This window comes from Mytilus californianus, unplaced genomic scaffold (assembly GCF_021869535.1).
Source record: "Mytilus californianus isolate M0D057914Y unplaced genomic scaffold, xbMytCali1.0.p SCAF_42, whole genome shotgun sequence".
NCBI classification, from domain to species: domain Eukaryota; kingdom Metazoa; phylum Mollusca; class Bivalvia; order Mytilida; family Mytilidae; genus Mytilus; species Mytilus californianus.
This window is the reverse complement of record NW_026262693.1, coordinates 461,436-533,524: the sequence shown is the minus strand read 5'-3', so window position 1 is coordinate 533,524 and position 72,089 is coordinate 461,436. Positions and strand designations below refer to the sequence as shown.

Sequence of the window (72,089 nt, the reverse complement as noted above, 5' to 3'; positions counted from 1 at the left end):
ACTTGTTGTACTATTGCCTGATGAGAGTTGTTGTACTATTGCCTGATGAGAGTTGTTGTACTATTGCCTGATGAGAGTTGTTGTACTATTGCCTGATTTGATTTGTTGAACTATTGCCTGATTTGATTTGTTGTACTATTGCCTGATGAGAGTTGTTGTACTATTGCCTGATGAGAGTTGTTGTACTATTGCCTGATGAGAGTTGTTGTACTATTGGCTGATTTGATTTGTTGTACTTTTGCCTGATTTGATTTGTTGCACTATTGCCTGATCTGATTTGTTGTACTATTGCCTGATTTGATTTGTTGTACTTTTGCCTGATTTGACTTGTTGTAATATTGCCTGATTTGATTTGTTGTACTATTGCCTGATTTGATTTGTTGTACTTTTGCCTGATTTGACTTGTTGTAATATTGCCTGATTTGATTTGTTGTACTATTGCCTGATTTGATTTGTTGTACTATTGCCTGATTTGATTTGTTGTACTTTTGCCTGATTTGACTTGTTGTAATATTGCATGATTTGATTTGTTGTACTATTGCCTGATGAGAGTTGTTGTACTATTGCCTGATTTGATTTGTTGTACTATTGCCTGATTTGATTTGTTGTACTTTTGCCTGATTTGACTTGTTGTACTTTTGCCTGATTTGACTTGTTGTACTTTTGCCTGATGAGAGTTGTTGTACTATTGCCTGATTTGACTTGTTGTACTATTGCCTGATGAGAGTTGTTGTACTATTGCCTGATGAGAGTTGTTGTACTATTGCCTGATTTGACTTGTTGTACTTTTGCCTGATTTGACTTGTTGTACTTTTGCCTGATCTGACTTGTTGTACTTTTGCCTGATTTGACTTGTTGTAATATTGCCTGAATAAAGACTAAAATTATATCAAAGCACCGTTTTAGGACAAGAAAAAAGGGCCGTGTTAATGTGATGACAAAATAACTTTTAATTTTAAAACAAATTAAGTATAGATGTTAAGCGTCTTTGAACTATGACCTATTTAGGACTGATGTTAAGGATAAACGTCATTGCTTTTTTTACAGTCGCTTCAATTTAATGAAACGGCTACCATGTTTGATAATATCATTGAACTGGATTCCATGAAGGTTGCAGTTTAGATATAGAACTCTTTATTTGCAGAAATGCTACTCTTTCCTATGGCCAAAACGTTCAATTTATCAAACAAGTTCTAGAATTTATAAAAAGAATACAAAAATTCATCGTGATATAATTTCAACATACAAGGTGAAACACACATCGTTATCATCTTTGTCGTTCTTTAATGGTCACCTTTCCTATTTTCAATTCAGTTTTTATACTAATATTATATTTATATTTATAAATAAGTCTAAATTGAAAACAACGTTCAAACCTATGATTGCGTTGGATAAAAACCGCAATTTTTAAACGTGTGCATGCAAAACAAATTTCTTGGTAGAGTGGTCTAAATACAGCACAAACAACATTTTCCAAAAGACCAAATAAGTGAAAAAGTATATTTAAACAAAACGCATTTGACTAACAGGTCCGTCTGAACCAGTGACAACTCTACGTAACACCCGGCCACCGAAAGCTTGATTTTAGTCGAGCCTAGGTGGTCGAGTGGTCCAGCTCGTCGGGCATAGTGCAAGGCGATTTGGTGCCACGATATGTCAGAAGCATGAATTCGAATCCCGGCCAGGGAAGAACAAATATTTGCTTCCGCAAATTTACAGATCTAACATTGTTGGGCTGTTATTTAGACGAATTATATATATATATATATAATCTATAATTATATATATATCTATATATTATCTAAAGCATGCTCATTTTAATGTTTAATTGTTATATATTGTACAGCAAAGAAGACTCAGTCTACATAACTATGTTTTACTTGAGTATTATTGTTTAAACTAAAACTAATTGCTAGTCCCCCGGGAAGAGTCTTATGTTTTCATTCTCGTATAGCCCATCTATATAAAAAATATTCATGTTTTTGTTTAAGTGTTGGAAATTGCTAGGGAAGGTAATTCCGGAAAAGCGCATCGAGCTCATCAAAAGGGTTACAAGACTTAACTCGAATAATTCTACGCTCTCTAGCGGCATATAGCATAATGGAGCAATCGGAGATTAGTCGGAGTTCGGCGGAATATAACGACTGACATTATTCGGGTTACACGCTTCTGTGTTTTTTAGCATATCGTCTAAAAATATATCATGAGTTGAATGATTACAAACAGTTAGCGTAAAATGGTCCCAAACATATATGCTTTTAATTCTTAAGATTTCGGAATTTGTAAATTCATTAAATTGTTAAATTCAAATAATACACTCAAATTGCTAATATTCTAAACGATTATAAGTTTATATAACAAAGAAATTATAGAGAACAAACTCACTCACGCTTGAAGTGTTCCGCTATGTTAGAAGGTCTGAAAGGGGTTTACGGAAGAGAGAATAATGGGCTAAAAGTGGCAGAATAGATGGCCAAAAATAAAGAATTGAGAAAAATAGGCATAAAAATGAGTAGCGAATCATGTGGTGCTGTAATATAAAGATTAATGAATAAAGGACAAAATAAATAAAGAATAGAGAAAATGGTGTACATAATTAAGAAATGAAGGACCCCATCCACACCCTCGGGTTGCTACCAGTCTACATTGGACACGAAAATGAAATGTTGCGAAGTAACATTATCTGAGTTTATTAAATGTTCGATTTATTTATTTATTTATTTATTTATTTATTTATTTATTTATTTATTCATTTATTCATTTATTCATTTATTTATTTATTTATTCATTTATTTATTCATTTTTCTTTTTATTTTTGGTTATGTCTATGTCCATGTAATTGTCTATTATATGTTGGTCCTCGGTCATATCTTATTACATTCGGTAATGTTTAAATACGGGACAGTTCTTATTGTTCCCTTTTCAGTTAATCATGTGATTGGGTTCAGATCGTTCTATTCATTTGTATCTTGGTAATCCATGTGTCCTCTCATTACTTAGCCTTGATATTGACACTTATAATTTGAAAATTTATCTAAATTTCTTTAATAGAGTTTTTAAAATATTAATATGTTTGTGCGGCTAAGATTTTCAAACAGATAAAATAGACACATTCAGTATGTAATTACAGCTTCTTCGTAGACAAATGAATAACAGCTGTGATGCTTATTTCAAATTTTAATTTATATGAATATGTTTTTTTTTCTGTTAATTTGTTAAACCATCGTTATATCATATAAGTCGTAAATTAAAACCAGTTCATGCCTTTGAAATGCTTGCAACATGTGTCGGATTGGAGATACTAGCCATTTTTTATACAAGTATTAACTATAAAAGCGGAAACCCAATGTATTAAACATTGATTGGTTAATTGTTGGTTGAATATCGCCCAATGACAAAGTACGTTAATCAACTCACATTCAATCGTCATAATATTTTTTTCAGCGTTATGTTGGCTAAGTTAATTCCTCAATACACACCTGTCGCAATACTTTAAAAATAGTTAAATAAAAGAAGGTAAATAATAGACTATGCATTGAAACCAAACACCATCGAAAAAAACACCAAGAGGTACGTCAACTTCATATAATCAAAATCAATCGATTAAATGTGTTTGTATTCTAGCACGTTATCTTACAATCATAACGTAAATTTATCATACATATTAACTGTTACATAATGTGAATAAAAGATGATGTGACTTAAACGTCAATGAGACAACAGCCAATAGTACGTAAAATTAAATTTTGTTATCATTTAACAATTGTTTGCTTTAATTTAAACGCTTGCGTGTGCTCTCTTTTTATAGTATTGATGTTCGCCGCTTTTAACTGAATGAAAAATTTAATATAAAAGCATTGCGGAAATTTATACGTCTCAGTTATATTGATTGCGTTTACAATTCTGTATTACCCCCAAGGGTGACTGGGGAATAGAAGTATGGTCACCATTGGTCTTCCTCCGACCGGCAGTAAAACCCGTGCTAAAGTGGGGCGTCCGTTTGGCTGTGCGGGATGTACAAATTTGCAGCCACGTCCGGTCAGAATGGGGACGTTAAATCCGATGCCTCGTGTAAAGAGAGTGCCACGCTCTTTGCACGTTAAGAACCCTTGCAACATCTCTTTGAGGGGTCCGTAGGTGACCTGTTGCAAGGCTAAATTTCTGTCCCTATCCAATATACCCTCATTTCCCGTGGCAGTCTAAATTTCTCCGACCTTAATCCCTTAATCTATTACAGAACCTACCTGTTGTATTTATTGTGAACTTGTTCTCGTCCTGAATATGCATGAAATATTTGCCACTGGACGTTAAGCAACCAACAATCAATCAATCAATCAATTCTGTATTTATACAAAATGATTTACAATTAAGCTTAGATAAAAAAAATGTGATAACAAACAGATCCCCCCTCCCACAAAAAAGGGAAAAAGATAACTAACAGACCCCCCCCAAAAAAAGGGAAAACAATTAATTAAACATACAACTAGCACAATTGAGACGTTTGTACTAAGGAAAAATTATGGCACACGAAAATTCGAACTATGGTAAAATTTGCCATAGGAAAATTAAACTTACTATTTATATCATAGATTATTACCTACAAGGAGATCGACATAATGATTATTTATTCGATATACTCTTTAGCCACCGATTATAAAATGAAGTATTAAAAGAGGGTGTGGATGGGGCCATTCTTTTCTGTATTCCTTTATTTTTTTAGCTATTTTTCACATTTATGGACCTTTATTATCAGTTTTTTATATTTTAGCACCCCATTATTCTCTATTCTTTATTTTATTTGGTCCATTTTTCTATATTTTCTTTTTTTTTTGCCCTTTATTCATCACTTATTGTTCATCATTGTCTATTCTTTAAACCCCATTCAGATTCACTTAAAAGAAATAATGACAAGTGTGGTTGATTTTTTTTTGTAATTTTGTGTTATAAACTTTATTTCAATTTTATCAAAACTACGGATCAGTTATTTATAAATTGGCTATTTGGCAACGAAAAAAATTAAGCAACGATGATATGTGTAGTAAATATGTTTAAAAAGAAAATAAAAGAAAACATGTACATTTTACAACAATACGATTATAAAACTAAAAATTATATATATATTCAAAATAAAATACCACAACAATTGGGAAAGAGAACGATTTTAAACAGAACATTTGATCAATATTCAGAAATAAATAATCGCGATCGTTGTAAAATTGTTAAACAAAATCATATTTAGGAGAGAGAGAAATATAACATTTTTCATTGTTTCTCATGGTTAATTGTATTTATAAGCAAGAATGCACTTTAATAATTCAGACACTTAGATCGTTTTGATTTGATTGATTGTAAATATAAGGTAAGCTACTTACTAAGAAGCAGTAATATTAGCCGTAATTCATTTGTGCCTATTGCCTTGTTAAAAGTGTACCAATTTCGCCACTGTCTATTTACTTTAAGGCATTGTGCCGAAAAACTGCCACTGAACTATGAGTGATCAAAATTATGAATACACACAAAAAATAAAAAATAAACCGTTCAGTTATAGAATTGTTTGCACTTGTAAGGAAGTCTTGGCATTTCTTTAAAGATCATTTTACATCCAAAATTGAAAAGGCATGAACTGGTGAATTAGACTTTATACAAAAAACTAGAAAGTCAGAGTTTGATAAAAGTATGCAAAAGAAAACAATCTGAGAGATATTCTAAGATAATCAATTCTTTGAAATTGGTGAAAATAATTGAGAAAAGGAACTGATATATATTCGCCGTCAATTCAATGGCAATAAGGAACCTGCTCCAAGTTCGACCAAAAAAGAAATCTTGTATTATGCTACAGAATTCAATATTTTTCTTGATTACATTGGTGTTGTAACGAACAAAGACGTTGTGCAATGAATCCGAATGCGTGTTAGTTTTATTTTGATGTGAAACTTATTTGAACAATGATTTTTATTTTCAGAGGACGTTTTTTTCGCTGACAAAGGGGTTAATTTATAGTACATATCTTGATATCCCTCAAGCATAGCTATCATTTCTTGTCCAGGTTTGGTTTTGATTTTGGTCGTTTTCGGTTTTATTAGCTCTTCGATGTTTGAATCAATTTTTGGATTATCAAATATTCAGTTTGAAGAGTTATGTACTGTTGAAATGCGCATCTTGTGCAGTTAAACTGTTTTCGTTATTTTTACTATTAAAGTAAAAATCAAATACATTTTTTTTTAAAACGCGCAGCTGTGTGTCGGCTTAATATGCGCAAATAAAACCTATTTTTTAAAAACGAATTGGCGCAAAAGTAAAATTGGCACACATAGATTATGGCGCTTTTTAATGCATTGTTGACGCAAACAGATATCGGCCCTAACATTCAAGGATATTTTAAAGATATTTTTGCAGGACTAAAAGCACATTTATTTATATGTCGAATAGTTCGCAGTGTTATCAACATTACACTCTTATATCTTACATACCTATCAATCCCTTAAAATCTTAAATATTGTATATAAAAAACAAGAACAAAACAATTCAAACTCGAGAAATTTGTCAGTCCGAAGGTTCCGTTATATCTGTACGGAATGAAAAATAATTAAGAAAAAAGTAAATAATAAGTAAAAAGACGAGAAAAGTTTATTTTTATTAATTTTGTTAAGTTATAAAACTCTATCGTGAGTGCTCCAAAGGCATCATGTTGATTTAGATTTTTATTTTTTCAACACTTTTTATAAATGTCACAGTTAAATATAGTAAAAAAAAAATGTTAGTTCGACTCTTACGGTATTTAATATGCACATTGTTTTTTCTAACAAATATCTAAAATATCCTAAGATGACATTTGGTTATTTAGTCATTTTGGTTGCTGTCTCAATGACGTATACCTTACATCTTCTTTCATTTTGATAAAACATTTTCGTTCATTTAGATTTTAAAATAAAAAAAAAAACTACACACACACAAAAAACAACAGACGACATGTTTATTGGGTACTCAATTATTCTTTACACAAATGATTTGAAATTTTAATATACTTTAAGATACAAAATAAAAATTGTATCTTTTCTGAATCACATATATTTCTTATTTACACTTAAATCATAAATACACTTACCCATTGGCTTTCCTGTTACTGATTTAAATGCACTTCTGTGAAAGTCCGTCATTAGAACAAAATGTGAAACAGTTAATAAAAATACTTATATTTGTAATAAGTTATTTTTTTCAATAATGAGAAGAACTGTACTTTTATATTACACTTAGATAAAACAAATTGAAGAGTTGTCATTTAAAGTGTATTGTCCATTTGAGAAACCACAATTGGTATAAGATTTGGTCAAATATTATTATTATATTAAGTTTAGATAATTCTATTTTCTGATTATATGCGAAGCATGCGCAATGGAAAGCATGGCACAGGTGCTGGAAGTCTCACAGAAAAATACAGCTTTGTGATTGGGTTGATTAAATCAATATCTTCTTAAGTACCAACCTTTTATGGCAAAATATCTTTCTGATTTGATAATTTATTTCGACGTGGTCTTTAACGATTTAATTCAGTTTACTAATAATTTACAAAAGCAGACCAATAAAATTATAATACGCCAGTGAGTTCTCTTCATAAACCTAACAGTTGAAAAAACAACTATATTAATTTCCTTGTATATTTCTATTATCTAAACTGACTAAGAACGTAAGAAAAATCTGTTAAATAAACAAAAGTAGTGACAGCTTTTATTGGCTCACAAAATTCTCGAATTTTGGTCTATAACTTTTTCGTTCCTAAACTGATTGTTTGTTTTGCAAATTATAATTCTATAGAAAAGTGAAATGTTTTAAACATGACCACATAATAACAACAATATTAATTATTGTTTTATGTTATTTTACAAGTTGGTTCAAATGAATAAACTGATGTAATCATAAATCTTATGACAACTATTTGAATTCCGTGTGAAGCTTTTCGTATACGGAATTTTCATAAGTTAATGTTTTCATTACAGATTCAATGACTAATAATTTTCAGAATTTATCTGAAAAAATAATATTTTTTTGAAATATTCAAATTGATATTGGTTAAGACAAATTAATGTCTTAACAGGAATGCAATAATTTATTTTAGAACAATAAACGGAGATAACCACACAGCCTAGAAGCCCTGCATAAGTTAGTGTTGTAAGCTTCCATCTGTACTCGATTCTCCTTCTATTTCTCAGTTATTCAATTTATTATGATTGTTATGACGACTTTCTACAATATTACTTCAATAAATTGAAATAAAAGTTATCAACGCATCCATTTATCTATGCAAACAATTCGGATTTATATTTTGTTAAGTATTTTTTCTTCTTTAGATTTGTCAAATGATTAAAGGTTTATTTCTTATTAAGCTAATACAGCATCGGATGTAAGCGAATAAAACATACTAAAATTAATAATAAAATATGCAATAATAACGTCAATGATAATAATCAACATCACCTTTAAAATAAAAAAAAAAAAATCATAACTATTATTTTTTTTTTATTATAGATATAACTACTTGTACAATTTTAACCTTTTTGTTTTAAGAAAAATCCCGTGAAACTGAGGGGAAAAACCAAAAATTATCTTTCATTAAAATTTGAAACTTTGTTAAAACAAACTGTTCTTTGTAGCTTTTTGGGGAAATGATCAAAGCAAGTAAATCCTCTTTCTTTCTGTTCTAGACTAGTCACTGGACTATAAACCAGTAGAAACTTTATTTATTAATCACCTTATTACCAAAGCAGTAAAATCTATATTCATTTCTACTGACTAAAAAAAAAATTATATGCATTGTTATCAACAAGATATGCATTCCTACCAGTCAGTACAAACTATATTCATTCCTACCAATCAGTACAAACTATATTCATTAAAGTATCTCGGCGTGGTATAGTTTAGTTTGTGGTGTGTTTCATACAATATAAAGCGAACAGTTAACGTCGACTCCTAATTTTAAAACGTGCAAGGGCCTTCGTAGATCTTCAAATATTCATTTGTATTTCTTTGATTTTAGGAGGGCAAAAAAAACCTTTAAAAATATATAAAGGGTTAAAAATGGGAATGGCGGATTTTTTTGGCCAATAATCTAAATATATACATTGAATGATATAAGTAGAATATATTTAATAGTCAAATAACTCAGTTTGTCTCTTCACAAGTCTAGCACACAATTCAACAATTTGATTCAATTCGTGTCTTGGATGTCTCCTCAAAGTTCTGACAACCTTAAATGTTTTACAAGTCTGATGGCGTGTTCGACATAAATTCTTCTATTTAGTTTGTTGCTCTTTTTTTCCCCCTTCTCGGTGTTGTCTTAATTGTTGTCTCCTATATGGCATAACAATAGGTGGACGGGTTCTCGATAACTCGTAAGCTTCCGGGGGCTTCGCCCCTCGAACCCATACCAGAAGGTCCACTGCCCTGGACCCGCTGGGGGCCTTCAGACCCTTCGTCGAAGTCCAGACGTACACTTAAAAATGACCAAGCTGCTACTGGGAATCCGTGATACCAAGAAAAAAAAACTTCCGACCCTTCACCGAAACGTAAATTTAACATGCATGAATAGTGCCCAAATGTGGTAATCTTTTAAATTTTAATTCGAAAACCTCTTCTGTCCGAATAATTAACTGACGAAAGTTGATAGAAAGAAAATGTCAGGGAAAATGTGAATAAGAATAAATAATTCACACATTTTAACAGGGTTTTTTTAGGTATTGTCCCTTTTCAGCATTAAATTAAAGTGACATTTCTAGACAAAAATAAAAAATAAAGATAATCAAATTGAATACGCTTTTGTTTCATTCTGTTATTTTTTTCATTGTCAAGTACACAAATCTCCAGTTCTTTTATTAGAATGTTAAGCTACACATTTCTCTATTCTAGAAACATGATATAAAATAAGGGAAGTGGTACAATGTATGATTGCTAAAGTAGACATCTATCCCCCAGAAACCAAATGACATAAATGTTGGCATAATGTATATTTTAAATGAATTTCAAATAAACGAACATAATGAACAAAGAATGATGTAGAGTTAAAAAAAACGGATTCGGATGTGATTTGATTGCATTTTTTATTCATTTTTTTTTATCACTTTGCGGATTTTCCTTGCAGTCGTTCAACAAAATAGTAAGAAAATTTGGGGACAACGATCTTAAACTTAATCGATCACTACTATGAAACAATGCATTTTTATAATAATAATATTAATAATGATCGTGTTGATTTGCTGTATCCTCGTCGGTATATTGCGGAATAAATTGTTAATATTCTATTGTTTAAAAATCATCTCAGCATTATCAAACAAACCCATACAGGTAACTATAATGACTTATTATCTGTGCTTTTTGAGATGGTCCCCACTATAGCTTATAGTAGTATTGGTATTTAACATCAGCGCCAAAATCGTATTGACTTTCCTAACACGTCTAATACTACCAATCAGTACAAACTATATTCATTACTACCAACAAGTACAAACTATATACATGTTTCACCATACTACCAACCAGTACAAGCTATACACATTTTTCACCCTACTACCAACCAGTACAAGCTATATACATTTTTCACCATACTACCAACCAGTACAAACTATATACATGTTTCACCATACTACCAACCAGTACAAGCTATACACATTTTTCACCATACTACCAACCAGTACAAGCTATATACATTTTTCACCATACTACCAACCAGTACAAACTATATACATGTTTCACCATACTACCAACCAGTACAAGCTATACACATTTTTCACCATACTACCAACCAGTACAAGCTATATACATTTTTCACCATACTACCAACCAGTACAAACTATATACATGTTTCACCATACTACCAACCAGTACAAGCTATACACATTTTTCACCATACTACCAACCAGTACAAGCTATATACATTTTTCACCATACTACCAACCAGTACAAACTATATACATGTTTCACCATACTACCAACCAGTACAAGCTATACACATTTTTCACCATACTACCAACCAGTACAAGCTATATACATTTTTCACCATACTACCAACCAGTACAAACTATATTCATTTTCACCATACTACCAACCAGTACAAACTATATACATTTTTCACCATACTACCAACCAGTAAAAACTATATTCATTTTTCACCATACTACCAACCAGTACAAACTATATACATGTTTCACCATACTACCAACCAGTACAAACTATATACATGTTTCACCATACTACCAACCAGTACAAACTATATACATGTTTCACCATACTACCAACCAGTACAAACTATATACATTTTTCACCATACTACCAACTAGTACAAACTATATTCATTTTTCACCATACTACCAACCAGTACAAGCTATACACATGTTTCACCATACTACCAACCAGTACAAGCTATATACATGTTTCACCATACTACCAACCAGTACAAACTATATTCATGTTTCACCATACTACCAACCAGTACAAACTATATACATGTTTCACCATACTACCAACCAGTACAAACTATATACATGTTTCACCATACTACCAACCAGTACAAACTATATTCATTTTTCACCATACTACCAACCAGTACAAACTATATTCATTTTTCACCATACTACCAACCAGTACTACCAACCAGTACAAGCTATACACATTTTTCACCATACTACCAACCAGTACAAGCAATATACATTTTTCACCATACTACCAACCAGTACAAGCTATATACATTTTTCACCATACTACCAACCAATATCTATACTTTTGCAAGTTCTTTTGTCCCATTGAATAAATACAATATACAATTATGGCACGTTGAAAAGGTGAATATCCAAAATTGTCAACACGAGAAGGTTATTTCACTAAAGGCGCAGTATATAGTTTGTACTGGTTGGTAGTATGGTGAAAAATGTATATAGCTTGTACTGGTTGGTAGTATGGTGAAAAATGTATATAGTTTGTACTGGTTGGTAGTATGGTGAAAAATGTATATAGTTTGTACTGGTTGGTAGTATGGTGAAAAATGAATAGAGTTTTTACTGGTTGGTAATATATGTAAGGTATAATTATAGCTATTGTTCTCTGTGTAGTTTATTCAATTTCTTCTAGGAGAAATCTATCACTCATTGATTAATTTACCTGAGTAAAAAAATAATCTTATAAATAGACAAAATTACATGTTTTATACTAAAAACACTGCATGTGATGTTGTGTTTATTCAATATCAATAATATATTTTCAATCTGTTCAATATGAACACTGATTTAATCATAAAAAGTTGATTTCTGACAAAATTTTTAGCATTGTTCCTATTGAAATTTTTATATTTTTGTTTAGTAATAGAATACTTATAAGAAGGTTTTAATTTGAGCATCATAATTTTCCAGTTTTCATTTGTCAAACACACCAAAAAAAAAACTAATTTAAATAGGAACAATGTTGAAAGTTTTGTCAGAAATCAACTGAATCACTGTTTACATTCAACAGATTGAAAATATATTACTAAATAATAATGAATAAATACGACATCACATGCAGTTTTTGAGTAATTAATCAATGAATGATATATTTCTCTTAGAAGAAATTTAAAGATCCCAGTGAATAAACTTCACAGAGAACAATAGCTATTGTATTTATTCAATGGGACAAAAGAACTTGCAGAAGTTTAAATCAACAGGTAACTTTCAAGTGAATCTATGGAAAAGTATAATTTGGTTCGCAATAAAATATATTTAGCTTGCTGTTCGGTGTGAGCCAATGCTCCGTGTTGAAGGCCGTACCTTGCCCTATAATGGTTTACTTTTATAAATTGTAATTTGGATGGAGAGTTGTCTCATTGGCACTCATACCACATCTTCCTATATCTATGATATGATCTATTGTTCTTGTTAACCTTTTAGGAATAAATTTTCTAAAAACAAACTTCGTGCTCTGAAAATAATTATGTAATAGTGGAAACAGCTTGGAAGTACACATAGTATCACATTTCATTCTTTTTATTTTGAGACGTAGGAAATCATCCAAGAACATTTATTTTCGTTTTTCGTTAAGAGAAATGTTGCCAAAACACGTGCAGTACACGCAAATTGTATTATCCTACCTTTTACATCTATTTAATTGTCCTGGAAGAAAAATCACCATTAGTTGCATAACAGATGATCTTTACCTTGTGGACAAACTTTAAAAAAAAAAAATTATCTGTAATTAATGAACGTAGGTCTCGAACGAACTTTATTTTCAAAATTTACATTTTATTTTTTTATTATTTTTTAAATATGACAACAGCCGGTTTATACTGTATGAGATAGTATAAGTAATTGTTAAATGGTGTTTCATCCGAAATTAGAAATTAGAAGAACAAATTTCTTATTTGTATATAGCTGATGATGTATTTTAAATCTTAGATATATATAGTTTTAAAATTATGTTAAATATTGTATATAATTAATCATTTAATAGTCTCTCATAATTCTTAATAGAATGGCGCTTGTATATGTTTTAGTATTTAAGCTAATGATATTTTACTGTTAGTTTTAATATACTATATGTTTTATATATGTTTTTCAATATTTTATGTTATACGCAATGTTTTATATGTATATTGGAATGTATAATGTTATACAAGTGGTGAGACTTTAATAAAATATTGAATCTGAATCTGAATCCGAAAAGACTAGCATATAACTGTATTGAAAACACACTGAACATTCGCTTCGAGTAAAAACTATCAGCGTTTAAAAAAGCTTTAATGAATTAAGCCATGTTAAAACTTTGATGTTATATAGTATGGTATATTGGATTTTGGGATGGTGGAATATTAGCGGTGCTTTGCTTGATCGAACATATTTTATAGCCAACTTTATAGATTAGCTGCCCAGTGTAAACAAGAAGTTTACAAACACCAACAAAGATGAGGGTCCTGATGGGGGGGGGTCTCATCACGATTCACGAGTTGATTTTTTTGTCAATCACGATTCACAGAAAATAAATTTCCATGATCACGGATCACGAAAATATAAAAAAAAAAAATCTGTAGAAAAACGGATCACGATAGCGAAAATGTGCCGATCACGAAGAACGAAAATAACCCATCAGGCCCCTCAAAGATTTACAAATACATGCCATCATTACTACACTTCGATAAGGACACAAATATCAGGAAATTATTATACAATCAACCGTATAAAGAAAAGTTAAGAGCGAACGAATATGTCGAGAAGCATGTAATTGCTTGCTTTTTAAAAGTGATATATCACTGCCTATTAGATGCTTCTTTTATCAGATTTTTTACTTATAGCAAAAATGTGATAGCTTCAGTCTATTGAATTTATTCACATTACAGGGTTAATTAGGACTTGCCATGTGGTCCATTTGTTCATCGTAAAAATACAGTATGGATGTTGACCTAAAGATGACAAGTATGGTCAAGTGTGTTGTCTCATTGATATTTAACTTTGAAGATCATCCTCAGGTTGAAGCAAATTGTTTTAACATACTCTATTTTTTGTTTTTTTTAATCCTAAATATGTTATACCAATTATATTAAACTATAATTAAGCAATCAAAGGTCGTGATAAAGTTTCCTTCTTTGATGCAAACATTATGTTAAGCAAATTATACGTATCATCAATTTTTATTCGGAAAAGAAACATCATCTCCTTCAGACAGAATACAAGAGAAAAAAAGAAAACCTCAGATTGGAATCAAAAGTATTAAAAGTAAGTTTTAAAAGGCAGAAAATTACAGACTTGGGAAGTGACAACTTCTGTTCTACATAATGTAGCAATTGTGTAGTGTATTATTATATACACCATACACACTTGAGGGCGTAAGTCTGATTTGGTATATCTCATTTACATCAAGAAATTATGTTTAATGCAAAAGGATTTATTTCAATAATTCAGGAAGGGGCGTTGCTGCATTTGATCTTATTCTATGGTAAAGCATGATAAATGCAGGATATTCAATTACATTTAATGATATCTTAAGTATCAATGAATTGTAGCTGTACTCTTTAATTTTATTCATACTCATCGTTTTTAGATTTGGTTCACCACATATTATTTTTTGTATCTTTTGTATAACTTTGATATAAGAAATTTTTACAAGTATAAGAAACAATTTTAATAAGTAATGTTTAGTTGTTTTACTTTGATCAATATTGTATAAAGTTTTATATTGTTAGTGTCTCATATGTCAGTATTTATGGCTGGATATTGATTGTTTTATGTGTAAATATTATAAATGTTGTATATGTTTTATGGCAATTAATATGTGACACTTTAATAAATAAATAAACTTAACTATTATTTCCATATTGGGTATGCAGTGTTTTCAGTGCAGGCTATTAAAATACACGTACGTTGAGTCGTGTAATTATTATCATTTTGTTTTCATACAGAATGGGCATGTGTTATATAACAACCCATGAAATAACGTCATCTGGTATGATAAAATGTTAGAATCATATTTCTTTTTTAAAATCCTTTCCTATTTAAAGAAATCGTGTCAAATACACTGTTAAAAGGTGATAAATTCACTTAGAATGATAGAGAATGACAGGTGATTTGGATTTTTATCCTATTAAACTATGATAAAATGTAAACTTTTGTTAAAATGAGGCACACGAAAGCGTGATTATTTAATCATCGATTGATAACAATGCAAAGAAGATAAAAATATTGAAATTATCAGAAAGGGTTGTAGGGGTATACCAAATGGACTTCTTAGCCGTGTCTTCTAAAGCCTGCAAGGGGTATCCGTTTTGTTGTTCGGGATGTATAAATACGCAATCACGTCAGGTCTAATAATCGATTGGGGACATTCTTAACTGTAACAATGAATACACCAAATTAAGAATTATTAGACTGCTAGTTACGTCTTCGTTTAATTAGGAAGTCACCTAAAGGATGTTCGCTGCTCTTTTTCAAAATAACAACCTTTACAAAGCTGCTATAAATTTATAGTATATACATAACGTAACTAAAAAGCAGTATTAAATGAAGGGTCCGTGTCACTGTTTTTGAGTTATAAGCCATTGAAAATTTTGCGATAAATTGAATGATTCTCTTTAGATTTTTATAATTTATTATTGGCACCTTTTTTTTCTTTCAAAAACAATGAAAAAATAATGATTTTCAAAAACAGCTTTTTGAACTATATGTAAAAAAAAATTATGAAAAGAAAAAAAAAGGTTTAGCGGTCAAATTTTTGATGGCACTACATGAGCAAAACCAGAGGCCCCGAAATTACAAATCACGGTAAAACAATTCAAACGAGAAAACTAATGGCCTGATTTATGTACAAAACTTTGAACGAAAAACAAATATGATATACTAGCAATTAACGACACAGGCTCCTGACTTGGGACAGACACATGCAGAATGTTGCGGGGTTAAATATGTTTGCGGGCGCCCAACCCTCCCCTAACCTTGCACAGGGATGTAACAGTACAACATATTAACAAACTGTAATCAAAGTACTGAAGTACTGAACATCGGATGACCGCAGGTTCTTGTGGATGGTCAAAAGCACATGTCACAGAAATAGATCACATCTCTATACCTGAAACTGAGGTTAATTTAAAGAGATATATTTTTTTCTGATACAAGTTCGTGCATGAATGATGAATAAATGACAGGAAATTCAACCGCACCGTAATAACTATTATATTGTAGTGATACAAATCAGTATACCTGGGACTATTATACTAATATAATAATAGTACCAGAGTATACACTGGTTTGTTGTTATATATTATATTAATATTACGGTTGCATGTATATATCATTTTCATCTATTTGTATATCATTCTATTCTACTATTCTAATTATAGTGCAGTGCAAGTGCATGGTGGACACTCTTCTGTAAAAAAAATCGATTTTTCTAAAAGATTGGATACGAGAAGCCATTCATATTTTCCCGCAAAACAATAACAGAGTTATCGGTCCTTGCCGGGAGTGTCGCAAAACGTTCTTGAGATATTCTTCCGTAAGCTTTAACACAATTTTTCGGTACGTGTGCATAGATATCATCAATGATTTTTTACTTTTATATATATAACTAACGACAACACATTTTCATATTATTAATTTGTGTTTTAATAAAAATATTTATAGGAGTATCCATTGAAAAAATGAATTTGAAACAAGCGATAAGTAATGTTATTTTGCACTAGATAATGACCGCGGATCTATAATTTTTATAGATCGGTTGAAAACCCAAAACTAATTTGCATAATGGAAATTTAGGCGATAGCAATACATCGAAATGACCTCACGGTCATCGCGATGTAAAAATCAGTTGAAAAGGGCTTAACTTTGGTCGATAGTTGTCTACTTGGCACTCATACCACACCTCCTTATTTTTATATATACAAAGCAGAAAAACAAGTAACAAAAACACACGCTGGACATGGCAGGGTATTCATACGTCCCCACAACAACAAAAGATACTAAGTACAGTAATCGCAGTTACTGACAGCTAGTTCAAAGCTAATAACAACTAATAAAATAATCATGTATCTAAGACTAATGTATCAATCAGTACACATATAATATCCAATGAATTTAGTATAAGGCCGTCATTAACAGTCATAGAAAAACATGACCTTGTGCATTGCCAAAATACAGGTATTGACAGATTGTAGAACCTTGAATGTACATTTGTATATGTATATAACAGTGATATTAGTTTGGTTTTAATTTACTGATAACATAATCAATATTTATACCAATAAAAACAATGTTTAAAAGATCTAATTACAGTGTTGAATTGGTAACCTTTTAGAATAAGTTTATTTAAAGGACCGATGAGTTTACCCGGATCGTATCTAAATTTCCTGGCTCGGTAAACACCATCTCTGTAAAAGATTAAATTAAGATGTGCTATCCCGTTTGAAATAAGTTTTCTACAGATACTGCCAAACTTCAAAACCAAAACTTTTATCTATGGAAGAATTTAGTAAAGGTTTTAAGAAACATCGTCCCGTTTGTCGTAAATTTTTGTGTAGAGTTTCCGGTGTAAAACCGAAATATCTATATCTAGGAAAGGACAGTTATTACCGTTTATATTTGATTTTTTCAAAGTAAGTTCCTTTGAATAAATTTCGGCAGTATATTTAGAAAAAACTTGAATGTTTAACGAAAAAATATCATCAAGATAACGATAAGTGTTGAATTTATCTATTAAATGCAATTTAGACTCGTCTTTTGGTTATAAACTGTGATTCATAACAGTACAAGAACAAGTCTGATATTAAGGGAGCGCAATTTGTGCCCACAGGACATGCAACCTGTCAATACACTTTACTGCCGAAACGTACATAAATATTATCAAGGAGAAAATTAACCGCTTCAAACATCTCATCATATCTCCAGTAAGTATATCTAGCATATTTACGTTTATCATTAGAGAAGAATGCTTTTAATGAGTTGCAGCAAATATATTTACAATCAGATTTTTCAAACAACCATTAAATTAGATAGGAAAACTTTTGTTTGATAAGGTTGTGTGGAAGTGTAGTGTGAAGAGTTGAAAAGTAAAAACTGTCAGCAGATTCAAAAGGACCATCAAAAGGACCATCAAGAGCACGTTATTTATCTAAAATATCCAAGGATTTTTTTACACTCCAAAAATAGTTAATTCCACTATTTTACAATAGTTAAATGATACGTTATTTGATAGTAGTTAAGGAACTAGTTATTAGCACAATTTTGAATTTACAGTTATATATTTGAAATAAATCTAAGATCATGCATTTTAGAAATCTATCTGTTGTACAAACTAATTTTATTTTTATAATGATTTAGAATATGTAAAACATTATCAATATTTAGGCTTACTGTTGACTGAATTGTTAGATTATCAGTTAAAAGCTCAGGCAGTAATCAAATCATGCCGCCAGTAGGAAATCATGCTGCCAGTAGCCAAATCATGCCGCCAGTCGAAATTAATCATGTCGCCAGTAGTAATTCATGCCGCCAGTAGGGCATTATGATGGTTAAGTGTAAAGAACAGACTCATGCCGCCAGTAGGGCATTATGATGGTTAAGTGTAAAGAACAAACTCATGGAGCTTTCCAGGGCAAGTTCATAAGAGGACATATTCTAATTGCTATTCTCTTTCATGTTCAAATTCCCGTCATTAGTAGATTTAACACAAGTCATGAACATGAAGTTATACGTTTTATTGAATGTTTTAATTTGCTATCAGGAATAGAAACAAATATATTTTCTTTATAATGAAAATGTCGCTACTGTAGTTGCCAAAAATCTGCTACAATATTCTGCTGAGGAGAAACAGTATTTCATTTTATTTGTTTTAAAAGAGGGGCGTAAAGGAGGAGGGTATCTGCACGGAACAACGCGAAATAAAATTACCATTTCACGATGAACGAACAATTTCTTGCACGTTGATCTTTTTACCGATTTCACGAAACACGGCGAATAACGAACCTTTTTCACGGCTGCGCGTGAAATAAAAATGGCAAAACACGTTGCACGAAAATAACCCTTTACCACCCTCTTAAAAGGAACAAAACATTTTTAGTATTGTAAATAACATTGTAAATTCTATATTTAGATGTGTAAACATGTTCATATATATCTTGTTTCTTAAAAGTCTCTCATTAATCTTTTTTTTTAGATTGGTGCATACATTGCAAATGTTTTAATTGTTTTATATGGTTTTTTTTGGTGAATCTTATTACAAAAATTAATGTATATTTTTTTTATGTTTGTATAGGGTGAGATCTTAGTTAATATTATATGTCTATGTTTCTTTTTGTCCCCCGCGTAACGCATTGCGGGGGACATGGAAATACCGGGAGTCCGTCCGTCCGTCCGTCCCGTCGTGTTAGCGCTCTCACGGGTACAATTCTTGCCAGATTTTTATAAAACTTATACTATAAGTTAATATCAGCAATATCTCGGACATGTTTTATCATGGTGGCCGATCGACTTTTTTTTTAAAAGAGTTATGCCCCTTGGAAATATTAAATTTATGGAAAATGGCCTCGTTAGCGATCTCACGGGTACAATTCTTGACAGATTTTTTATAAAACTTATACTATAGGTTAATGTCAGCAATATCTCGGACAAGTTCTATCATGGTGGCTGATCGACTTTTTTTTAAAGGAGTTATGCCCCTTGAAAATATTAAACTTATGGAAAATGGCCTCGTTAGTGCTCTCACGGGTAAATTTTTTGCCAGATTTTTATAAAACTTATTCTATAGGTTAATATCAGCAGTATCTCGAACATGTTCTATCATAGTGGCCGATCGATTTTTTTAAAGAGTTATTCCCCTTGGAAATATTAAATTTATGGAAAATGGCCTCGTTAGTGCTCTCACGGGTACAATTCTTGCCAGATTTTTATAAAACTTATACTATAAGTTAATATCAGCAATATCTCGGACATGTTTTATCATGGTGGCCGATCGACTTTTTTTTTAAAAGAGTTATGCCCCTTGGAAATATTAAATTTATGGAAAATGGCCTCGTTAGCGATCTCACGGGTACAATTCTTGACAGATTTTTTATAAAACTTATACTATAGGTTAATATCAGCAATATCTCGGACAAGTTCTATCATGGTGGCTGATCAACTTTTTTTAAAGAGTTATTCCCCTTGGAAATATTAAATTTATGAAAAATGGCCTCGTTAGTGCTCTCACGGGTACAATTCTTGCCAGATTTTTATAAAACTTATACTATAGGTTAATATCAGCAATATTTCGGACAAGTTCTTTAATGGTGGACGATCGACTTTTTTTGAAATTATGTCCCTTGGAAATATTAAATCTATGGAAAATGGCCTCCTTAGCGATCTCACGGGTACAATTCTTGACAGATTTTTTATAAAACTTATACCATAGGTTAATATCAGCAATATCTCGGACAAGTTCTATCATGGTGGCTGATCGACTTTTTTTTTAAAGAGTTATTCCTCTTGGAAATATTAAATTTATGGAAAATGGCCTCGTTAGCGCTCTCACGGGTACAATTCTTGCCAGATTTTTATAAAACTGATACTATAGGTTAATATCAGCAATATCTCGGACAAGTGCTATAATGGTGGACGATCGACTTTTTAAAAAAGTTATGCCCCTTGGAAATATAAAATATGTGCAACGCGGGGGACATTGGAACTCTGTTCTTTTATTTTTTTGTGTCGTTGATCATTTGGTTGGTATACTAACATTTCCTTCTATTTATGTTATAAATTATAATTCGTAAATGAAGTTTTGTGAAAAGGTATAAGGAATTATCGTTTTCTTAACATGTAAAAGTTATATGATAATTAAAATGTTCGATGCAATATAATAAAAATAATAATTTTACTATATTTATTACTCATACTTCATAATTATATTAGGATTAATTGATTTTTAACAAAGGGTTATTAAATTTCTCCCACAAAATATTTAGGTCATTACACACGAGAATCTTTATGTCGACATATTATGTCCCCGACAAAGAGCTAGAACATTCAAGACATTGAAACTATCACAAGAAAGTTCTTCAAAGTTTCTGTAGCCAAGAAAATGCGTCCTCAACACTGCGCATTTAATATAAATAATTGCTGCAATTAAAACATTTTATTCATAAACATGATGAACTCTTATGATATATTTTTGTAATTAGAAATCAGTTACTCTAGATGATTTTGATGTTAGTATGGAGGTAAAAACGCACAAAACTTTAAGTATCGGCTATGAATTAGACTTTATCTTGCAAATGCTGTGTGGTACATATATTGCAGACGTTACACACCAATCAATCAATAAATCAATCATCCAAACGAGTGAAAAACAACAAGAACAATCGTTCATAAATCACGTGTAGTTAAAGTGATGGTGCACATAAAGGGCAATGCATTGTTCTGCAGTGAATGAAAGATAAAAAAGTTCGTCTGCCTAATTTTTCTTATAAACTGAAGTTTTCTTTTTATAACTGTACCTAATGCTGCGTTCACACGTAATTCGAATTCGATTCGCATTAACTAATTCGAATTAGTTTAATTCGCATTCGAAACGTTTAACGTCCAAACGTTAAATTCTAATTCGAATTGCAATGCGCGTCAAATTCGCTTTACTGTCCTTACGACGTTAACTTTTAATTCGTATTAACAAAAACGCATTTCTAATGCGAATTGGATAATGCGATTTAGCCAATTCGAATCAATTCGAATTAAAAAAAGAAGAGTGTGAACGCGATTAGCGAATTCGATTCGCATTCGATTCGAATTCAATTCGAAATAAAAGTACGTGTGAACGAGGCATTACATTACAATAAGTATGTAAACTCATCTTAGAAACCAGGATTAAAGTTTTGTACGCCAGACGCGTCTACAAAGGACTCATCAGTGACGCTCGAATAAAAAAAGTTCAAATAGCAAAATAAAATTCGAAGTTGAAGAGCACAGAGGACCCAAAATTCCGAAAGGTTTTGCCAAATACACTAAGTTAATCTATTCTTAGGGTAGAAAATCCTTAGTATTTCGAAAAAAAGTTATGTAAACAGTTAATTTATAATTATGACCATATCACAAGTATAATAGAAGTCAAGAAAATCGATATATAAACGGAAAAATAATTATACAAATCAATGTAATAGAACTTTTTTTACAACACTTGAGCAGTCTGCTATGTTAAGCATATACGCCGATTACCTGAAATTTGTATACATTTAATATCTGATTACCCAAAAAAATCACGACAAAAATACCGACTTCATCTTCTTTCATATGTTTCACCTGCCTCATAATAATTACGATACTACGTCATTAAAAAGGCTGAGAAATCCTCTCTCTCGGTACGTCAGTTTTTTCTTCAGAGGTATCAATTCTTCCTCTAAATTTAAATCCGCTAAAGAACAAAACTTGTTTCGTTAAGAGATAATAAATAAATGTTGATAGAGTAAAGGCGTGAAAAACGATCTGTCAATCGAATTCTTTTCTGTTACAAAATGTCTGCGAGAAATTGATTTCGCCACTCTGGCATTATGGCATGGATAAAAAGGAGATTAGTTCTACCGCCATTGATAAATATTTTGTCACGTGAGATTCTCTCAGGAATTCTCGCGAGAAATCATCATGCACGGCTATGGGTATTTTTGTAGTATTCTAAGATTATTTCCGTGATTTCAATGAAAGGCGTTGAAAACGTTATCGATTATAATGATATAACCATTGTCAAACAAATGCATCAAACTGTGGAATCACAAGGAAAATGTTTCCTAATTTTTTTTACTCATTTATTACATGACATGGCAAATCTCCAGATGAAGATAAATCCTGTAATGAGCTTCGAATTCAGAAAAATCAGTACGTTACTTATTTACTACTCTAGGAAATACCACTGATGCTGGGTTGCTCCACTGTTCAAGGGTCATCACCCTTCATAGCTAGAAGTAATCACGTACATTTTAAAAGAAATTCCGGTAAACTAAAACCAAAGCAATAAAAAAAAAATCGTCAGTAAAAAGCTTTCGCTTTTTTTTGGGAATATGTTTGGCTAAAATAACTCTTCCTTTATATATCCTACATTTACATATCTTTATTGTTCCAAACAAAATTTACATCCTGAATATGCATGACAAATTTGCAATTGGACATGAAGCATGTATTGTTTAGAAATTCTTTTAAACATAACATTAGATATAGAGAGCCACACAAGAACAGAAAAAGAGGGGATAGAATCAAACTTGTATATTTTGGTGGTTTCATTGCACTTGCTAAATATATAAACATGTACACTCAGCAATAGCAAATCATTAATTGCAGACAGCAATAGCAAATCAATTACCGACAGCAATAACAAATCAATTACCGACATCAATAACAAATCAATTACCGACAGCAATAACAAATCAATTGCCGACAGCAATAACAAATCATTTGCCGACAGCAATAGCGAATTGTCACGAAATCATACAACTCTTATAAAAACATGTTTTCTCGTTTGAATTGTTTTACATTTGTCATTTCAGGGCCTTTTATAGCTGACTATACGGTATGGATTTTGCTCATTGTTGAAGACCGTACGGTGACCTATAGTTGTTAATTTCTGTGTCATTTGGTCTCTGGTGGAGAGTTGTCACATTGGCAATCATACCACATCTTTTTATTTTTATATGTCAAAGGAAAAAGAAAACGATATACATATGTCAGCGTAGAAGTTTTTAAAAAATAGCAGTGACGTTCACACAATCACAGAGTGACGACAAATAGTTAAAAAAATCAAGATTCATTGCTGAGAATAGTGCCTAAGAAAATAATAATTCAATTTAGTAATACTGTATCCTTGTTTCGAAAAATATTCACGCAGTTTTATAATAATTATGAAAAAAATAATACATGCGTGCTCTTCTGTCTTGAAAACACGTAAATTTCAAATGAATGTGAAATTTCTAATTCGTCTCTTGATTTGAGTTGGAGACAAAATTATTCAAAATATAAATCTATTTCGATGTTAACAAATCTTTCATATGATTGAGGTATTAAATGAAGGGAGCAAACATTATTTTGTATAAACAGAATGACTGTTTTTTGTGTTTCAAGGGAAAATAAACATCTTTTTCTTTACAAGTTTTGATAACGTTAACGGTGCCAATTTAACTGCAACACAATACGCAGACAGTGTTTCGACAATGAATGTCTCTACAGCGATGTTCAAGGTCAGAACCGGACGACAAATCAACTATTTTTAATGACACAGAATTGTACCTTAAAACAATGCAATTTCTTTAACATAGAAAAATGCCTATTACCGAATGTACAAATTTAAACGTCTATTTTGTGCCGAAGGCGACTTAAAAATAAACATGTGGTCAATACCAATATCAAATAATTAATTCCTTTCCAAAGACGGAGCCTTTAAAAGTACATATATCTTTGACATAAGCTTCTTTCCAAGGACGGGGTCCACAAAGATAAAACTGCAGTGAACACCAAGTTCCCTTTCAAGACGCAGACAAATAAAAATGATCATGCATTGAACTCAAATTCCTTTTCAAAACGGTGATCTTAAAACATAAATTTATCTTCAACACCAAAATCCTGTCCACAGACTGACAGACTGACATTACAAATTTGAAAATGCCTTCACCACCTTACTCCTTTTTCTATGACGGAGACCACAAAAAAAAATCCACTCCATTTCCATGGACAGAGACCACAAAGATAAAGCATCTCCCATTCCAAGGACAAAGCTTACAAAAGTTAGCATACCTCCTTTCTGAGTAGGGAAACCACAAAAAATCATGCCTTTAAAGGGCATTTGCTAAGAATATGACAAAAACTATTTTTTTATGGTTTCAAACATTTATAAAGTTTATAAAGGCAGAATGTAGAATAATAATGCGCAGACAGTTCAAATTGGTTTAAATCGTCAAAATAAACCCAAAACACCGCTGATGTATTATTGGCTTGCAAGTTAATAATTCAACCTCATTTGAATCCGTATTCATACAACTGTTAATTTGAAATTTAGTTGAGAGTTGCGCATGTGTTCAGCATGTGGAAAAGAACGTCAACATGAAAAGTGAAACAAAGGAGAAAACATAACAATTTTGTTGACTGACCCGGCCAATAAATTATCATTCTTTTTTCCGTTAAAGCAAAGATTCACAAATAGTTTTTTTTAATCAAGCAGACCTATAAAAAATCGTCATTGATACGATCGCACGTGCTTGTCTGTCTATTTTAATTTATGTTTATATCGGGTTATATGACCGTCAGTAGTCTTCGGAGGACATCTCGATGAATGATTAGATGGCGTCCAGTCTGAAATACACACGAAGTGCTGATACATTATAACGAGTCTATACATTGTTAATTGTTTCTTTTGGACTGTTTGTTATTTGAATATACGTTTTAGTATGTTATATCAAATATGATAATTTGGGTGAAGCATTCAATTCCTATAATTACATTTTATGCTACGACCATGAAATTAAGAGTTATTTCAAACTTTTCGTAATTTTTTCTATGCATTGTTTTAACATCGTCATGGATAGCACGTGCAGTCATAGCTGTTGTATTTTTTTCGGAAAAAATACATGATATTCGAGAGCCTAGCGAGTCGATTGTTATCAGCTAATCAAAACTACAGATTCTAATGAAGCATTCATGAAATGTAATTAGACACGGATGATTTTATTTCGTAGTATAAAAGTTTCATATGAATCAGATATGCTTTGTATAGAGAACAAGGAATTGTTTTATTTGAAGTTGAACTTATTTCAAGGCAAAAGCAAAGAATGAATACATATACATTTAGTTTTAAATGGCACAGTATATAAGTGAAATATATACATATTCTTTAAGTTTTGCATTTATTTCTTTTATTAAGTGATTTATTGAATACATTATATTTTGAAATGATTATTTTATTCCATCGAAATGTTAAGTTGTTACTTTTAGGAACAGACCGAACACCACTGCGAAGGTATAATACTTATAATTTTATAACATAGGTTTTCTGAATATGCATTTCGCCATCAAAAATTATTTTCTTCGACAATATTTCATATGCAACTTGATGGTATACATAAAAGCCATTTGCTTTGTTGGGTATACATAATTTAGACAGCATCCCTCAAACCTAATAAAATCATAAAAGACATCTAAAGAAGAACATGTATTTAATGGTATACAGTGTTCTAGTGTATCATTTTCATAGATTATCGATGGTTTTTCAAACGAGAGGGCGTTTCTCAGCTACAATCTCATCGAAGGGCGACAGCCCTGAGATGAGATGTGGCCGAGAAACATCCTCGAGTTTGAAAGACCATTGATAATCTGTTTATCGCTATTTTGCCTCTGACGTCGTTAATTTTTACATTGACAACGGCACGTGTGCTCTTAGTTTATGACGATAATTTTATATCTCAAGCGAGTAGCATGACATGAAAAATTATCACAAAAAAAAGATCAAAGGAAAAATACACAAAATAGCGATAATTGTCTTTCTTTGTTTAAATTTATGTTTAAATTTTATATTTACTACAATAGATTTGCATAAATTTGTAATGCTGAATGTATTTTACCTGTAATTAATTGTTAATTATAACAACCCCTACTGTACTTTGTTTGTTTGGCATATGTTGACTATATAGTTTCAAATGTTGGCGGCCTAAGCATATCTTAAGGATGCACACCTCTGAGGAGCCAAAAATTTCTAGAATTAACCCTTAGAGTGCCACGCTTTTTTTTTTGGAAGAATACCGTTGAGTGCCATGTGGTAGGCCCTAGATTTGAAATTTGAACGAAAAACGTCATAAAAGAAGCGTAACAATGCACAACGTCATGCAATTGTTTTCGTATAGAATCAATTCTGTTTCGACATTCGGCATATGTCAGTTAGATTTCTTTAGGTAACGGGTACGTAAATGGGCAATCAAACGGATTTTAATGAATTTTTGCAGGCAAGTTGATCCATTAGAGCCGCAAATAAATATTCAAAATGTATGCAAGTTAATTTTAGACTTTCTGAAACAAAGCAATCTGAAGATTCTATAAAATGAAGTAGAAATATATATGTATTAGGATGCACGTAAATACCACAAACACTAAAATAATTAGATAATTTGAATTTGAATTGACTTTTCTCAAAAACGTTCAACTTTAAAAATTATATTTCATTGTCACTAAAATTTCCGTTTTATTGATATAAGATTTACAGGGCTACCGAATTTATTTTTGTTGTACAAATCCTTCAAATGTATACGTTTTTTTTGCCATAGCGCTGTCCGTTTCTCTTTGACTTATATGTTTTGGGTGTCCTTTTTGATATCTTCTGCATCTTTTTTAAAGTCAAAGTTGCTGAACTTTTTTTTGCGATATTTACATGTATTTTCTATTCTTTCGTGTACCTCAGATTTCCGGATATTTAATTTGCTACACATATCGGAGGGTAAAAAGATATTAGAAGATGTGGTATGAGTGCCAATGAGACAACTCTCCATCCAAGTCACAATTTGTAAAAGTAAACCATTATAGGTCAAAGTACGGCCTTCAACACGGAGCCTTGGCTCACACCGAACAGTAAGCTATAAAGGGCCCAAAAATGACTAGTGTAATATCATTCAAACAGGAAAACCAACGGTCTAATCTATATAAAAAACGAGAAACACTTATGAACCACATCAACAAACAGCAACCACTGAACATCAGGTTCCTGACTTAGGACAGGTGTAAACAAATGCAGCGGGTTTGAACGTTGACTCAGACCTTGTGCATCTTATCAACATGTTACCTTACTGAATACAATATTTGCCACTGGACACTTAGTTACAAATAAAGTAGCTAATCCATAATTTCACAAACGTGTGTACTTTGTTTAGACTTTTAATTATGCACTTTCGTCATATGTTTAAATTTTCCGTTCTTTTGTTTCCGATTGATTTTCACGGTTTTGTTTGATTTATTGTTTTAAACGCTAGACACCGCTATTAGAACTATATTTGCAACTTTAAGTTTTTATAATTATTCATACTTTTTTTAAGGTTTGATCGAAAATCATTGCAGTCAAGTCGTCATTATTTTTGTTTAGCCCACACTTTTTGTCACACTTTTTAGGTTCAGTCTTTTACAATATATAAGTATTCGTAAAATCTTTCAATTGATAACACATCAAAAACAAATTATTTTTGGGTTTATATGACTGTAAAAAAAATAATTGATGAAGAAAAAATCATATGGTGGTGCATTTCTTTTTTTGCTACGGCCCTTTGAAAGTACCCAATTTTGATGATTTTCTCATTTTTCATCAATTTTTACCCATTTTTGGGCTAATATCGTGAAAAAAATCACAGTTCCACAATTAAACTTTTTTTCATACTTTCAATAAAGATGAAGTGGACCAATCTGAATAAATTTAACTTAAAAAAAACTATAGGTAGGCGTTAATATAAGAAAGTTTTATCATATTTTGATGCTTTTTTGTGTCAAATTTACCATGTTGTCAATTTTGTAAATTTGTGATTTTTCTCTTAGACTATTTTAAGAACAAAATGCGTATTATTTCAACTTCTTTGTTATAAATGATTGAAAAATACATATCTAAGAAATTTGAAAAGAAAAAAGTGATATGGGATGTATTTCTGGTAAAATCATTTCTTGTACCCCACTCCCATTTTATCAAAATTTTGGCTAAAAAGACTGACTTGATTGGTTATAAAATTTGAAAAATTTATTACTCAAAAACTACTTATTGTAAATACACAATTTTTTCACAGAGTTAAATTTGATTATAACATTTTTTGAATTTATTGATATTTTCCACTTGTATCACATGTTTTGGAAATAATTCCAGAACGAGATTTCAACGAGACTGAAACGTCAGAAGAATACATCCTTAAAGACACCAACAATAACACTTTATAAAGTTCGAGCGTCAGCGCTTTTCTGGATTAACCTTTATCAGGTACTCTCAAACCTAAACATTCAAGAGTCAAGATATCTGCAGTGAAATACGGAAAGTTTGCATTTTAATAGCATTATTTTAACAAACATTTTGATAAGTTTTTAGATTACAAAATTCAAATTGTTTTTTTTTTTATAAAACCATTGTTCTGACTATTTGAAACAATTATATTGACACACTAAGGACAATTTTAGACATTATTTTGATACCCTTTTACTGCTTCTAATTCACTTTTCTCGTGCCTTACAACTCTTTATTCTCTCATTGCTTCTGGTGATAGTTTAATAGCCTAGAAAAAATGTCAAATCCAATACATTTTTATTTTCAATTTGTAATCTTTAAACCAACAAAGTATAATTTAATATTTTTTGTATTCCTATTTAACCTTATTTAATTAAGTTAACATTAGAGTTCAATAGTTTTAAATTCAATCATGAAAGCGTTTCGTCAAAAGATTTACACAATATAATCGGTCAGATATAGTTCCTTTATAAGTGAAATCTCGAGTTGCATAACCTTTACGACTCCCCCTTCAAATTAAATTTTGTGACACACTGGTGAAATATGTCCTTTAAAATTTGATAATAAGTGGTAAAGTTGTGCACGAAGCGGTTGTGGTTCAAGAACTCTGATTAATTAAACACCTTACAAAGTTAAAGCCAGGCGTCTCTAACTGGAATCCTGAGACTTATTATCACATTTTACTCTCACTTTTCAATACAATTAAAGTCGGGTCTTTCCCAAAGGACCCGTATGACGCTGGCAGTTGATAGAATCTTGTAATAGGAGTAAGCTTTCTTTAATTAGATTTACTTGGAAGCGATTTAGTGAACTTTAACAGAGGTGTGAAAACTTAATTTTGACAAATTTAGTCTATCTTCATATTGCCAACTGTTTGTAATCAGTTTAGACCAGTTTTTAGTATATTAGGTTAGTAAATATGCATTAGCCATAGGTATTCTACTGCAAAAAAAACAAAACAAAAAAAACAAAAACAAAAAAAACAAACAAAAACGATATGTAATATACAGGGGAGTAGCTAGGTATCCAAAAAACTGTAGGCACAAATTGCAGCAGGGGGTCTGGGGGCTGCTCAAGGCAACGATTGTCAGTATTTTAGTTGCAAAATTTTGTGTACAAAAAAAGCCTAAAATTTACTGGTCATTTTATCATGATAATATACATGAAGAAAAGTTTGAAATATCATACATAATTTTACAATACATCTGACTGATGAATTAACCGGCAGTACAATCGGAAATAACGAAAAGATATTTACAATATGCATTGCCCAGCGTAGACCAGCGTAGACCTTTAATTAAGCAGTACATCCTGTTTAGTATTTTCATATCTACTAAGAATAAGAATAAGAATAAGAATATTTATTATTCCAATCAAGGGCCCTTGATGGGCAGCATAACATGTACACATAAAACAATACATCATGATTTGTAACAGAAAAACATTTTTATATATTAAAATGAAACATTAAAAAGTTCAGACAGATGTTATTATCTTCATTCTATAAAAAAAATCACATACATTTAATTCCAGGCAGGATCTACTCCTTTCTAATTGAGGATAATTGATATATATATATATATGTCAATTGATTGTACATATTGAGGATCCTTCATTAAAAAATAGGTACGCCGGCGAGTAAACACTGAGACTACTATATAATAATACTATCCTTTGAACTACGCATCGACCATTTATCTTTTGATTCTTAAATATTCACCCTCCCCCATCCACACATACAGTCGATGCATCATGAAGAAGTTCTTTTCTGTTCATACTGTCTAACAAAATTCATGAAATTCATATTTTCTGATATCCTGTACTGTAAAATCCCTACCTACGTAAGAATTTGAATTATTATGGTCATTACACGTAGATCCGAGAGTACTCAAAATTACTGAAAGCTAGCTGATTGATTGATTGATTGCTAAACGTCCAGTGGCAAATGGTTCATGCATGTTCAGGACAAAAACAAATTTACAATAGATACAACAGGTAGCTAGATCCTGTAATAGGGGTCGTCCAGGATAAAGCTCTGGATTTGGAAATGCCATGCATTGGAAAATGAGGGTTTATTGGATAGGAACAGAAATTTTGACTTTCAGCAGACCACCTACGAACCAATACTCCATTCACTAAGGATGATAGACTAGTGTACAGATGACATTTGATCATTAAAGAGTTTTAACGACTTCGTGTGCATCTAAAGATAACGTTGTTTATTGTTTTTTTAGTAAAAACAAATATTTGTGAAAAAATTATGTGTAGGCACGTGCCTAAAGTGCCCAAAGGCAGCTACATACCCGATGAAAGATCGGATTAGCGTAATTATTCCTATGTGAACAATGCGCACTCTCCATCTGCAAACAGTGTACAAAATAATCTCAATTTATTCTGTATTCAGACTGAGACTACTATAACATGTGTGTTATAGTAGTTATAGATTCAGACAAATTTGAAACAAATAACTGGTGAACAGTTGAATAACTCCCTGGTATCATGCTGTAATGTTGAGCGAACGGTTATATTAAAATCACTGTTTACGTTACAGTTCATTTGGGGATCATCTTCACAATTCGTTTTTAAAGCCATATCGATATCTATAAAAAAAAAAAAAAAAAAGACAAAGATTTTGGAAAAATACCAAACTAAGTGAAACGACTAAGCCTCGAGCTCAATGTTAAACTGTAGAATAAAAACAATATACTTCCCTCCCCCTCCCCGAATATCAAAAGGTCGTCCCTTTATTGAGAGCTATAAAAAACAACATTATTTTCGGATAATTTTGAGATATGAGTTTAACAAACTTGTAGAAATTATAGTAGGATTAATAAGTTGTTTCTAATGACAATAATGATATTTGTCCTAGCAGTTATTGGTTAGTACAGTAATTTTTCTGAAGTGTTTTATGATAATACAGAGCTCATTTGATTCTATAAACACGAATACATTGCAAAATGTACTAACATAGGTGTTTCATTAGTATTACACCTTTTTGATAGGCAGATTCAAATTTATCAAATGATGTTTATTTTCCGATACATAGAGAGCCTCGCATTTCCCCGTTTGTAAGCCTCATCCTTATATCGTTGATATGTCAGGTCAATGCACTATTATTGTCTTTATACTGCAATCTAAAAAAAAAACATTTTCAATTGTTTAATTTGTTAATGTTATTGTTTGATTTAAATATTGGGAAACTTCCCCCTTTTATAAAAAGGCCTCATATCATGCAGGCGGAGAAATATATACAAATGAAATGTACATTACCTGTTGAAACCCCTAATCGATGGTGAACGAATTTGTTTGAGAATGAACTAAAATACCAACAATAAGCATAAAACATAATGATTTATAGTTTGCAAACCAAAAATATTAACAAGTGAAATATGTTTTTTTTCTAAAAATTGCAAAAGAAATAAGTTTGAGTCGTTGTATACATTGGAAACAAGAACAGGTTGAATAGGATGTATGAATAATAAATTATAATTTCGGCAATTTCTATTTAAATATTCATGAGGAAAAGTGATATCAGGTCAGTGACTGCATGTATATGACATAGAAATATACGGTCAACGCATTTTGACTGCTCAAATAGAACGAGTGCAGTATAAAACGCAATATGCAATGACTAGAAGTTTACTCCATGACTACGGTACAACAATATTTAGGAATGTTTAAAACGAAACGAACGAAAAGCTTGACACACCTCGTCATTTGCTTAACATTAATTTAATGCTCATTTTCTTAATATTATTGGGTTGTAAAAGCATTGAACACACGATTTAAACTATATGCATATAATTGGTCTCAAAATTTGAGTGAAAAGTAAGTACATACACGTAGTTGATTGAGTTCAGAAAAATATACGTTACCAACGATTTCGATCGTGTCTACGTTTTCGGGGAGCAATATATTTTTACCCCCATACCTGTAAAAATAACTTTCAAACGGCATTTGTGAAATCTTTGAGATTTTTTTATGTGAAAAATTGTCAAGCTCCGAGTAATACAGCTTTCCTGTTATCACAGGGCTTGATAGCAGCAAGATTTTCTAAACGACCGTCGCTGACTCATCGAACAAGGAATTTATCTCAGTCATGAAAATGCTGACTTGAAATATTTTTGATTGGTTTAGATTGACCATTTATATATAACGTTTAAAGCAAAGTATAATTTGATTTTCTACAGTCCAAATGTAAAAACAATGACTGGGAACATGTCTTTAACTTTGGACCACCCCTTTTGGAGGCCAAAGTTTAACCTCCTCATGTGTAAGACCATTATTGTCGATATCCAATTGCAATTCAATCAGCCAATAGATAACTTCAGAAAGACATTCGATGTCGCCCTCTAAGCTGGTTTGAACATAATTTTATATATCATTTACTTTGGAAACCACTTCACACAGAAATAGAAAAGTCCAATCAAAGGAAACTAAATTTATTTTTCTAGTTATTGAATGACATTTCGATAAATGATTCATACTCACAATGAATGTATTATACCTTTTTTGATAAGATATAGAATCATAATAATATTTTGAGACAAAATTCTCTCACTCCAAATTTATTTTCTTTATAAAACAGTTGATAGTTAAGGATGATAACTTAAAAGTCAAATGTATGCTGATGACAAGTTATAAATTGAAGACTGTCGTGTAGGCGGTAATGCTTTGAAACGAAAAATTTTATTTAACGTTTTGTATTCTTTTAAGATTATTTTTTTTTCATTGAAGGTTATTTTTAAATAGAGTAGAAAACTAATGACTCCTGATTAGTAAATCTGCAAGTAGTTGTTACACATTAATATATGTTTTAGACATTTTTTAATTAGAGTACCAAAACTGCATGTGGTTTTAAAGGACAAATATGATGTGTTTGCAATCATATGAAAACCTTTGGGTTCAGTGTGTGTCTTCGTATTTTCATTTTGTAAATTTTGATGGTTCAGCATAACGTATTCTTTCTCTTTCTTGGTTTAACCAACCATATTGTTATATCACTCGTTGTAAACATTTGATTAAATCAGCATCCATATCATACAACTGTTTATAACAAAATGTCACGACACTTTGCCCTTCCATTCTTTTGAATGTTATTAGTAATCATATTATTGTAGCAAATAGTAAAATAAACGTATAATCCTAATTACCAAACGAGTGTCACAAAAACATTTCAATGCAATCTCGTCATTTATAGCCTAAGGTCTAGTCTCGCGAGAGTTCATTTATCGTGTTTGCAACCAATCAAAGTAAATTAATTTATTCTCTGCGGTATCACTGCGTATCAATGCAATGTGATCAATGTATATCAAAAGTGATTAAACGTTATTCACGTGTCAACTATCTCGTGATTTTATCCTCGAACGACAGGTTCAGATAGATACCAGAAAGCTTAAAGGACAATGCAGTACACAAAAACTCTCTTGTTATCTTAGTCTCTTAATAGGATTTATCTGTCATCTTTTTCGTCACACGAGTGTTTAATCATTTTATTTGTCATCTCGAATTCAATCAAATTAGCAATACTGGAATTAACTGACTTGAAAACATGACCACCAAAGTTACAAAAATCAAATTATATACTCATACTGGATTCAGATAAAGTGATTGTTGCAAAAGGCAAACCATTCACTGGATGCGAAAAAAAAAGTTCTGTTTCTCATATGTTATTTTAACTGATAAGTAATTTTGGGGAATGTAAAAATAAGGAGATTATCAACAGACTAAAATTTACTAATGTAACATAAAACTTGCTTTCTTAAATTGATCAGTTGATTGCTATTTTCTAACCGTACAGTGATAACTATTTCATCCATATTATAACAATATCAATAAATCCAATAGATTTTTAAAAGTGAGTCGACCGGGAAGAATGGCTTGAATATTGACTTCCATTAGAAAATTAAGGTACAAATGTATATAGGATATCAGCAGAAATTTTTCAAGTAAAAGGCCACTAACGGACCACTCAAACAGTTGTTGTAATGGTACTCTCACGTGCAGAATGTGTGACACTCTACTACACGAAATTTTTTTAAATGTTATGACGTTTAACCTGAAATATTAAGCTGATGTATCTTTATAAAAAAAATAGAAGATGTGGTATGACTGTCAATGAGACAACAAACTATCAGAGTCCCATTGACGTTTTTATAGACAACGAAAGGTTTAACATTTCTTTATTTTTGCCTAATTAAATACTAGATCTACCTTAAGATTGGAGCACGTTTAGAAAAGTGGCACATAGAATATTATTGTTATCGTCTGTTTTTATTGGCTTTGAACTATCTTTCAGTAAATGCGAGTACTCTCCGATCTGTTCTTTGTATCTTTTGTGTTTTTGTATTTGTTTTTGTGCTGTGAGTTAAGTTTCAACTGATTTTGATAGTTTGTTCATATGTTGTGTTGTTACACCCCTCTTTTCCGTTTATTGTTTTGTACAGTTTGTTCTTATGTTGTTCTCTAGGACCACTGTTCAAGGTCTAGGAGTAGGGTTTGGCGCTGCTAACATGTTTAACCCGGCTACATTCTGTATGTGCCTGTCCCAAGTCAGGAGCCTGTAATTCAGTGGTTGTCGTTTGTTGCTGTATATCATAGTTGCTTTTCGTTTATTATTTTGTACATAAATCAGGCCGTTAGTTTTCTTGTTTGAATTGTTTTACCATGATTTGTCATTTCGGGGCCTTTTATAGCTTGTTGAGCGGTATGGGTTTTATTCATTGTTGAAGGTCGTACGGTAATATATAGACGTTTACTTCTACATTATTTGGTCTCTGGTGGAGAGTTGTCTCATTGGCAATCATTCCACATCTTCTTATTTTTCTATAGTATAGGAAATTGCGATCGTCGTTTTTATTGCAACACCATCTGACAGTTTAACGTATTTTGATAATGATTATAATTGTTAAAAGGCTATTTTTAACATAAATTGTGTATAACATTACAAGAACTTTGAACGTGACACTTGTTATCATAAAGATTTACTAAGCATATGAATGAACTCGAAAGAAATATCGTCGATTGGTGCTGTTTATATGTGGCCATAAAGTCATCTCTGTAGAACATTACTTTAATGTAAAATAAAGACTCATTTTTATAAATATTCTGGTGAGTTTTAAGGTTGTTTCTCGATGTGCGGCCCGTTGTCACGATCAAAGTGTTCCTGTACAAGTTTTCTTGGTCAAAGTTTTTGATGGATTTTTTTATAATGACAACCGTCGAAGAAAACTTTGATAAAAAATTGTGTGGAATATAATCTCATCCTATTTTTCTTGAAACTTGGATGGACTTGGACGGGAATTATCTAATCACAGTGCAGTTTTTCTTTGAACAAGTTTTCGATGAAAAACTTTGATAGTGACAACCGATGTTTTGAACCAAGTTTATCTAGTCAAAGTTTTCTTGGATCAAATGTTTGATGAAAAACTTTGATAGTGACAACAGATGACTTGGACCAAGTTTACCTGGTCTAGAAAACTTTGACCTAGTTAGCTTTGATAAGGACAACCGGACTCTACATGTTTGCAATATATTAATATCAATATCTATATGGACTCAATGTTGTCTTTTTAATTAGGAAAGAGGTGTAACATATGTACGCTTAATAATATTGACAAACATGATGCACTTGTATTTTTTCTTTTGTGTTTTTTTTAAGAATTCTCCTGTCAAGTGATTTTTATCTATAACAACTAATAGATTGTATAAATTTGTAATATACTATGTTATAGGAAAACAATTATAATTTCGTGTCTATCATTTATACATTACTTGATATGATTAATTTATCAATTTTTGGAAATATTAGAACATACACATGTATTAGTTAATGTTAGCCAGTTGTTACTTGTTCAAGGGGCCGTATTGTAGGTATAAGAAGACATGCAATAGTGTTTGGTTGTTTGATGTAGTGTTTAAATAAGAATTGGATGCTTCTTTTTGTAATTTTATTGTGGTGTAAAAGCGTTGACCAAAGCACATTTTGTATGAAGCGCGTGCATGGAAGCGCTTCATCCCAAAAATGTGGGCGCGATCAATCATTTTACGACACCATAAAATTACAAAAAGAAGCATTCAATTCTTAAAATCACATTCAAATGATACAACCATGACAGAATGATTATATCAATCTCTTTCTTTTGTTGTACTTTGCATTATTGAGACGTTGTCAAGGGCAGCACGTGCAGCATGTGCAGTCATGAATGTTGCATATTATAGAGAAACAAGATATAAATTTCAAATGCCCACCGATTGTTTGTCAAAAATATAGACTCATTTCCTATTGTTAACTATCCATTTTTAGATGGTGACGTTCACTTGTCACCATCTTATGGTGTTTATATATCTCAACTTGTTAGATTCGCTCGTATATGTAACAACGTATTTGATTTTAACGAAATAAACCTCTGTATTACTAAAAAATTATTACGCCAGGGTTTTCGATATCACAAACTAGTCAAAACATTTACTAACGGAGTATATATCTCCCAATTGATACGATATTCCCGGGCTTGTATTTCCTATCATGATTTCCTTGATAGAGGATTGCTGCTCACAAGGAAGCTATTAAACCAAGAGTTCCAAATGGTGAAGTTGAAATCATCCCTTCGTAAATTTTCCGGACGCCATCACACGAGTTGGTTGACTGTTATGGAATAACCGTTTCACAGATGATATCGGATATGTTCCTTATGTCGCAACTACAATACCCTTCCCTTTTCACGAATGTGACCTACCGAATTAGACTATTTACCGGATTTGTAATAACATAAGCAACACGACGGGTGCCACATGTGGATCAGGATCTGCTTACCCTTCCGGAGCACCTGAGATCACCCCCAGTCTTTGGTGGGGTTCGTGTTGCTTAGTCTTTAGTTTTCTATGTTGTGTCATCTGTACTATTATTTGTCTGTTTGTCTTTTTATTTTTGGCCATGGCGTTGTCAGTTTGTTTTCGATCTGTGAGTTTGACTGTCCCTCTGGTATCTTTCGTCCCTCTTTTACTAAATTTTATCATCGGTACAAGTACATCATTCGTAAATATAAATCAACATGCAGACATCTCATACGTTCAGGTATTTCACATCCAATCTTTTATGGTAATATTCTATACAAAGCACAAAAATGTCCACATTTACCTCAAAAGCTAACCAAACCTTTAAACAGACTTATTCAGAAGGGATATAGTTACGATACTGTTGTCAGGTCATTAAATATTGCATATTTTGGTATTAGTATTGATTCACTCATACGGTCTTTGCATCGGAAATAAACACATTAATTCTAAAACCAGTTGTTGGCATGATACGGGTTATGTTCTGCTCATATATTTTATGATGGTATGATACTAAACCCCTAACGGGAGGGATTGTGCTTGATTTTCATATGATGAAGACTTAATCTTTCAATCAGTTTCATTGAAGTCTGGAGCTAGCATGTTAGTAACTGCTGGTAGTCCTTTGTTAATTTATGTATCATTGTCATTTTGCTTAGTTTCTTTTGTTACCTATTCTGACATCGGACTCGGACTTCTTTTAAACTGAGTTTTACAGTGCGTTTTGCTGTGTATTTGTTTATTCTACATTGGCTAGATGTATAGGGGGAGGGTTAAGATCTCACAAAACATGTTAAACCGCGCCGCATTTTTGCGCCTGTCCCAAAGCAGGAGCCTCTGGCCTTTGTTAGTCTTGTATGTTTTTTAATTTTAGTTTATTTATATGTTTTGGAGTTTAGTGTGACGTCCATTTTCATTGAACTAGCACACATTTTTGTTTAGGGGCCAGCTGAAGCCCGCCTCCGGGTGTCGGGTTGTTGTCGCTTTGACACATTCCCCATTTCCATTCTCAATGTTATCCTATGAAACACACATGTCATGTAATTAATTCTTGCCATTTAAAAAACTTAAATCTAATGGACGAAAGAAGATGCTTCACAAATTGTCACGGAAAATAAGAATAATAATAAGAAAAAGATATGTCTGTAAGTGACTTATTGAAAAGTAAACTTTCAGACCAAAGGTCATACAATCTCTTTCCATCGTCAGTGCAAATGTTTGTTTTATTTATTCTCGTGCTGAGCTCAAGAATGCAAAAATATGTGCAACTGGACGTTAAGCAACTAACAATTATTTACTGTTTTCTGTAAAAACAATACCAGGACGTGCGCATTTTCGTGCATGTCCTTGAATAGGACTGCTTCAATAATCAAGCATTGATACACAAAGAGGTTACATATTTCGTTGTATAAATTTTACTAATTTGAAAATTTACGTAAAATCGTTAAAATTACAAAATGGAGAGGAGAATTATTTTAAATGACAAAGATCGTCCTTGTCGTCAGTCATAAAGATCGTCCTTGTCGTCAGTCATAAAGATCGACCTTGTCGTCAGTCATAAAGATCGTCCTTGTCGTCAGTCACAAAGATCGTCCTTGTCGTCAGTCACAAAGATCGTCCTTGTCGTCAGTCACAAAGATCGTCCTTGTCGTCAAAGATCGTCCTTGTCGTCAGTCACTCGTCAGTCACAAAGATCGTCCTTGTCGTCAGTCACTCGTCAGTCACAAAGATCGTCCTTGTCGTCAGTCGTCCTTGTCGTCAGTCACAAAGATCGTCCTTGTCGTCAGTCACAAAGATCGTCCTTGTCGTCAGTCACAAATATCGTCCTTGTCGTCAGTCACAAAGATCGTCCTTGTCGTCAATCACAAAGATCGTCCTTGTCGTCCGTCATAAAGATCGTCCTTGTCGTCAGTCATAAAGTTAAATTGATTGTGATTCTCATTCATATACATACATTGTAGTTATCACGTCTTTAAAAAAAGGCTTTTCTTTGCTTTTTCTATGGCGCCTTCTTACAACGGTTGAAAAGATAACATCAATAAAGACCATTGAATTTGATGAATTCACAATTTCAATAAAGAATGAATGCAAAAGAAAAATATATAATTTCAATAAAGATTGGTTTTTGACTAGCGGGGAAAAGTGTTATAGCATAATCAGATATAGGAACATATATCTTTTTAAATGGCAAATACATGCACCTTGCAACGAGAAGACACCGATTCTTTCCAGTTGATAACTACAGTGTCTTGTAAAAATCTGGAAATTAATCTTAGAATTCCCTCAATTTTTAAACTTGCGTTCTCTTACGATACAGCGCGTGTCATTTCCTTATAAAAAGATCTGGATCTCTAACGCCTTTACTACTAAGGAAGCTCTAAATAAATAAATTCCGATTTTGTATTTAAAGAAAGACAACTCTGATTCTTCTACAATATAAATTACAATGTGTACATTCTCAAGATATCGAGGAGTGTTTAGTACAGCAATTTTATCATAGTTTGGTCCAGTTGGTCATGATTTGTTTCAGTGTTTCTGAATGACAAAAAATGACAAATTATAAACATTGGATTTTTTCTTAAGAGGAGGTATAAAGATAAATTTCCCTTGGTAAATAGCTTTGTTTGTAGCTATTATATATATATATATATATATATTTGTAAATGGTGGTCTGTTTATTTGGCAATCGCCTTGGCAGTCAGCAGGGTTTTTAAGAACATCCGTTGTTCGATCAGCTAGTCAAATGCGTTTTGTTAAAATATACTTTTTCACTTTTTTGGTCTTTTGAAAAATGTTGTTTGTGCTGTATTTAGACCCCTCTACCAAGAAATTTGTTTTGCATGCACACGTATAAAAGTTGCGGTTTTTATCCAACGCAATCATAGGTTTGAACGTTGTTTTCAATTTAGACTTGTTTACATTTGTAAATGCACATTTTGTATTATATAGCTAATAATATGAAACATACAACGCTTGTGTATGACAAATATTAAAGTTCTGGTATTTCTTTTTTTTTCTGCGGGTATAACAAAACATTATTTGTGATGATTTACAATTATTCTCAAATATTCTGAAAAATCGCCTTTTTTGCAAAAAAAAAAACAACAATATTTATGAAAATTAAGTGTTTGGTTTAGTAATGTCATGGTTTGGTCCACGTTCGACGTGGTTCAGTTCTGTAATTCATACATGTTTATCATACATATGGAATAAAATTAGTTCGATATATGAACATATGACAAAACATGATACAATTATTTTAATAATTTAAGTTAATAGCGTTATTGAAAATATATATGGGCTTTTATCGACAAGGATAACAGATTCAATGATATGGTTTTCACTTGGAAAAAGTATCAAAAAATGAATATAGTAATGTTACTAATTTGCTTTTCAGAATGGAGATCTGCTGTACATATAATGAGCTGAAAAATGTACATTTATTTTCAATTCAGGGACACCTTTATCACTTCAACATGGCCATGCAGACCAATTTCTCCCGAATGAAAAAAAAACTACCAAATTTGACATATAAAAATAAGAAGATGTGGTACTTTTGCCAATGATACAGCTATCCAGCAGATACAAACTGAGTATGTAAGCAACTATAGGTCGCCGTTTAACAGAATAAGAATAATCAAAAACTAATACCACATAGTAACGTTAAAATGTCCAGGCATGATAAAATGTGAAACAATTTAATAGAGAAACCCAACGACAAGACAGGTTACGTATCACAGCATCTTCACAATATTCCTCTTTCTAGTATCAAAATAACTATAAATAAATAAAAATTGGACATGCCAAGATGCTTAAATGTTTACAGAAGTCAGTTCAGGAGAGAAATTCGACGAATATTTTTATTAAGCAAATGATTGTTTAAGAAAGCAGAGCTTGTATTTTTGTTATTTTTAGATGCTGTCCGTTGGGATTCGGAGTCGAGGGTACCACCTTGTCTTTTACCGACAGAAGTAAATGTTTTGGCAAATTGGATTCCAATTATTGATCTAGATTATTCGAAAATAAATTTTGCTATTCCAAGCAAAGCAAATTAGTAAAATCAATAACACTTTGAATTTCATTTGTCGACGTTAAAAGGGGATGAACCAATTTACCATGTATATTTTTACAATCTAAAAGTTGTCCAACTGTAAATTGAATAAAGAGTTTAAATAATATACTTTAAATATTTTTTTTAACAATTTTACTCTCTTTCATGAACTCAAAATGCTATTGAGTAGATATAAGAAGATGTGGTATGAGTGCCAATGAGACAACTCTCCATCCAAGTTCCACATTGTGTTTATAGCGGAAATAAATGCCAGTCGACTGGTATACATTCTACATTGTGTTTATAGCGAAAATATATGCCAGTCAACTGGTATGCATTCTACATTGTGTTTATAGAGGAATATATGCCAGTCAACTGGTATGCATTCTACATTGTGTTTATAGCGGAAATGTATGCCAGTAAACTGGTATGCATTCTACATTGTGTTTATAGCGGAAATGTATGCCAGTCAAATGGTATACATTCTACATTGTGTTTATAGAGGAAATGTATGCCAGTCAACTGGTATGCATTCTACATTGTGTTTATAGCGAAAATATATGCCAGTCAACTGGTATGCATTCTACATTGTTTATAGCGGAAATGTAAGCCAGTCAAATGGTATGCATTCTACATTGTGTTTATAGCGAAAATATATGCCAGTCAACTGGTATGCATTCTACATTGTGTTTATAGCGGAAATGTATGCCAGTCAACTGGTATACATTCTACATTGTGTTTATAGAGGAAACGTATGTCAGTCAAATGGTATGCATTCTACATTGTGTTTATAGAGGAAATATATGCCAGTCAAATGGTATGCATTCTACATTGTGTTTATAGCGGAAATAAATGCCAGTCGACTGGTATACATTCTACTATGTGTTTATAGCGAAAATATATGCCAGTCAACTGGTATGCATTTTACATTGTGTTTATAGCGGAAATGTATGCCAGTAAACTGGTATGCATTCTACATTGTGTTTATAGCGGAAATGTATGCCAGTCAAATGGTATACATTCTACATTGTGTTTATAGAGGAAATGTATGCCAGTCAACTGGTATGCATTCTACATTGTGTTTATAGCGAAAATATATGCCAGTCAACTGGTATGCATTCTACATTGTTTATAGCGGAAATGTATGCCAGTCAAATGGTATGCATTCTACATTGTGTTTATAGCGAAAATATATGCCAGTCAACTGGTATGCATTCTACATTGTGTTTATAGCGGAAATGTATGCCAGTCAACTGGTATACATTCTACATTGTGTTTATAGAGGAAATGTATGCCAGTCAAATGGTATGCATTCTACATTGTGTTTATAGAGGAAATATATGCCAGTCAACTAGTATGCATTCTACATTGTGTTTATAGAAGAAATGTATGCCAGTCAACTGGAATGCATTCTACATTGTGTTTATAGCGAAAATATATGCCAGTCAACTGGTATGCATTCTACATTGTGTTTATAGCGGAAATGTATGCCAGTCAAATGGTATGCATTCTACTTTGTGTTTATAGAGGAAATGTATGCCAGTCAAATGGTATGCATTCTACATTGTGTTTATAGAGGAAATGTATGCCAGTAAACTGGTATGCATTCTACATTGTGTTTATAGAGGAAATGTATGCCAGTCAACTGGTATATAACACTGTGCGGGACAAATTTGCAATTCCAGAATTGGCAAATCTGACTTTGTCGGTTTACAAGATATCAAAAATATTTTTTGCCCAAGTGATAGATAATCAAAAAAATTAAATTTCCCCATATGTTCCAATATGTCACCGTTGTCACTGTTGTCACCACAGCTGATTAAAAGTACATTTCCCATGGGAAATTTAAAAATTCCCATGGGAATATTCGAAGTTCCCATGGGAAAAGTTAAAGTTCCCATCGGAACTTTACAGTTCCCATGGGAAAAGACGAATACAGAGAGTTCCCATGGGAATTTAACTTTTCCGATGGGAACAGTTTATCTTCCCATGGGAACAATTTTTCTTCCCATGGGAACAATTTTTCTTCCCATGGGAAAATTTGTCTACCTATGGGAACAATTTTTCTTCTCATTGAAACAGATATTTTATGTATGGAACATGTTTTCCGTTTGATTGTTTTTCTCCTAGAAAAATAAAAATTTGTTGAAAATGCAGGATTTCTGTTAAATTATTGCAGTATGCAGGTTTCTACAAAATGTCAATATGATAATAAATGTTTAACAACTTTTTTCCGGTGCTTAGAAAAACCCCATTTAATTTTTTTTGTGCAAAATACAAGACCCATAAAACAAAAACACTATAACCATGATAACATGCTGAGATAATATATTCATTTACAATCTGTATACACGTGCGTAATTAACAGGCTATGGTTGAATGAACATGAATTTCGATCGATTACACTCAGATGACGATCAATAGAGTGTGGCACGTGTCGTTAAAACATTTACATGGTAATTACTAAAGATGTGATTATATAATTTGGAATTATTTTTTTATTTTTTTAATTTAAAATAACATAGCCTACTTTTATATTTCATGTCCTTTGTGGCAACTGTATCATCACATCAAGTCCCTAGTGCGTATTATTGAGGTGGTCATTTGTGGTATTTCTACGGACGTCTTTATTTCAATATTTTGATTCCTTTCGTATTATATTTTGTATAGACAGTTTATGTAGATGAATTACAAGAACAGAAAAAAAGTAAATTGAAGTCATATTATTAGTCTCCGTTGTATTGTTTTAAAAACTTAACATTGACATGGATTAGTGATTTCTGTGACATATACATGTACATGTACCTAATGTACAAGTTTGTTACTTTGAGTTTTTTTTTGTGTGACTTATCTTCGTTTTTGTTTTGTTTTTGTTTAAACACATTTTATTTTCAAAAGTAGCATATGGGATTGAACACAAAATACATAAGATAATAACGAAAAACAAAATAGAAATAGATGTAATACAAACTATAAACAAAAACGAAAACGCAATATAATATTTTTGTAATATGATCTGGCGTGAAAAGTAGGAAGTCAGAATTTTAATTGTATGCGAAGTTCTGAATCTTTGTGTAATTCTGATATAAGATTGCACAGATTCCAAAGTTGCTTTACTTTGCTGAAATGTATAAAGGTCACCGTGGACAGCTCAATTGGTATAACATATCTTTTTAAAATCAAAAACAATATTGCTCTTGCTTCATTGTGAAATGAGCACTCGAAAAAATTGTAAATACAATCCTCAACAGCATGGCTACAGCTGCATTTAGTTTAATATTAACACAGATCTGCATTTAAAGAGCTTCGCATACTTCTGAATCATTAATGATATTAAGTTTTCTAACACCACAACTAAAGAAGAAGGGTGGCTGTTTTTATATTTCAGAAAGTCCATATGTCGGGGTTTAAAATTCCATTCAATAGAAGTAGATGGGAAAAAAAGATGTTTTGGTTATATCTATTCTATGACGCGGGGTACTACATAGTTGTTACTAATTCGTAAATCATAATTGAATTTGAACAATAATTGGGAGCATTAAATCGCAGAGATAATCAAGGGCAGTCTCTTTATGTAAAGAATATAACACAATGAGCTTTCTTGACTTTCTTCTGTCTACTAGCAATTTCCGACCTATTTCGAGGTGTCAGACCACCAATTAAAAATCCCATCTGTTCAACCAAATTTTTCAATTTTCACAGCTTTCTAAGTATTTTACCTTAAGTATAACTTCAAAGAAACCAGGTATATCCTGAATTGTACATGTATCACCTTTCTACATGCCAATTTTCAACCCATGTTTAAAGTCTTATAAGAAAATTCTGATCTTGAAAACACAGGTACTACCAAAATAACTCCCGGTTTTCTGGAAATCTTAGATTAGTATACTATGTAGCGCATTAATCCTGAATTTTTAATGCAAACTCATAGACAAGTGAATTTTGGCTCAAAATGGTCTAAATCTGGGACTATTATACTAACGTAAAGTCTCGTTCTAACGACAGTGATGTGAGTATCATTACACTGATTGGTGTAACGGTTTCCAGTCCCGTTAGTATAATAGTCCCAGTCTAAATATATTTCCCTTTCACCAAAAGTTTCATTTCTGCAAATTTGTTGTTTAGTTTAAGTAAACAATGACATCAAAAGCACTATTTTGTGTCAGAGTAGAGCTACTTTTACATACGTTCTAAATTGGAGGGAGTAATTGGTGGTCTGACACCTAAACGAAATATGTAGCTTAACGACTGATATATGTAAAACTATGCATATTCCATATTTAGTATAATAAAGGTTAAGTTTATGCGGATTCTCTCATATATAGTTAGAAACCCTAATTAACTAGCGGTGTTCCTTGTAAAATTGTTTCCCAGTATTTATATAATACCTTTATTTAATTCCTTAACTTGACCATCAGCATGGCTAAAGAAATTATTGCCAGAGGTACTGTGAGGTGACACTTCCAGGTATTCAAGCGATTTCCTGTCGGGCTTAAAAACTCTTATTACACGTAATGCAGGTTTACGCACCGCACCACCTGCTGAGCAGTGTACGCGCGGACGGTAATTTGGAACTTTATTTAAAAAAATCATCTGTTATAATATACATCATGTGTACATTGATATACTATATATTACTAAACTCATACGTGTAGTCAATTTTACTACCAGATGTTTATGAAATACAGTTCTCGTGCAATGAATGATATTTAATTCCAACCAAAGATTTGAGGAATTAACAATTTATTGAGACATTTTCCATCGGTAAAATTTGAAAAATGTAAGTTTGTACTTCTTGTCAATAATAATGGATATTTCAAAACATTTAAATATTAATTCACAAAAATGAACGCACTTGCCGATCGTTGGTTTAGAAAGATAGAAAGATTCGGAACTAAAGATAGTCACAATTAAATATATGTTTTTTGAAAAAAAGACAAAAACCGCCAGAACTGATCTGATTTAAATCCAGGGTCCGTATATCCATATGGTACTTAAGTTAAGATTTGACCCGAACGGACGGATTTTTCTACATGTTCTACAATAAATTTATACTACGATTGGATATTGTTTTATGCATATACATGTATGTCCAGATCTATATAGAACTTACTTTGCTTCGTCGAAAGTACGAATATAGAAAAATCACAGATTTTTATTTCAACTAGAACGTTCTAGAACAGTTAAAGAAATCATTACAATTGTTAGTTATTTTGTACATGTATAACTATAATGCGAACCTTGTGAAATAGCACGTGAAATCCCAACTAAGCGTGAATTCTTTGGAAAAGCGACGGTTCTATTAATACCTATTGTCAATTTCAAGTTCTGTTTCGACAAGCATTGTAATATATGTCACTGGACGTTAAAATTCCATCATTAATTTCGTCTTCGTCAATATTGCTGTTGGTTTCTTTTCTTCTTTTTTTTATTACATATACATGAATACACCACAAGTTATTCCTATATGTAATCTCATTTAGATATTTAATGCAAAGTAAATTTTAAAGATGAAAGACGTATTAGTTCGATAATGCTTCAAACTAAATATAAACTGAGAATATATGTATAACTGCCATATTCCGAATCCCGGACATTCATTTGTGTAAATGAAGAAAAGATAACAATGATCGGTATCTGAGTGAATCTACGTCTCAATCAAGCTTCATAAAGATATTACAGAATATTCAAGATTTACAACTTTTCTTGAATATGATTGCCAATGAAATAAACTATGCAGGAGATTTCAAATTAGCCCAATTAATTTGTGTGTGTTCTTTAACAACTGAAACCGTAATTCTGCTGTAGTGCACGTCGATCGTATCTGTAACAGGAAGGCGTATATGGTAACCATACTACCTTACTAAGTTCAAAAGTACATAACAACCCTTTCTTTGTGCATTATACGCTCAGGAACATACATCTTACTATTTTGCATGGATTGGTAGCAAATGTTACTTTTCAACTGTAGTCCTTAACCAAAAGCGTTGTTTTTTTTTTTCCATCTGACAAGCTTAATTTTGGATCAAGTGATCATACAAGTACGGAGGCTAGGATTTATAATTCGGCTAGTCTGGATGACTTCGTGCAATACCCCCGCTCCGTATTCATTATAGTTTTTACATAAATCATTTAAATTTTAGATCCTTCAGTTTGCATATAAATATGATATTTAAATTTCGTATGGCTTAGTACAACCTGCAAAACATTTTATTTGATGTCACCAATAGTAAACATATAAAATGAAACAATAACTTACTACTAGTATACCAATATAGACTTTTGTTGTATGATTATACAAACCGAAATCACTACTAGACGAGGAGTTGACACGCTCAAATTAACAAAATTGTGTTTCAAAGAACCAATGCACCAAATTGATTTTATAGGATTTAATTTAACATTTTAACCTGTTCAAGGAATGTATTACTTGACAAGAACAATTTAAATGTAGGACAAAATCGGCTTACAACACGAAATTTGTTCAAAGAATATTACCAAGCATGTGACAAAATGATGGGTATGTAACAGAGGTATCGCAATTGCAGATGGATTGGTGGATAGTTACTGTTTGTTCAACGTTCAGTGACAAGTATCTCATGCATATTGCAAGACCAAACTAAGTTGGGCAGACGACAAAAGCGAAATTGTGACAAATTCGTTGTTCAAAATTTATTTTCAAGTGCTATTTAGGAAGTCAAACATGTATATGGAAAGTAAATTTTATTATTATTTATTGAATAAAATAAAAAGATCAAAACCTCTAAAAGAAAATAAACACGGTGAATGACACTCCTTGTTGTTGAATTTGGGTTTGGCTGACCTTAATTGATATTACGTTTTAAAACAATTATTCAAATTAAATATACAATTATTTTACTATTTTTTGGGGGGGGGGGGGGGGGGAGTCATTGACCCTAAAACATAACAACAATACAGGCTTATAGTATTTTGAAGCATTTTTGAAGCATTCAAATATAATGAAACGTCTGTCTGATAAGGCAAGTCGGTCCAAAAATGATTGATATTTCAAAGAAAAATGTATAGTGTGTTCTAGAGGAGGGACGACACTCTGCACACGGCACGCAGATTTGTCTTATATTATCGATCGGTCGCGGTGGTATTGTGTCATTTATATCAAACTACTCGTGGTGTGGACATCACCGTTAATGACACCTGGACAAGCAAAATTTGTTGAATCAATTAAAAAAAAGTAATATACAGAAGAGCTGATCATGCAATATACATATACTTTGTACATACATAATAAACAAATTTGTTAGTTATTTCTTGGCAATAAACATATTTTATTATTTTATACTCAAACTGACTGTTTATTACCATGGGCTAATTTCGACATCGGTAATCACTGAATTCTCAATTTATTCTGTCGGTTTTAAGTTTTTAATCGGGACAAATATTTTTAAAATACTAAATTTTAAATATTGCATTATTTCGTCATTTGTCAGTAAACAAAACAGAGATAACACTACAGAGAAGGCAATTAAGCAATCCAATACACAAATAATGCACGATTCAATTATGAAAAAACTATATTTTTTCATGATTGTTATTCATAAGACTAAATTTTCATTTTGTTTTCAAAATAATTAAAATACTTAAGAGTTTATATGCCTAAAATAACATAGTTACTCGCGGATTTGACAAATATTTTGCATATTTTACTTACCGGAAATCATATTTTAGCGACTTATTATGAAGCAACGGCTGGAGACTTAAGGAGACTTAAGAAGATTTAGAATGTTCGAATAGTGTTCTTTGATTGACATAAATTTGAATGATTTTCACGTGCTGACATTTGTAAAATTTACAAAAATCTGTGCCTCGTGATTTCGCAGAGATCGAATAAAATTTCCCGCCATTACAGTGTATTTCTTTATTGATAGAATTTACTTTAAAGATAAAAAAAAAGAAAGAAAATATTACATATAAAGTGATCTTCTATCATTGATTAATCTTTTTATTTCAAAAATTTCTTTATTTTCTGCGAGTGCAAGAGAGTATATTTGATATTAAAAACATGAACAAATCGATCTTTTCCAGATTCAAAATTGTTGTGAGACGCTAAAATTGTACCACGTGACCTACAAAAATTTGCACACAGCATCTAAGGCTGTCGCCCCTCCTCTGAGTGTGTTCGTGGTAAACTTAAACCAGAATGCGTATAAATGTCTCTATTATAACAGTCACAAACCACTTCTAGAATTAAAAATCAGCGATTTACCATTCATGCAATAATATTTTTTCGAAAGTGATCGAGATGCCCTTATTAGGTAATTCAAATTCTCGGAAACTTAATTTTTTTCCAGAACACATTATAGTTAATATCAGAGCCATATAATACATGTATTATATCTGGGACTATAATACTAAGTATAATAGTCCCAGATTATATTATCTGTTAATATGCATCCTTCTTTTAAAGTCTTGTTTTTCTTAAACACTTTAGGACCGTATATCGGAGATACTGCCGAAAATAATCTTTCAAAAAGCAAATTTAAGTTTCAACCTTTAAAACTTGTATGACAGATAATTTGACCACATGACAAGAAATTCTACAATAAACATTGGTCACGCACGACAGATTCCGATGTAAGACACGTGCCGTTACAGTAGCCAGTTTACACGCATCAGCGCACACAGGTTTGTCGAATAGGCCAGTTGATTGGAGGAAGTTACCGAAAACCACGCCTACCTTAAACTAATACCCAATCAAACGCCTTTGACAGAAACATAAATAATACATGGATAAGATTAACTCGAATAATTACAGCGCCCCCTTACGGTCATTGTCAATGTAGTGATCGTTAGGGAGCGTAATATAACGACTGGATTATTCGGGTTAGGATAAGATAACAGAGATTTGGTTGCGTATTCAATATTTGAAAAAGTTTAGACTCTTAATTCAAACTTAGAAGTATAGAATATGCCCGTAATGCAAGTTTCGCAATTTTACAATAAATTTTATACATAATTTCACCTTCCTAGTGAGGAAAAAATACAAATTTAAAAAAATTTGCAAATTAAAACTATTTCGAATGTTCTCTATGTTAGTAGTCTCAGTCTATTCGTACAAAAAATCATCAGCAATTAAAAAATCAAATATTTCTTTCACCTGTATCCAATCGGAAAAATAATTCATTTTAGTCTTTGATCTAGATGCAAAAGAAGACAATGCTCCTTACAGTTAAAACAGTCTACTCAAAATTTCATAGCGTATGCAGAGCTTGACAGATACCCATTACTGTCCTATGTAAAGTTGCGAATGATACATTTCTAGAGTATACTTCTTAATGGAAAAGAAAGTAAAATTTGTGTTGAATTATACAAACTTTATGCTAATAACGGAATAGAAACTTAGTGGATATCATATATGAAAAATATTTTTGATAATTACGGTATGATCTGCGGTATGATTATGTCCAATATTATAATGCACAGTTTGTGATAAATGGGTGTCAAAATTTATTAAACAAAAACCCAAAAGACCAGTTTCAACAAGAATGCTTTGCTTTTATTGCAGAATTGCATAAAACTTAATGTTATCGTATTCTTAAAAAGAATTAACAATTTGAAAAAATACTTTTCATTTTTACCTTATAAAATTCATTTATATATTATACAAATATAGATGTGGTAGTCACCACTTGCCGATTGAGTCTGGAAGGTGGCAGGATTTACAGAGAGAAAACATAATCTGCCGTCTCTGTGACACAAACAACATTGGTGACGAGTACCATTACATTATGAATTGTAGAACATTTAAACTATAGAAACAAGGATGTATAACTAATACACGTCCTTGATAGAAAGAAGGACATTTTTACGGAACTACTGTTAGTCAAACCCTAATATCTTTAAAGTTGATCAACAGTTTAACTCATCAAGTATTGTAATATTAGAAAAACTATGTAAAAGTTATAAATGTGAAAGTTAGTCCTCCAAGTTAATTTAATTGTATCGTTTACACATGTAATAATTTTACCTTATAGTTATGTTTATGTATGTTCTCGATAACTAGTAATTGAAGTTTTATGAGACATAAAGTATTCGTATTCCTTTGAACCATAAATTACACGAAGACAGCCTACCGGTAAAGTACAAGTGAATATATCATAAAGTATATATTAAATCCTCATCCGTCCTTGTAAATGCAAAACTCTGGATTCTCTTTGATATTTACCCGAGAGATCATAAAAGACAAAGCTTACAAGACTTTCAAAGGTGTTTGCCAAAAATGAATTGAAATAAAAGATTTTTGTGTAGACGAGTAACAATATTGCATTAGCATGATTTGGAAATTTGACCAAATGAATGAAATAAACTTTAAAAAAGTAAGTGCACATCTTTCTAGTGGCAAAAACCACGCATATCGAGTTACGTCGACGAAAATGAATAAGTACATTAATAATAATTATGAAGTCAATTTCATGAAATTATAGGATTATAATTAGAAAACAATCTTAAACACGATTCGTGATTTCCCATGTATATAGATTAAAACAGATTTATAGTTTTTATTCTTAAATTAAATTCTGAAATACAAAGGCATGGCTCTGATACTTGACAGTTCAGCGAACACTATTACATGAAATGCACGATGCTATTGATCGAAAACAAAGGTGAGAGATTCAAATTGTAAAATCAGCCGCTGGACGGTAGAATTTCTATCAATCATTCAACGGTAATAAAAGACTTTTGAGTGTAAAAGTATGATAGAAATACTTTTAATTTATTGAAATTACATTTTTTTTATCAAATGGAATGCTTGTTAAACTGTTCCAGTCATGGTTACTAGTAACTGTCAGTCCATTGCGATATTTCATAGCTCTTTTACAAATTCTGAAAAAAAAGAAAAAATAATGTTCCCATGGGAAAAATATATCTTCCCATGGGAATAATTTTAGTTCCCATGGGAAGAATAAATGGTCCCAAGGGAAAAAGGTGTTCCCGTGGGAAGAAAAATTAGTTCCCTTGGGAACAAAAATTCCCTTGGGAAATTTAGAATTTCCCATGGGAAGAAACTATCTACTAATGTTCCCATGGGAAATTGTAGTTCCGATGGGAACTTTAAAATTCCCATGGGAAAAGTACTTTTTCCAATGGGAACTTTAACTTTTCCCATGGGAACTTCGAATATTCCCATGGGAATTTTTAAATTTCCCATGGGAAATGTACTTTTAATCAGCTGTGGTGACAACAGTGACAACGGTGACATGTTGGGACATATGGGGAAATTTAATTTTTTTGATTATTTATCACTTGGGCAAAAAATATTTTTGATATCTTGTAAACCGACAGAGTCAGATTTGCCAATTCTGGAATGGCAAATTTGTCCCGCACAGTGTTATACATTCTACATTGTGTTTATAGCGGAAATGTATGCCAGTCAAATGGTATGCATTCTACATTGTGTTTATAGCGGAAATGTATGCCAGTCAAATGGTATGCATTCTACATTGTGTTTATAGCGGAAATGTATGCCGGTCAAATGGTATGCATTCTACATTGTGTTTATAGCAAAAATATATGCCAGTCAACTGGTATGCATTCTACATTGAGTTTATAGTGCATAAACATGTATGGCAAATCTATCTATTTGCATTTGGCTTGGTGGTTTATAAACTCATATGTAAACACACCATTTCGAGGCCTTGATGGAGATATTTTTTCGTAGGATTGCAGAATTAAAGAACCACAAGCTTACCGGTCTTTACCGTTTGACTCATAATGTCGCTCATCTATATACATCCTCGACATAACTCGTAACCAACATACGGAGATAGTTAGAGGCGAAAAAAGTTCTATTGAATGGCAGCACAAACGAGCTGTGCCTATATCAATTATATTATTCAAAGCTTTGATATCGTTTGGATACCAACTATAAGTAAGATTTTTCATACACATTTCACCAATTAAATAATTATGACCTTGATTCCGAGGGATACAATGCTTTGGTATGCTCATACGTTTGTAATCATCATAAGTCTTAGAGTGTTTCAGCTAGACAGTATTCTCCATCAATATACAAGTATACAGAAACCACAGATGCTATCTTTTTCAGAAATGTTTAAGGGAAAAATATAAGTTTCATTGGAAATTTAAAAAAAACTTACTTGATCAGAAATAACAACATAAGTAAGAGCGGTACACATGCAACTGACCAACATTAGATTGTCACAATATTGGAAAAAAACCCACCTAATTCTATACTCGATGGCTTAGATCTTAAAAAAACATTTTTGTTTCTATTTCTATTTAAGACAAAAATGTCATTTACTCAGTGCTCGGTTCTGACACGATTTACAACTTATCTTTCTTCAATTCTCTGTCATTAATTTTTATGAAACTAAGTATAAGATTTCAACTCCCCCAGGCAAAGTTTTTTTCTGATGGACTCTTCTATTCTCTTTATGTACCTTTTGGTAATATTATTATTTACGCAGTGTGCTAGTGACCTAATACGTCGATATATACAGGGTCAGTATATTTCATATTGGGTAAGAGCGAAGCTCGAACCCCATAGTGAATATAGCGACCCCGTATAAAAATATCGAGATGTGGTATGATTGCCAATGAGAAAACTATCCACCAAAGTTCAAATGAAGTGGATGTAAGCAATTATAGCAACAATGAGAAAAACCCATACCGTATAGTCGGCTATAAAAGGCCCCGACATGAAAATATGAAACAATTCAATTGAGAAAACTAACGGCCTAATTTATAACAGTTTACAAAAAACAATATGACAGACATGAACCAACGAAAACCACTGAACTACAGGCTCCTGACTTGGGACAGGCACATAAAGAATGTGGCGAGGATAAACATGTTTGTGAGCGCTCAACCCTCCCATAACCTGGGACAGTGGTGTTACAGTACAACATAAGAACAATATATCGTATTAGGTCACTAGCCCACTGTGAAAGAATTTATCTTAATAGAATTTCTAACTTCTTAGAATTTAAACTAGTGACCAAGTCTTGAATATTAAGAACCTACTTCCATTGGTCTATACAAAAACAAATGCCAACAATAACAATTTGTTAGCTTTTAATGTGTTTTCTATATTTATTTTCAATCGTTTATGACCAATTTCTTCATTTGTTGTATACTACTACTAACCGTGTATTATAATAAAACACGCCTACTGACCAAAATCAAATATACACGGTATCCACGTTTTCGCTTTTAACCAATGATATTCCTAGAAGTGTACAGGAGGTAACATAAAGCTCTTTACATGGTTTATGTATATATCTATCCTTGGATTACAATTATTTTGGTTTGAGCGTTCCTCGTGAAGACTCATCATGAAAAACGGTTCGAGCACACCAAATCGTCAAAAAATATATAAATTGTTGTTTTCATTTACTACATTCTTATATATAAAACGGAAATTGATATGGTAGATTGGTTTGCTTGACTCTAAGCAATTGTTTTAGCTTACTTAATAGATTTATTCGGGGCTGGTTCTAAATTGACCTCAAGAACAATCTCCGAATAGATCTATTAACTACATAATCTTGAATTTGTAAAAAAATCCATTACATCTCGTTTTATTTTAATACTGGTATCAATTCCTTTCAATTTTATGAAGATTTAAATCCTCAAACGCTACAAATTATCTCATTTTTATTTACGTTACGTTAAGAATTTTTCTTGACTGCTGAACACATTTCTATTGATCAGCAGATTATTAATTTGGTATACGACTTCTTAATGAAATTAAGCAATGAGATATTGACCCCGTTGCCATCTACATTTTTGTAACTGTCAATGTTTTTGATCGTACTGTCAAGTTTTGTTCATCTGTGGCCCATTGTTGGACATTACCAGAGGAGAGTGAGCCAAATATAAGCGCTCCAATAACATTACATCCTGCACACACATAGAAGACGTGTCGCCATTCTTCTCGTGTGTCCTGAAATAAGTAAACATATTTTAAACATTCTTTATACAGTTGACAACACAGCATCAAGTAGTATAATTATAAATAGTATGATAAATTCTTATTTTTCAGCTTTTTTACAATAACTACTCCAAATAAAAGAACATATAAATTCGTATCGTCCGTTCAGTTTTGAGTCGAAATGTTTCAACGTCAACATGTTCATTTTCGTAAACACTCAACGTAGAAGGTACAATTGGGGGCAAAATTGGCCCTCAATTCAAACCCTTTTCATTATACAACCATAACATGGTAAGTAGTTCAGTAAAATGGCAATCTTGACGGCCTTGCACAAGTGCAAAAATAATATAGAGCACAATCATCGCCAAAAAAACATTATAAATATTATCTGACAATATACATGCACAATTTACTGAATAGTTAAAATCATGTCAGTGTAGCGGTACTGCCGGATGGCTTCATTATTTTTTTTTCGCATGTGTTATCTCCATTAGGGTGATTTAGATACACATGATACCTATTCGGAATTTCCCTTGCGCATGATACATGTTTCTGGGAAAGCCTCCATTGTGTCATTCGAGACTTAAATATGGAATGCCAAAATTATTAGACGTTTGAGTGCATGAAAACCAAATGGACCTAATTGGAATAGTTAAATTCTTTATGTATTACTTCATGACACAAAATTTCTTTATACACTTGACATAATCAAAATCTATAGGAAAGTGTTTTGATTGCAGTTCGTCGTCATAAACTCACAATGAGCCCTTCAATACGGAGCAAACATACATCAATCATTACTACAAGTTTAAGACTCTCGCACCAGTTAAGACGGCTCAAACACAAGTCTTGGCAGATCTTACATCAGTTTAAGCGGATCTAGCATCAGTTTAAGCAGATCTAGCACAATACTAAGCGGATCGATCACCGGTTTAAGCGGATTTAGCACCAGTTTAGGCAGATCTAGCACCAGTTTAAGCGGATTTAGCACCAGTCTAAGCAGATCTAGCACCAGCTAAAGCGGCTCTAGCACCAGTTTAAATGACCTTAGCACCAGTCTAAACGGTTCTAGCACCACGGTACACGTCTCTAGTACCAGTCAAATCGGTTCTACCACTAGTTTAACCGGCTCTAGCACCAGTCTAAGCGGCTGTAGCATAGTATAACCGGCTCTAGCACCAGTCTAAGCGGATCTATGGTTACACAGAAAAAATGAAGAGTAAAACCGGCGAATAAATCGAAAAAGAATGTCTGAAAGTTCCGATAATCTACTGCAAAACACAGAAACACAACAAATATTTAAAGATTACCACGGGGTACATCACAGTACTTGATAAATAACATAGCCAGAAATAATGTTTGAATAGCGCAAATAATTAGTAGAAATTAACGTGGAATTGTAACATTTTGTGAGTTTTATTTTTAGTTTTAATATACTTACATTTGGAGTAAGTTTTCCTGCTGCTATAGGTGACAATATTCCTGGTATATTACCACACATGTTTGTAATTCCCATTACTATACCAGCATATCTTTACCGAAAAGAAAAAAATACTGTCAGTAAACCTATACTATACCAGCATATCTTTACCGAAAAGTAAGAATTACTGTAGGTAAAACTATTGTTAATAAAAGGTATAGTATATCAACATGCTATATATTGGATAAATATATTTGAATAAGACGAGGTAATACTGAAATATGATGAAGATGGGTGGTTTTTTAACGTTTATGGACAAATCAAAAACACATATTCAGGACGAGAACATGTTAATGCGAAATGAATATGCATTGAATTCTGCTTTGTACTAGACCGACATGCTGAGCCGGGTTTTCAACGTGGGAGTTCACGTGGTTACAGTCTGCAGGAAGGCATGTCACCCTATACGGACACATTATTCTGACTCTAAGCCAACCCGTCTTTGGTCTTTCTCCTTAATGCCGCGTGCTTAGCGGAGAAGCAGCTGATACCAACTTTAAAGTCTTCATTGGTTTGACCCGACCGGGAATCGAACCCACGACCTTCTGCACTCGTGTGAATACACTACCAGGAGACCATAGATGTCGTTGAAATATGAACGTTATCCCAACTGTTTATGTAAAAAGTGAGCGAACTATTTACCGGGATATCCATACTAACTATGGGCTACTTTTACCCCTACGTTCTACTTATATTAGCGACGTCCATGTTTGTTGGTCGACAAAGATAAAATCATTAAAACCATAAAAAATAGAATTGTGTTGGATATATTCAAGTGATATTTGGTTACATTTGATTAAGTGATATCACATTTTTTATTCATCTTTAAAGCCTGAATGCAAATAAATGGGCACGGCCGACATATGATCAGGTAAGCGAAAACATCGACTATTTTTATAAATATTGTCTGTTAAGACTACTTTATATATGCAGTTTGGTAACTTTTTTTTCTTATGAACATTTTTAATATTCTTACTGTAGAAATAAAACTGAAGGATAATTTCATTGAATATTTATATACCGTGTGTTCTGTGCTTATTCTATGATATCAATAAAGTGTTGGCGAACATGCAAGGCAGGCGCGGATCCAGTCATTTTGAAAAGCGGGTTCCAATCCCAGAACACCATGAAACGTTCACATAATTAAAAGAAAAAGGAAAAAAGGGGTTAAAACCCCCGGAACACCCCCTGGATCCGCCAATGCATAGTTTATTTAAACTCTAAAATACCTACATTATAAACAATCTCAATCGTCTTTTACCTCCAAAGAACACAGTAAAATTGCAAATTTAAGATAAAATTAAAACATGTTCCAACTTACTTCCCAGAAATATCAACAATGTTTACAGCATATCCTGCACGCGACAATCCTGAACATGCCATGGCTAGACAAATGCAAGCTACCGTCACATATCTTTGATCACATGTTGTAAAACCAGCCGCAACAATAAACAATGACGCTCCTATGAAAGCTAAAATATTCAGAGATATCAAAATAAGGTGATGTGGAACTTTGGGTCACTATTCATAATATAGTAAATTGACCAATGGCAAAAAAATCATCATAAACGTTCTTCTTCGCTTCAGTTTATGAATAGGTTCCCTTAGATAAAATTAAACACAACCCAATTTTAGACAATACCAAACTATTCTGGATCTTTTCCCTAGTTTTATATGCATCAATAATTACATAAGATGTATGTTTCATTATAATACGTTATTCTGATTGCCTACACTGCAATCTCGCGTTATTCCTTAATCAACTTCATTACACAATAAAATGTATCATTCATGATGACACGAGGTCCCACAATAAAGTGCACAGGTAAATTAAATAAAAACTTGATAAAAATCGTGTTTTCATGATCCAAGCTAAAAAATGTAATTATAAGTATTGAATGCTTCTTTTTGTAACTTCATAGGGTTGTAAAAGCGTTGACCGTGCGCACATTTTTAGAATGAAGCGCTTCCGTGCTTCATACAAAATGTACTTCGGTCAACGCTTTTACACCCCAATGAAGTTACAAAAAGAAGCATTCAATTCTTAAATGAATAGGCAAATAGTTTATTTCCTTACCAGAACATTGGTAAACTTTTCTTGTAGCTGTAGTAGAAAGAATTCTCCTGGCTCGTATCCAGTCTGCTGATTGTCCCGCAATAAGCGCAATTACAATGTAACACAGATTTGGTAATGCTGAAAACACACCATTCTTCAAATAAAAGATATATAAAAAAAATAAAATAAAAGTATTCACGGAATTTTCAAAAAAAAAGACATAAGATCCCAAAGGTGGATAAAATCAAGAGCCTAAGAAAAACATATAACACCATAATCAAAAATTAAAAAAGAGGACGAAAAGACCAACAACAGTAACAACACATCACATAGAAAAGAGCATCAAGAAACCCACCAGGAGGTGCTGCAGTAGACAAACCAGTTCCCGCTCCACATTTTGCACCGGTCGTGCTGCTTTGTTTACGCAATTTAAAATCATGCAATAAGTCGCTTTAGGAAATATCACAATCGAAGAAAAGATGACGGGCTTGTGGTTTCCTCAATTGGAAAATATCCGTGGTCATATGCGACACAGATGTTCCATAACGGTCAACCAAATCATCATTATGTCCGTAAAACTTTCGAAGGGATAACTTGAACCTAACCATTTGGAACTTGTAAACCTGAAACATAAGTAATATCCCTTAAAAGGACTATAAATTTTGGCATTCACATTCGACGATGTTTTCACCTATAAGATAAATAAGGGCTCGAGTAAAAGTTAAACTTGTATTTTTATGATTGATCGTCAGTTGCAATAAATTTTATACTGTCCGAGTGTTGAATTAGACAATGATCGGGTGTTCTGTTGTCAAATGCATCTGTAAACTCTAACAATACACTACATATATGGTACAATTAAATACGGTGAAGACGGTATACTTTTAAGGTCAATTTCTTTAACTGCAACTACTAAACATTCATTTTTACCACTTAACAACTGAGTTCTACAGCAAAACTGAAAAAGGGAAAAAACTGACAAGCATAACTCAAATATTATACAATAATAGTCGTTTTACAAATCAGAGTTATTGAAGAAAGTAATACCAAAATTGACCATCTTTTTTGTATTAAGGTAGATGGGGTGTCTAAAATATAATCCATAGAATTTTTTAATAATTTGCCAAAATGTAGTTTATATCATGCTTTTTAAAAAAAAATAATAAAAAGAATGGGTCACGGGGCTTATTTTCATGCTACAGGCTGTGCAAAATTGACAGATTTTGTATAGATTATGCATGGAAAACCCAATTTTCTGCCATAAAACGAAACTACACCATAGAATTTTGAGATACAATATGAGAAGATAGCTCTAATAGTGTGCTTTCAGATAAGAAAAAGAAAAAAATTTCTTGTTACATAATAAAATAGGTAAATTCCTAACACATTCCATTGTAAATGTAACTTTATCTGAATTATCTGCCCTTACGTTTGAGTTGCCTCCCCTTATGTGGCAAAGTTGGAAAAAATAGAATCAAACAAAAGTATTCTGTTTTTTTTGTAAAATACAACCATAAATATGATAAAATATGTCATTTTCTCTATTGAAATGAAAATTCTTACACATGAATTACCTACTAATCTCAAAATTTGCACCTTTTATTAAAGATCTAGACCGATTGTTTTCTTGTAATTCAAAATCCAAGATGGAGGAAGACACCATATCTACCTTAAAACATTTTGAAACCAATATAAGCCCAACCGTCACGCGTTTCTACAATAAATTTCACCAGGAACAGTTTAGGAAACCAAATAATTAAACTTCTGAAAAAGGACATCCAAATCATTATACCCGACAATTTTGTCTGAGGGATCAGGCCGTTAGTTTTCTTGATCGTATTGTTTCATATTTTGTTATTCGGGTGATCGTATTGTTTCACATTTTGTTAACCGGGTGATCGTATTGTTTCACATTTTGTTATCCGGGTGATTGTATTGTTTCACATTTTGTTATCCGGGGTCTTTCATTGCCTACTATAATATACGTGTTTTGCTAATATTCAAAGCTATGCTGTAATCACTTTTTGTTTACATCCATGTCCTTTGGTCATTTGATGGATATAGTTGACTCATTGGCAATCACATCAGTTGCTATATTTTGTTTGTTTGTGTATTTATGTATGTTTACGTTTTGTGTTTGTTTAGTTGTGTTTTTTTTTATTATAGAAGGAGAAATATGTATATTTAATTTGCCAAAATGTATCTACAGCAAGACAAGTACTGAAAACTTACACTTTTTATATTAAATTTAAGAACAGATTTCATGAAATCTGGTATACTAGTCAGTATCGTGTAAACCATCCAAGCTGCACATACCTCAGCAAACAGGCATGCGTACAAAGGCAATGATCTTGCCATGGACAACCATGGAACATTTAATTTCTGGAATATAGTTAAATGAGGTAAAATCAATATACCGTGATAAATCACATATCAAAAGGAAAAATGTTAACTAAAATTTTCTTTGTGGTTGATGTTCTGTATCAAAGTATTGACAATACTGCTAAAATGAAATGTTTAAAACTATGAAAAAAAAACAACACACAAACTTAAAAAATGAAATTAAAACAAATCGACGCATGTCTAATAGACAAAATAGGGACATTATCAAAGTTCTCATATTTTGAGGGAAAATTAAGGGTTTTTAAATATGATACAATTCGTGACTTTTGATGAGGTTGACATGAGGATTTATCAACCTGTAGGGTGTGATATTTACAGAGGCCAACGGCCGAGATGAATATTGCATCCCTGGGGTTAAAAATCTCATGTCAACTGAAACCAAAAGTCAAGAACTGTTTTATCAAATGACAATATTTCTCCTGGCAATTTTTCCCATATCCATTTATCATTTGGAAGTCATCAGTGAAATGTCTGTTAAGACCCTGGCGAAGGGATATTAAAGTAGCTTGTTTGTACAGTTCACAATTTTTGTTGCAGACCTCCGTTTAAACTTTATCCAGTTCACTGGTCGGTATAATTTCAAATGCACCAGGTAAATTTTTCTCACGCAAATACGACCTCAATGTACATACGGCTGACTCTGTGGCTCCTCTGGTATTTTTGGCATTCTTTTCATACAAATGTCGAAGAGCATTTACTTAGCAAAACCAACTTTAATTGGTCGAAGGTTATATTTTCATCGAATCAAAACAGCGAGTCTATTATTAAGACTTGGTGGGTTTTCCCTATTCTATATTTGGGTTCATGCTTAATCTGATATGAAAGTCTACATCTCGTATTGTGCGGTGAACATAATGTTCTCTCATGGGAAGGCAAGCGATGTACACTCTAAACAAATGAAAAGAAAGATATTTTCTTGTCATTTAATAACGGTATTTATTGATTTTCAAATCTTTTATATGGTATTTCGAAGATAACTTAAGTAATCTCAGAAACAGATTTAAGTTTATATGAAATGTCGTATACCGCAAATTTTATAATAGGAAATGGAATCAATATGAGGATTGATTTTTTTTTTTAGATAGAAATCAATGACAAAAATGACAAACGAAAAATGTAACATTTCATTGATTTACCTTATTCTCAACATTAAACGGAATGGTTCCACTGATATACTTTTTTTCTGCGTCCGTGATCCATGGATGTTCCAATGGTGTATCTCTTGTTAAAATAAACCATAACAATACCCATAGTAACGTCATACCACCTGTGGAAACACTCTCATATTGATAATTCTAAAATCCTTCGATGAAGATGAAAATACAGTTGAAGAAATTGCACGCAAATGCTTACGAGTTATTTGTATGTTTGATATGTATGTTTCATTGATAAAGGATCACCTTGTCAGATTGTCTATACAATAAAAAAGAACTTTGGTCATGAATGAATATTCACGGTTTTGGTAACTTTTTTTACTTTTTTGTTAAAAACTACTCAAGGTGGATCATGGCAAAGCAATAAGTCAAAGTGTGAAATTACAAGTCTTATTATTATGAATAAAGTAAATAAAACGTCTTTCAAGGAAGTTATGCAGAAGTCAATGTTGAGTCGCATGAAAGCCAGGTAAAAACATTTGGTAAATGCAATTCTAAGTAATGACAATGTATATTTCGACTTTGTTAAGAATATGCTATTGTGAATTGCATGCAATTTATTCAACTTACATCAATATATTAGTATTTTGTAAAGAGTCAAACGCTGACTGTTTAAACAGATTATTTTTTTCATGTATATGCATTGTATATATCAGTCTTCTATGTCTGAAATAAAGATGATCTTAGTTATCTTATCTGATAAAATTTTTGTAAAATTGACTTGTATGTAGTATATTATTTGATATCTTATTTTGTCGTTTTTTATTTGAAAATATTGAAAAATTATCCAAATTCGAGATGTTAGTTTTGACTCTACCAATCGTATTGTTGTTGTACTTTGGTACACACCGACGTGGTTTTATTGAGTGATGTAAGCTTAGATATTTACAAATACATGACATTAAAACGAATTTAACAAATAGCAAAAAATTAAAATATGGTGCCCAATAATACACATAGAAAACCTGTTATATAAAATATTGAACCCCATCCATTGTCAAAACCATATTCACAGAGGTATCCAGAACTTGCAAGGGTTATCACACTACCGGATGGAGGGCCTGAAAATTTCAAAATCGAAATGGTTATATCATACGCATGCGTATATATACAGTTGATTTATATACGAAAGGATAAATTAGTACATGCACAATTTGTATATCATGAATGAAATGATGAGATGTCAAAGGGTTACTATGATTTGTAATTCTTATCTGTTGTGTTAATATTGTGTTATATTTTGCGTAACATTTTGTGTTTTTTTTGCTTGACCCATATGGGTGTAATTTGCAAATAAAATTATTATTATAATTGGAATCATATTTTCGTTTCATGCATGTTATTTACGGAATTGGACATAGGCAATACAGAAAACAGACGATATGTGACATGGCTTTTAATTAAATGGAAAAAATTAAAATATTATAATAAAGTTATAACATGTCCACAAAGAAAAGAAAACGGTTCAAATGAGTAAAATGTTGACAACCACTGAAAAAGAGGGCATGCTAAGTAAAGACATAATTGTTGTTTTGCAACAAATCGCTGCAACAGATCAGTTGTGTATCCCCAAAATAGCTGTTATATGTAGGTTTCATATGAATCATTAAATTAACATTTTGTAAAGAAAATATTATGTATGCTACAAGTATTATAGTTTTATAGTTATCGGATGATACCTTGTTTTAACTGTACATATAAAACTACTATTATATTGGATTGAAATTTAATCAACATTCAAGTAATCAGAAAAATGTCATAAACTACAAAGTATATACCTAAGTAATATAATGCCATTAGTTTAGTTCTTTCTAAAGGTGGAGCCCATCTTCCCCACACAGAGCTCATAGCTGGGAAACAAACACCCTTCAATACAGAAATATGTAAGTGGTCTCTTATTAACCTAAATGAAAAAAAATATGTAAATATCTGCTTAAATTAATCTATATTTGTGTCTTTATCAGATTTTGGTTTTCTATTGGGTTTTCCTGGTATTTCTTTTTTGCGGGTTTAACATTAATCGTACCATAATTTTTACTTTATTATTGATTCACGTTGAATGCCCCTGAAAAGTCTAACGACTCAAAACTATATCCCTGCAAACACAGATACACAAAACTCTTAAATGTTTATTGACACGTTCTGCGGACGAGCGGATGCTACTGATTATAAGCTTATATATTTATATATATATACGTTTTGGTAATTATAAGTACTGAAAAATAAAAATAAAAAAGATAATATCCATATACTGAGATAATCGAACCAAGTTTTAGTTATTACAACGAAGTGTCCAGTGTGAAGTATAGAGGAGAAGCAAATGACTGTAAACCAACTTATTTTTGCGAGCGATTTATTTTCGCTAGTTGAAAAATAACGCGAATATAAAAAGTTGCGAATATTACAAAAAGCATCTTCTTTTATAAGAAAACGTCAAGAAATTTCGAAAATCGCGAAAATAGATCGTCGCGAAGACCACAAGTAAAGTCTTAACGCGAAAAAAAAATCCGCGAAAATGGGTTGGTTTACTGTATACTTACTGATGCAAGTCCATTCATAGCTCTGACAATGTAAACAAGTATGACGGATGTACGAGCACAGACTGGAGTCAAAATGGTACAAATACCACAGATCAATAAAGCCGAACCAATGATACGTCTACCGCCAAATCTATCAGCAATCCAACCCCCGGGTATCTGGGTAATTATGTATCCGTAAAAGAAAGCGGCTAGAATATTCGACCGAGTGTCTTTATCCCAGTCAAATTCTGCATGCTGTAAAAAATGAAAAAAACACTTCATAAATTGCGTCAAGAACCGCTTTATCAGGAACGCTCAAACCGAATATTTAAAAAAGTCAGGTATGTATAAGGGAGCTACCATTTGATTTTTATGGGGGGGGGGGGGGGGCTAGGATGAAAAATGTTGTCCTGCATTTTTTTTAGTTGTGATCTCTGTCCTGCCTTTCACTCTATTCGGTCTTGCCTTTTTTTTATTAGTTTATCCTGACTTTTTTTACATAAATTGTCATTTTGCCTTTTTTTGCCAAGTTGCTCATCCTGTCCTGCCTTTTTTTTCAAATTTCATCCTAGCTCCCCCCTCCCCCCCCCCCCCCCCCCCCCATAAAAATCAAATGGAAGCTCCCTAAGAACCGAAACAGTTGAAGAGCTATGTGACCAAAAAAAGGCATAAAATAATTGCCAAACCATCTAAGGACCAATCTGCCTGAGGGAGTTGAAACCTTAGTTTCTTAATAATTTCTAAATTTATATTAATTATTGTATAAAGGATAAGTACTATGAAATATCAGGGTTGCCATTACCTACAAAATTTCTTTAGATAATAACGACTTGTTTTATCACTTTGCATATTTAGCTATGATTGTCAGGCAATAAAGAGAAGATTCCCTTTAAAATAGTAATAGCCAACACAGATTTGTTTCAGAAAGAAAGTATTAATTTTTTGTGCATTTTGTGAAAGCATATTAAATCGTGATACATGGCAAATTTTCTCACCACAATACAAGCTGAAAAGATAGCTTACAATCCCATAACATGCTCTGTTTTCCAAAATTTTTATTAAATTTTATAGAAAAAAAAAATATTGGAGCAGTGTTTAAAATGTCTATTTAAAAAAATCCTCTGAATGCGTCAAGTTATTTCCCTTTGACTATATAAGGCTTCCAATATTCTTTTGATGCACTTTTCATTTAGTATTGTCCCTCTTTGATTGTTAAAATCAGACAGAAATATTCATTCCTAGCTGCGATGCGGAATATGACAAGCATATCAATAAATCAATACGTATTCAACCATTTGAACTGTGCGTTATTACTCCCAAATGGTACCCGACTATAAATATTCGATAACGGACTTGATGAACAATTGATATGAAAACGCATTTAACAGTATGACATGCCCTTATGGAGCGCGATGCCAACTTTCAGAAAGCCATGATTTGATGCTTCTACAGAAGTACTGTGTGAAAAGGAAGTTGCTGAGTAATTGATATGAATATGTTTCACACGACAAAGCATGCTCGCATTAAACTTGATACCAAAATGCAGGTAGCTCTAATTTGTAGTTCCTGTGAAAAGTTCGACAAAAATATTACGAAACGAATGGACGGACAGACAGTCGTAAACTCTTTCGGAGCGAGGTATAGTTATAGATACAATAACAGGAAAAGAACGGAAATAATTCACAGATGCTGAAAAGCAATGCACTTTTGTACCTGCATAAATGACAAGCTATATAAAGAATTGTAGCTTAGGCTATTCAACTTGAAGTTAGCATAGCAGTTTTACCAAAACTTGTGCTAACGTCCTAAGTCCCTCAAAACTAGCGTTATATATGTGAGTTGTATGAGCTTGATATTGACGAAAACACTGAAGACTTAACCACTTAGAATAATATCCGATACTTACTCTGACTTGTTTGCGATTATTTGCTATTGTATGGTTACTGTCATCAATCATTTATAAGCAAATATTGCATATAAAATAAAATTGAGAATGGAAATGGGGAATGTGTCAAAGAGACAACAACCCGACCATAGAACAGACAACAGCAGAAGGTCACCAACAGGTCTTCAATGCAGCGAGAAATTCCCGCACCCGGAGGCGTCCTTCAGCTGGCCCCTAAACAAATATATATACTAGTTCAGTGATAATGAACGCCATACTAAACTCCAAATTGTACACAAGAAACTAAAATTAAAAATAATACAAGACTGACAAAGGCTAGAGGCTCCTGACTTGGGACAGGCGCAAAAATGCGGCGGGGTTAAACATGTTTATGAGATCTCAACCCTCCCCCTATACCTCTAGCCAATGTAGAAAAGTAAACGCATAACAATACGCACATTAAAATTCAGTTCAAGAGAAGTCCGAGTCTGATGTCAGAAGATGTAACCAAAGAAAATAAACAAAATGACAATAATACATAAATAACAACAGACTACTAGCAGTTAACTGACATGCCAGCTCCAGACTTCAATTAAACTGATTGAAAGATTATGTCTTCATCATATGAATATCAGGCACAATCCTTCCCGTTAGGGGTTTAGTATCATACCATCATAACATATATGAGAAGAACATAACCCGTGTCATGCCAACAACTGGTTTTTAAATAAATGTGTTTAGTGCCGATGCAAAGACCCTATAAGTGAATCAATATTAACGCCAAAATATGCAATCTTTAATGACCTGACAACAGTATCGTAACTATATCCCTTCTTAATAAGTCTATTTAAAGGTTTTGTTAGCTTCAGAGGTGAATACTGACATTTTTGTGCTTTATAAAAGTATGTAGGAATATAAGATATTATTGTGATATAAAGATATCTTGTTATGTACCCACAACCTAGCTCCCACCGTAGAGCAAGCACGCTACCACGAGACCACCGAGGAGATGCTGTCAAGTTATAGGTTTTTATGCCTTGGTTGTAAAGAAGTTTTAGAAAATCCGACAGCATTGCAAAATATAAATATTCCAGTATAATTATACCTGATTGGTTACTTCGATACTTTCGGATGTTCCTGGACATGTACCATTGATATGATCGTTTCCCATCGAGCTGTTATTAGTCTCCGTTTTTACCATACAAACAATAGCAACCGATAAATTAAAACGGACAGCATACAAACATAGAAACCCGAGGTATGCCACATATGCCAGGATCCATCGCTGTGAACAACAACAAGGTACTTTTATATCTAAAAAATATATAGAGAAAATGGTAGCAGACATGACATTTTAAAGAGTTACTATAGAAAAACTGCTTTTCATATTAACACAAATAATTAGGAACATGAAAACTAGAACAACTAAATATAACTCAAGTTTCCATTGGATATTACTCTTCTTGCAAGGGAACTGTTTATAATTGAATATTACTCCCATCTCAAAAATCGCCAATTTTAATGTTAACCAACTGCTGGCTACTTGGTCAAGTAATCAATGTAAAGCTATCCATTAGAAATATGGTCTTATTCACACTCACCATCTGCATCCTGTTCAGTTTCCTTTTCAACCATTTTTTTTTATCCAAAGCCAGTACTTTATTATAATTTATAGATATGCAGTTATATCTATTAGGGGTTTCTTTGTGATTACATTCCATCAATACTAGATACGTTATAATGCCGCACATGTATTACTTATGTGATACCTAGATCACTGTTTGTATATCGAACAGATTAACATATATTTTTTTTTATCTATAACAAGCTCAAAGAATAATGGGTCATTCCAAAGAAAGTATTTTTCAGCATCAAACTTGACTGGATTCTACGTCTTACCTTTTTTTTTTATAGTGGCATGAAATGGAACTCAAAACAAACTACTTAAGCCTTTTTCGGGTTTAGCTTTACTTTTTTAAAAATTTTATCAGCTCCTGAAAGTTTGTATAAGCCTTTAGTATTTTAAAATATTTGGACTCGGAGTATCATGAGACTTTATTTGTCAAAATGCGCATATGGTGCAGTAACATTGGCCCCGCTAATGTTATTAAGAACATTAATAATGAGAAGACGCTGTAATTAGTTTTTGGGATAAAAGGAAGACAACTGTATATGTAAAAAATGCCGAAGTATCCTGAATAATGTGAAATTTCATGAGCAAACCAGACTTTAGTGTCTTTTACCATATTTTGAATTGCGAGCAAAATTGAAAAACTAACAAAAGATTTGCAATCAATACAAAATTCCTAAAGGGCAAAACCAACTAGTTACTTTATGTATTATTGTCATTTTGCTTAGTTTCTTTTGTTTCCTATTCTGACATCGGACTCGGACTTCTTTTAAACTGAGTTTTACTGTGCGTATCGCTGTGTGTTTCTTTATTTAACATTGAATAGAGGTATAGGGGAGGGTTGAGATCTCACAAAACATGTTAAACCCCGCCGCATTTTTGCGCCTGTCCCAAGTCAGGAGCCTCTGGCCTTTGTCAGTCTTGTATGTTTTTTAATTTTAGTTCATTTATATGTTTTGGAGTTTAGTATGACGTCCATTTTCACTGAACTAGTACACATTTTTATTTAGGGGCCAGCTGAAGACCACCTCCGGGTGCGGGATTTTCTCGCTGCGTTGAAGACCAATTGGTGGCCTTCGGATGTTATCTGCTCTTTGGTCGGGTTGTTGTCTCTTTGACATATTCCCCATTTCCATTCTCAATTTTAGATACAATATAGATAAACAATGTGTTGGTGGACGGGCACATCAACATGGTGGGGCTAAAGAAGTAGTCCCCCCTCCCTCCCCCCATTTATCTTATTTAGTCGAATGAAATAATAAATACAGTAACGAGGAGTATAAGTACAAACAAACCAACCAACCACCAACAACCGACTCCGACGTAAGAAGAATATACGTACAAACAAACCAACCACCCACAACCGACTCCGACGTAAGAAGAATATACGTACAAACAAACCAACCACCAACAACCGACTCCTACGTACGAAGAATATACGTACAAACAAATCAACCTTCAGCATCCGACTCCGACGTAAGAAGAATATACGTACAAACAAAGAAAAATGATAACTAGTATTGGTACGTATACATTATGGTGTGGGTTAATCCTGTTTGACGTGCGATGAAGGAAAATAAAAAACAGAAGATAAAACAGCTACTTACTAATACTTAAATGAACAAGGAAATGTCAAACGTCACTAAATTGAGAAAGGAGGATCGAATGTGCCAAGCAGCTACTATAGGAGGTTAGCTAAAGTAGCCACAGATGTTGGTTAAATTCTAGTAGTATATACTGCTTTACAAGAAAACAACAAAACAATCAAAAATTCTCCACAGGTTTCATGAAGTCGCCTTACAAAGTTAATTGATAAACGACAGTTCTTTTAAGAGGCTAGTAAGTATGAAAAATCGTCAAATCCTACACAGTTGAAGAGCTATAAGACCTACAAATGATAGCCAAATCCATATAAGGGCAACTTTGCCTGAGTGAGTTGAAAACTTAGTTTCTTTTTTTTAATAATTTCTAAATTTATAATCGGAAAATTTCAGAAAGGTTTGTTATACCTTTTCATAGACTATTCAATTTAGCACATATTTACAACTTAATCTTTTAATTGGTCTATTGTTAGTTTATTTTGGCTGACTACTTGTATTAGAGGTCGGTCAATTTAATGCGTATCCAAAGTATCAGATACTTTGACGTTTACGCATCTGGGGGAATATGCTCAAATAATTACCCTGTCCGAGAGTATTACTCAATGTACCATTTTTAAAGAATAACGGGGATGAAACTTTGTGGCACTGATTAATTTGCATCTGTTTATTTCTGAATGCCTTAACTTATAACTTCTTTATATTTAGCACTGAAACAACAAAAGGGTACATAATCCTTAAGGTTCAGCATAACCAATTAGCTAATATGGCCGTATTTACACCATCAGTACAGACACATACCTGTGCACCTGGAAAAGTTTTAAAGCATGGCAGGAACTAAATAATAAAATTTTAAATGCATTTTCTGTTTCAGAACATTATAAACTTTTCTGAATTTTGCTATTCATTTGTTTTCATTCCTGCAGAAGGTGCCAAAATAAAATAAATTGGGAAAGAGGTTTGAGAAGCTCCCCTCATTTAGAATATAGCAAAGTACTCTCGACCAATGAAATTGTAGGATTGGATGCCTCTTAATTGTGAAGAATGAATGTAAATCATGTTCTTAGTAAGGGATTATCCTATTATTT

The 72,089-nt window shown here is 32.2% G+C and overlaps 2 protein-coding genes across 2 annotated transcripts in view; both read right to left on the bottom strand.

Moving 5' to 3' along the window:
* Window positions 1–7,319, bottom strand: part of LOC127699853 (zinc finger protein 271-like) — a 12,810-nt gene extending 5,491 nt beyond the window's left edge. Inside the window, exon 1 of the mRNA XM_052203241.1 lies at window positions 7,106–7,319. Coding sequence (XP_052059201.1) covers window positions 7,106–7,157 — 52 coding nt within the window. The 5' untranslated portion in view covers window positions 7,158–7,319. The remainder of the gene's footprint in view (window positions 1–7,105) is intronic.
* A 53,563-nt stretch (window positions 7,320–60,882) lies between these two features.
* LOC127699835 (sialin-like) lies at window positions 60,883–69,408 on the bottom strand. Its single transcript, XM_052203211.1, has 7 exons — window positions 69,375–69,408; window positions 68,879–69,087; window positions 65,910–66,143; window positions 65,148–65,235; window positions 64,335–64,430; window positions 63,352–63,482; window positions 60,883–60,900 (listed from the first exon to the last, which is right to left on the bottom strand). The coding sequence occupies exons 1-7, from the start codon at window positions 69,406–69,408 to the stop codon at window positions 60,883–60,885; spliced, it is 810 nt and encodes a 269-aa protein (XP_052059171.1).
* Window positions 69,409–72,089: the final 2,681 nt, after the last annotated feature.

Coding starts and splice junctions, on each gene's coding strand:
- LOC127699835 (XM_052203211.1), bottom strand. CDS start 69,408: ATGGTTGAAAAGGAAACTGAACAGGATGCAGATG. Junction 69,088..69,374: donor AACTGAACAGGATGCAGATG/GTGAGTGTGAAT, acceptor TATATTTTTTAG/ATATAAAAGTACCTTGTTGT. Junction 63,483..64,334: donor TTCAATATTTTATATAACAG/GTTTTCTATGTG, acceptor GTGTTTCCACAG/GTGGTATGACGTTACTATGG.